This window comes from Megalops cyprinoides, chromosome 16, assembly GCF_013368585.1.
Source record: "Megalops cyprinoides isolate fMegCyp1 chromosome 16, fMegCyp1.pri, whole genome shotgun sequence".
Lineage (NCBI taxonomy): Eukaryota > Metazoa > Chordata > Actinopteri > Elopiformes > Megalopidae > Megalops > Megalops cyprinoides.
The window spans coordinates 24009640-24078389 of NC_050598.1; the positions used below are offsets into that span (position 1 = coordinate 24009640).

General features: G+C 43.4%; 1 protein-coding gene across 2 annotated transcripts; it reads left to right on the forward strand.

The window, feature by feature from the left end:
• Positions 1 to 17602: 17602 nt before the first annotated feature.
• Positions 17603 to 60308, forward strand: glra4a (glycine receptor, alpha 4a). Of its 2 annotated transcripts, XM_036547909.1 has the most exons (11): positions 17603 to 17953; positions 43519 to 43652; positions 45154 to 45221; positions 46883 to 47106; positions 48895 to 48977; positions 51643 to 51780; positions 52117 to 52331; positions 53021 to 53170; positions 55029 to 55139; positions 56058 to 56168; positions 59421 to 60308. In XM_036547909.1, exons 1-11 carry the CDS (start codon positions 17886 to 17888, stop codon positions 59712 to 59714), a joined length of 1596 nt encoding a protein of 531 aa, XP_036403802.1. In that variant the 5' UTR covers positions 17603 to 17885; the 3' UTR covers positions 59715 to 60308. The 2 variants fall into 2 exon arrangements, with proteins under 2 accessions (XP_036403802.1, XP_036403803.1); XM_036547910.1 differs by lacking the exons at positions 55029 to 55139; positions 56058 to 56168.
• The last annotated feature ends 8442 nt before the right edge of the window (positions 60309 to 68750 follow it).

Below are 68750 nucleotides of genomic sequence, written 5' to 3' on the forward strand. Positions count from 1 at the left end.
CCAGCTCTCTGACTTAGCAGTTTGAGGCTAGATGCCAACAGGCCAACCAAGATTCTAACTGTAGAACTGTGCTAGACTCCAGACTACCGTACGCCCATCCAGGACCAAACAGCAGGGTAGACGGGGCAGATTCTCCGAGCCATCTGTCTGGTGACAAACATTCTTCTCAGTCTGTAGAGGCATTTACTGCAAGTACTGCAAAGCTTGCTATTTTCCTGATAGCTTGCTCAGAGGTTTTTCCTGTAAGTACAGGACATACCTCAGGGACATTTAAAGTTACAGACCATTTCAATTTTTATCTCTTTCCTGCTATTTCTTTCCAGTTATTATGTCTCTGAAGTATGTCAACGTCTCCGAGGATGGATCAAACAAATATTCACTCAATCAGCTCAATCCACTCAGGATGTTGACTATACCAGTCAGAGCATTGTGCCTGAGAAGAATAAATAAACTGTAAAAACTTTTTTCTACACAAATATATTGAAATGTAGCAATGATGAAATGAACAACATTTAAACTGAGCTGATACAAGGAAACATTTGATTTGTCCAAGAAAGCTAGATTAAACTCCTCACACAATACATAACCTCGTTTATTGCAATATGCGATTCAATATCAGCTTGAATGAAATTCAGCCCAGCTCACTTCTGTACTGATTTAAACATAACTGTTGGGAGTTTGCAGAGAAGCTGAAAGTGGAAAAAAAAAAATCGAAAAAAAAAATCGGTGGAACTTGATAACGTTATTTGTGGTGAACTGAGACTCTCGACACGCACATCCGCCGTAACCCAGAGTGCAAGACAGCCGTGTAAGTGTCAGATAAAAATTCAGCGGAGGGATTGGGGACCTTTAAAGGCCCTTGGTTGCCATAGAAACGAGTAGGCAGAGAACCTCTGAAAGGCTCGATGAAGGAGATGTCTCCAGCTTTGTTTAGATATTGTTGCCTCACATTTGTTCCCTCCTTCCATCACTCGATGACACGGGAGCTGACAGGTTATGGATGACATTCATCAATACATTTATTCATTTTTTCTGCCCCCCTTTCCCACAGACGTTGCTGTTTTGTTTTCCCATCATCATATATTGCCTGCTTACTGAAGCGCTGTATGCCAGCCTGTCCCCCCCCCCCTCTCCTATTAACAGTATGTATTGGTGCTATTCCTCACTCATGGGTTTGCAGAAGCCATTATTGTACTGGACTGCATGCAATCAGGTCATTAGTTTAAATGTATTGAGGAGTAATGCACACATTCTACAGAAAAGCCATTACTTGTACCCCCTACTACACTATGCTATTGCATTTTACATCATTTGTGTTTCCCTGGTGGAATTTGACATCTTCAACAGTGAATATGTATTTATTCAGTTGCTGTGCAGAGATCTCTTTTGGATTCACAATACTCCTATGATAAGCTTAACTGTGCGACTAGGAAATGTAAAAGTAAAAAAAGCAAAAAAGATAATTACAATAATATAATAATAACCGAAAAAAACAGCTATAACAGTTGTACTACTACTATTGAAAAATGAATACTGTTTAAAAGCCAGTGCTGGGATATTTTTGGTGGTTTTGCCAAAGTCAAAGTGCAGAAAAAGACAGCTATCTACAGGCAATAGTGCCATGTTTGTGTTTTGAGATTGTTGATTGTTTGGCAATAGATAAAGCTGTCTGTGTCAAAGCCACCAGCCTGTCAGGACTGCCTGCAGCCTTTCAACGTTGAACGGATATTTATATTCTTGTTTTGTGTTCAATCTGATTAGAGACAGTCATTTGGGTGTCCTAGATTTCTCCGGCCAGCACAGACAGAAAAGTGAGCGGTTGCTTCTCTCTAATTAAGGGGATTAGATTCACTTGCTTGGCCTTGTAGAAAACCCCGATTTATTTCCGCTTATTGAATTTTAGCCTGCGTTGTTATTGTTTTTATTCAATTTTTGCACTGCAGTTTGTATCCATCCGGGAGAAACGGAAAGTGCATTGCCACCAAGAAAGTAGTGGCACAGAGAAAGTGAGTCACTGGGCAGGCCTGAGTCCGGGAAAATCCTCCAACACCACTGCACAAACAATCCCAATGCCCCCGTTCCTCAAACAGCTAGGACGCATGACACAGACTGTAGGCAGGGGTTTGCTCAGGCGTTTGCCCAGTTGCACAACAGGTGCAACTGAAACGTGTGTGATAATATATGTGGGAGGAATGACAGAGTAGGAGGTTGCCTGAGGTGGTAACTCTTACACTGAGATGCTGGGAGTTCAGCTGCACTGCCATGCTGAGGGGGGGCCTTCGAAAGTTTCTCAACATTTGGTCTGTTTTCGTTTGTTTGGTTTTTTTTTTTCTTGCATCACGTCGAAACAGCAGGCCTCTCTTTCACAGGGAAGTGTGTTTCTCTCTCTCTCTCTCTCTCTCTCTGAGTCTCACAGAGGATGCGGACTCCGTGTTCCGTGGGACAGCAAGACAAAGTCTGGCAGGAGGTTGATTCGGCAGTGCCCACACTGTGCCTTCAAGCCTACTCTCCCGCCATGGATCCAGAGAGACTGCTCTGAATGTCAGCTATCCAGCAGGGGAGGTGCCCAGGGATGGCTCTGTACGGTACAGAGTGGGGCTAGGAGTTTCCCAGAGTTTCTGGCAGCCCTCGGAACCCCCACTGTGTCAGTCAGACATCGCTCGAACACCCCAGGAGTCTGAGAGGGTGAGCGAGGAGAGGAGAAATTCTGTACACGATCGATCTTTATCTCTGAAATGTTCCAGAGGCGAGAGACAACGCAAAAAGAAAAAAAAAGGCATAAAAAACTAACAAAAATATAGCAAGACAATTACTGAAACAAACTATACTGTGCAAGATTTTGCCAGCTATAGCATTATGTAGGAATAATTTATGTCGTGTAAAAGAGAAAGCCCAGCATGAAAGTTTGTGTATCCGGGATAAGTGTGAGACACTGTTGTTATAAACAGAGACGTCCCACAGGGGGTTTGTATCAGACATGCAACCTCTTGCTGGGGCTTTTACAGGCTGCTTTAGAAAGGGGAAAGACAGGTCTCCATCACAGGTGGCAGGGACATCTGGACGTGGGCATAAAACTCAGCAGGATCTAGCTGCCAAACTCGTTACTGTCCCTCACCTTAAAAATTGAGAGATGTATAAAAATAATTCCATCTTGTTGTGATTGGTAGACAGAATGCCAGGCCAGAATAAGGATCAGTTTGATCTCCCTCTCTCAGTCTTTTGTAACAAGGTAATAAGTATGCACATTTCAAAGATCACTATGATTGACTTTACACAGGTAACAATGCCCAGCTCACAATGCCACAGTGCACTGTACTCTATAGAGAGGTTAGGGAAAATGAAACTGTTTAATTTACCGATCGGATTCAAGTAGTGTTAATTATGGCCCACAGAGTGAAGTGTATCATACTATAAACACTAACCTTAAAATTTAACATTAATTCAAAGAAGCCTCTGAACATACAAGAGGTACATTGTTTAAACAACAATTTCTAGACAGCGTTTTGACATTAGTTTGGCAGCTCACGATTTATTTACTTTTTGCTCACTGTTTACTGCTTAAAAAATATGTGCACTCATTTTTCCAAGAAAATAAAACAGTCCATTCAGAAATTACCTGATTTCGTACAGCAATGCCATTCATGTCCCGCTCTTGGGGTCATAATCTTGTGAAGGATAATTTTTTCCACATAGATCAGAGTCTTTTCCCTGAAGATGCCTTATAAGATTGTTGCGTGCCATACAGTTCTAAACTTTGCCCAATTATGCCCCTCTGAGCAGAGGGTTTTGCAGCATACTGGCTGTACTTGCTGTAGGGCTTCAGGGGAGGTGGAGCCAGCTGGGTAACTGTGGCCTGCATACCAGAGCACAGGTGTTACACCTATTTACCCATAAATCAAGGGCTAGGCCAAAGAGAAAATGAAATAATTCACTCTTACATTAGACCTCAGCATCCCTTTTGCATGCTGGCTTAAGGAACGAAATAAGCAGTTTGTACACAGTGATAAATGAGATAGGCAGTTTGAAATATGTTTAGTTCTTCACATAACCTTCATGCTAAGATCCTCATGGCAATATTTCACTGTACGCCTGAAAATGAAATAAACATACAACATACGCTGACAAGAATTAAATTATTTGTGCACCATATTCAAATTCAGCAGTTTTATGTTTTGTTGACAATTGAAAAAGATTGAGTCAAAATAGCAAAATAAGCTAGTGATCAAAAACTGCCAAAAATGTTGAAGAAAAATAGCTTGATGGTCATCAACAGCTAGACATGTATATGAGAGCATTCACCAAGAGAATACATAATATACGCTGGAGATTGTGGAAACACAATTTTCAGAGTTCTGTGACACCCAGCCAGAGGTGTAAGCCTGCATTGCAGGTGGTACATGCCTGTGTGGCATTCGCTAACCAGTTACAATTAAGAACTGCTTCACAGGGAGAGCTCACTGCTGCTTTGCCCTTGATACAAATGCAATTCATCATAGGTACAACTGGGATAAATGTGCTGAAACTGAAGCAATTTTGCTACTGGAGACTTGTTAAGTACTTCATCAAGTTTACAAAGGACAATATTAAGATCAGACCTTGTTGGGAGAGTCTTCCAGATTGAGTTGTTTAGCTTCATTATGGTGCTCACTTTAGACAACCATATATTGTTCCCAAATGTAACCATTAGGGCTTGCTTTTCAAAGACGATAAAATTCACGCACAAATAAGTGGTACTCTCCTCATGGGTTCTTAATTGCAACTGGTTTGTAAATCCCATGAAAGCCTTTATTTGTGGGTCTTTATCACTCCTAATGCCCATACAATCCTCTAGTCAATGTGGCCATAAGACTAATAAGAAACACATCAACACACATACACACCTTTTAATTTTTCGATTCATCGCACATAAATATCAGAGGTTTGACTCCGGCAAGAGTCAAGGGCTTGTCATTTCCACACAGCACTTAGCCATTAATGAGTCTGGTGTGTTTACTTTTTTCCCAGTTTGATTTCCACTCTGTCTCTGTGTCTGGGGATATTTTAACAAAACAAATCTGAAAGGTAGTCTGGAATTATTTAAATTTGACTCAGTGATGTATGAAGGAAGCTCTGCAATTAGCAGTGCCGTTTGAGTCTCCTCCCTCCGCTGAACCTGCAGACAAACAAATTACCATCCCTGCCCTTTTGGCGCTCGGGCCTCCACATTAGGGGAGAACGGGGTGGCTATGACTGTGAAGAGAGCCGGCTTGTCTAAACAGGAGGCAAAAAAGTTAGACGCCCATGGGAACCCTGGAGTTATTCAGTTGAAACACAATGTGCAATGGGAATTTGTCAAAGGCCGTGTGATTGACTCCTGTCTGCTCTTCAGCTGAACGCCAACAGCTATTATCCCGGGGTGCATTGGGTGGTTTACTGTCTTATCAGGAAAGGTCAGATTTTTCAAACATTAAAGGAGCATGTGTATTCATTGCAGCTCTTGGTGTGGTTGTAGATATGCTCTTAAAACAACAGGGCTGTGAAAACAACAGGGGTTCAAGAAAAAGACAGCCCAAAATCTGTCAAAACTCACTCTGTTCAAAGCAGGATCACAGAAACTGTTGATAATTGGGACAAAGCCCGATTTTAAAGCATTTGTATCGTACTGAAATCATTTTGTAATGTCTGTCTAATGAACAGCGTCAGCAGGTACCGCATAATGATGGAGACATGAGAGAATGTGTGGAAAGGTTTCAGCAGCAAAGGTTTGAAATCCCCTGACAGTTGTGTCCAGGAGAAAATAAAATCCTGCACAGAACCATAAAACGTGTTAGAAACCTCTGGAGACAAACACAGAAACAATTTTATCTGTGGTGGTACAAGAACAGTACTACCCTGCTCTAACCTTCAGAAACCTGAGCAAACTTAAGTTGTGACCTTCGTTTCATGCTCCTTTTGTGTTTGTCTTTTTTTTTTCCCCTTGCACCACAGAGTGGGGTCTGGGTAAATGTGTGTTCTCGCTGTCTGTGTCTGGCCTCTAAGCCAGGTGTGTAGGATAGCAAAGCCCGCTCGTGACTGAGAGAGAGGTGGCTGCCTCGCCGCGGCTTTGTTCTCACATGAAACATTAATGCACTGGGGAGTCTGGGTAGCTGCCGCTCAGGAGGGATTACCGAAGTCCTGGTAAAAGTTGAGCTTTCCCTCGGCAGTTCTCTTCTCCTGCTTGTTGTAATGCCAGAGGTCAGTAAATAACGGCTCCGGTGTTTGGTTGCTACCATGTTGCCATTCTGCCCGTTATCGGGCGATGGGCTTATTCTGATGCTAGACAGGAATCGGTTCAGTTCGCTGTCTAGACAGAGGAAGGTTGTTTCAATGGAAGAACAGTTAATGCTTGCCTGGTGGATTTAGGAATAACCTGCGAAGATGATAAAGTGAGGACTCTGAAACACCTGAGGTAGAGGTCATATATGAACACTTTTTTTGCTCTTGCCCTTTTCTCTTGTATCTTGTACACATTAAAGTGTCACTACAAGGGATGAAGGTGAGCTTCCTACACGTCAGCAACAAAGGTCCCCAGGTCTGCTCACAATGACCTCCTCTGAGGTGCAAAATCCAATTACATTACATTTTCGACCAAGGTTGTTACCTCACCATTACCTCACAACCACAGCATTAACAGTTTGCAAAGGCAGCCCTCATTTGTTGACGGTGCACCAATCTATTATTTGACTTCTCCTCGCTCACTTCACTCAACACTATCGGATCTGCAGGACTATCCCAAACCATAAGGCAGACAGTGAATGGAGCATCACTAGCCCTCTAGCTCTCACTGTTGCTCTCACTGTTCCTCCCACTGACTCTGCAGAGCAGGGCACTTCCCTGCTGATATGCCTAAAGCTCTTGCAGAATAGAATCTTTTTAGAACTCAGGTATGGTCACCTTGGTGACATCAGTAAAGCAGTAAAACATGTATGCACTCAAATCAGCGGTGTTGGTGAAATTTTCAAAACCACTGTATTGCTTGCAGAAATGTTGGGGTTGAAAGACTTTAAAAGACATGTTCCTTGTGCCTTTGACAAAATACTTAATTCTGATGAAATACATTACATATGCATAGATTTTGTTGAAATTTGTTCTTTTCAAATTACCTTACTGTGCACGATGGTGTGTATAGAACTGACCTTGACTTTCTATCAAAATCTAGTCACAAAGTAATTTTCATTAAAGTAACCACAGAGAGAGATCATAACACAGTGCATATATTAGATTTTTTTCTGGTGTTTTTAAAGACTTTCCTGACAAAATGGTTCTGAAAATATTTGCACATCCATCAATAGCCTTGTAATAATATGTCCCTCTTTTCTAGTAATGTCTTATAGTGCCAGCCAGCCTAAAGTGTTCATTTCCACTCATTTCCATAAAGTTCGGCCTGCAGTCAGATGGCTGGGCCGAACTTTATCCACTACGGTTAGCAGTGCAGCTCCTCCGTGTGCAGAACTGTCACATAGGAGAAAAAAAACATTAAACAAATGCAATTTACCATTGTCAAAGCACGTCATGTTTGAAGTAATTCCATGCAAAAATCATGCACTCTTAAAAAAGACAAAACCGGCATAATTGCTTGTTTGAGTTTGTTGTTTCAGTTTTCCTCACTTTTGCAGGCATCTTGCTGGTTAGGTTGCATGCCAGTATCTTGGGTGTTGCTTAGCCAAGCCAATGGGTAGAAGCTTTGTTGTGGAACTCAGGCAGCAATATTTGTTACCTCATTAATGCCAGTCATTCAGAGTGGAAACGCTGCTTTTCTTTGAGTCAGAATCTTGGCGTGCAAGCGTGATGAAAAAAGACTACCAGTGACTACAGACTACAAAGACTACATCATCCAAAGCCGACGCTTTCATCAGGAGACCAAATATATATAATGCCTAAAAATGCCAGGGCTCTTGATTGGCTCAGCTGGTTAAAGTGTTTATTCCATGCAGACCAAACCATTAGCTAAATCTCCAAACAACAAACCTGGCAGTTTTAAAACATTTTAAACACATTGATTGTGTTCACATCAATTAGCAACAGCCAGATCCTCATGACAGATCACCTCCTTATTGTGAAACTTGGTAATCTATTCCTGTTCACATTGACTTTGTAACAATATTGCTGCTAATTGCCACTATGACACCTTGTCTCTACATATAATGGTAGTGTAGTTGCAGTACAGACTGTCTGGGTTGATGAAGCAAATGTAAGTTGTCCACTTAGAAGGTAGAATCAGAAGACAATACCCCCAAATATTTCATGACTGACTGGGGAAAATAAACGTCTTTACATCCCTCCAGCTGTTATGAAGGTTACCACAAAGGCTCCACACTCTCCTCGTTCCTGTTCCTTGCCCTTTCTAAAACTGTCATTCATGTAACATTGCTGTCAATAAAATGACTCTCTACATGTAGATAAGTGAGAAATCCTTTTCAAATGCAATCTGAGGATATTGCAGTGTGAAGACAGTGGACGATGTTTACTTCACAGTTGCAACCTGTGCTCATTTGTACTGTCTTGGTTGAACTGCATCCTTTTTAATATGAGGAGTCCTGCTTCCTTTTCTCACATGGTTTCGTAATAATCGCTCAACTTTATACTAATGCCATTGCAGTGTTATTTTTTCCGCGTGTGTTGGATCCAGCAAAGTGGTAACTCATAACAGTTATTTGCTTCCTCAGTTGTTAGTGATTCCTGGTGTCCAGTCCATCGCGCATAACAATGTCCGATTCCCTCTTAGACCTATTAACTCCATCTCAAGAAAACATCTCATCTCCACAGTCACCACGGCGCTCACCATCTATAACAATCTGTGAAAAACAAATTAACTCCTAACTCTAGCCGTGTGATTCGCGCAAAAAATAGGTCAATAAACACAGTGTTCGCTAGGGAAGATTCCATCCAAATTAATTCTGCAGCTCATTCGCGTGGTAGTCGAATTACCCCTTTTTTCCCTTTATGAATTAATTCTCCTATCTAAACGTGCTTTTGTTTTGTGCAGATCTGAGAAGGCAGGCTGGATCTAATCTTCCTGTAGTCCAGATGAATAATTAATGAAGAGCAAATGCATACACTTCAAATGCCCAGAGGACCTGCAGCTTTACACTGATATGGAAGTAAAAATATTGTCCTCAGGATCACTGCTATCATTGCTTTTTTATTTTTTAGGCTCTTTCCTTTTACCAGGCCAGGGCTAAATCAATTTCAGTTAGCCATCTCCATACATCACAGGTAAGCAGACCCTTATCTCGGTTGCTTTACATGGTGAAGTGAAGCAATCCTTCATGGGCAAACATGACAGTCTCAGTCCTTTGTCAGGGCAGCTCCTTAATCAGACAATCCTGGATTAGATTATTGACATATAATGACGTCAGAATGAAAAAAAAAGGAAAAATCGAATACTGTTGTGTGGCAAGATCCCTCCTCATTCCACTCTCCGTGACCTTGAAAATATGCACTTTTGTGGGCGTAGAAAGAAAAGACATAAGAGGCACAATAAACCTTAAACTGTTAATCCTACCCTAAACACCACTGAGAAATTAAAAAGTGCCGAAGGCTATTATGTGGGAAAAGGCTCATTAGCTTACCTTAAGATTTCCATTGAAAATGCATGTCTAATTAATTTGTAAAATTAAATGCAAGGTTTCATCATTGACAAAAAAGTCAATGAGCATTTTAGTATGACCCACCCCCCACTACCACCTCCCCAACAGTCAAAAGCCATTTCAGTGTCTGATGGAGCCAACCAAACTCTCCCTAGATTCATTTTCATCTTAGAACCACATTTTATGCCTTTTAAATGAAGAATGTAACAGAAAAAGGAGCAGAATTTAGGTGAAGGTAACCAACAGGTAATATAATCATTGTTTAATTCCCAAAAGCAGGGAACATTACTAATTTTTGTTTGTTTTTGAACTGCTTTCGGGAGTACCAGTCCTAATGCTTCTAAAAATACTATGAGGACAAGAGATTACTACCGTAATGTTGGCATTGCAATCACTACATATTCCGTGCCTGGTACGGCTCCAAAGCAGACACAGCCTTACATCAATGCTGCATTTCCCCAGTTTCAATCACCTGAATATTGTGGGTGACTTTGGGAACCAAAAAAAAAAAAAACAGGACAAGCATTACAGTCCCATTCACATTCCTTTGTGACAAACACGATTCATGCTGATGCCATGCAGAACCGCCAGCCGCACAATTTATAGCAGGCAAGTCATTTGTAAGCCAGTTTGGAGGAGGGGGGGGGGGGGGGGGGGGGGTTTGCCATAGCAAGCACCTAGAAGTGCTCACAGAATCTGGAGGAAAGACGACGATTCTGTCCGTCCCTGCCAGGTGAAGGAGATCACAACACGGGGAATAAAACAGAGAGAGGCGACAGATGGATGAACAGGGAGAGGGCAGAGCTCCAGTTGATTTATACTAATGTTTTGGCATCATAAAACTGCGCACACATTCAGCCTGAAGCAATTAAAGCTGTACCTCATTGGAGCAACAGTCGCATACAGAGATTCCTGTGTCATAAACATACAGGCCAATTAAATTCACCGTGTTACCCTTCAGAAGTACCTCCGGCATTTCCTACGGCATAATGACTTCAAATTAATAGGCCGACATGTTCAACGGACAAAGCAGGACTTCAGAATGGGATGGGTGGGTAGACAAACGGCGCCAGAGAATGGTGAGCACATGCTTCTCGGATCGCCACACCTCCTTTGACAGCGCTCGGTCACCTGAAACGCAGGGATTCGCGGAAGGAGACTTTGAATGTGTGATCAATCAGGTAAACAAGAGCCCGGGGTTATCTCACCTAGCCACACAATCGGCCCTCAAATCACTTTTACCAGGATGAAAGGACATCGCTGAGCCAGGAAATAAGGAGAGGAGAATGCAAATGGAGGCGGGAGGGGCGGACAGGGCTCAGAAGTGCCGTCTTGGCCTGCCCCAGATGCCGCTGAAAGGGAGTGTTATCAGAAACAGAGCTGCACTCCGGCCTTAGGAAATAAGCCTGAGTTGGTCTGAAAGGTAGAGAACGGATTGCTCCAAATTAAAAGACATTCTTCAGGTCTGAAGTTCTGAGGCTGTTATCTAAAGCCAAGTGAGGGAGGCTTTCAGTTTTCAGCAGACCTTCCAGCAGGGTGCAAGTGTCAGTGTATTCCTACCTGGAGGAATTACAATGTGAGGCCTATGTTTTTTTTTATTACTCAGCAGTGGGGAGAGTGAGCTGTACAGTGCTCGCGGAACCAGAACTTTGTTCCCCCCTAAAAAAAGTTACAAAAATCCCCTGTGAGATGTTGAGGATTTATTTTATTCGTGGAAAGACAAGGGCATCTGTGAAGGTGAGGCCCGGCTCAGATGTTGCAAAATGTAGGTTTAAACGCTTCGTAGGATATGGCACAACCCAGCTACAGAGTGACCTTTCCTGTGCTTAACAACCCGTGCTCATAACAAGAACTGTCATTAAGATGTGACCTTTTCTTCTCGTTTAGCCTAGCTGGCTATTTATGTTAAGCACTCGCCCGCCTCTACATTTAAAGCTCGCGAGCGAGCTACAGCTGCAGGAGCCGATCCGAGCCCGCGGGATATGAGAGACAGAGGTCAGTGTGCTGGGTAAGGAAAATAAACACATACTGGCAAAGGCCGGGTTATGAAATCCTCATGATTCTTCATTAATATCTCCTCCAGGCACATCTCATCGAATCTGAGAGGTGTCGATGTGGCCCAGAAGGAGGCACGGAGCTCTGCTCGACCGCCTTGCTCCGCAGAACCTCCTGTAATTATGTGCCAATCAAGGCAGGAGGCAGTCAATCTCGTTGCATTAATGGCCTGCAATCACCGGGCTTTATTTTCAAGCCAGAGGGGCGATTACAGACGTGACCGGAGATCGCCTTAAATCCTTTATAAGCCGGCTCATTTACATGCGCCTGTGCTATTACTCCGGAGTGTCTTACTCTCAAAGCACAGCGGAAGATACTGTGCAGACGGCATTGCCCAGGCTAGACACCATGCATTTTTGCCTCATGAGCAAGACTTTACATACAATACGCATTTGCATTTGTGTCATGTCCACAATGCAAAATTGATAACACTGAACATTTCTGGGTGAATACAACTTTGATGGGTGCTCTGCCCCAGACAACCAACCATGGCAGTCTAGAGAATTTTAGCACTTTTTTTAACGATACTGCTGGTTTATCACAAAATGTTACGGCCAGCTTTGTTTCCACATTTGGATTATAACAACCTCCCCAGGTTCATACATACATTTTAGGTGGAGAAAAGTCTGTCCATTGAAACCAAGCCACATGTAGAAAAATAATGATACCACCAGTAAAATGAACATCAAAAGACAAGAGACAAGAAATTTCACATAAAGAGTATGGAATATAATTCTAAGTCCATATTAAAGACGTTGATGTATTTGCCATATAATTTATTTACTTATCAAATAGTAATTTACTATGATAAGACTGTTCTACCAAGATATCCTCTTGTCTCTTTAAATACTAGTGGATAAAGAACAGCAGCTACATTCTATAATGTGTTGTTTCAGTCAATTTCAATATTCAGTCATTATTTATCAGACACTGAATACTGTAATTCATGAGTTAATGTTCCTCTCTTCTTACAAAGTCATTTGGAGTGATTACTGCCAATGTACATACAGTACATTAATTCTACCTGTGTATTCATTTTTTCAACAGTTTGGGTGAAATGACATTACAAAGTCCTCTCATATTGTGGCTACATCTGTCAGTAGCTTGATTGCTAGCTGACAAGAACACTAACAGCATAGTGCTGTACCTGGGTAAAAGAAGAACACTTGTGAGAAACTGGCTGGAACATTTCAACATGCAAATTGAAGTATATATTAAAGCATGCAAGCCCCATTTGTTAGTAACACTTTTATATTATGTGAGAGAACATATATTTGTATAAAGGAAGATCATCATTGAAGCAGGTGTCCAGAGAGTTATCCTCAGACAAAGGATATTACCTTACTAAAAGGTAAAAATATTACTGTTACTAAAAATTATATGATAGCTTTGTATGTCAACAGCCATTTCTTCATCTTTGGCTGGCTGAGCAGAAAAGTATGGAATGACTAGCTTCATTATTCAGTCAATTCTTTTTGCAGGAAACACCATGAAACAACATAAACAGCCATTGCAATGAGGCAAGGAAGCCTCTCTTGAGATCACTGGAAACAAATTATCACCTAGAGAAAGTTATTGATGGTTGTGATTAGAAATGATCTTTTGTTTTTTTTTTTTTGTTTTTTTAAATTGAGTGCAAATGAAGAAATTCAAAACTCAGTAACACATATTTCTTAGTGCAGGATGTCAACAACATAAAACACCATATAAGGCTTATTTATATCCCCATTTGCTGCACCACTTCAATAGTATATTCCTTTTTGATCATCTCTTGCTTTAAATGTAATGCAAAATAGGTTCTTTCTCTCTGAACAATGCACTCTATTCTGTGAGTGAAGTGCAGAGATGTGACAGTATGCATGCAGACAGATAACAGCCTAAACCTATATGTGATGTGAAAGGATATGTACCTCATTGTTTGCTGGGATCCAAACTATTCATACGGCACACTCCACAAAGAAAACCCAAAGTTCGTCTGTGAGTGTTAGAGCTGTTCGGTTAGACCTGCAAACTGTGCAATAATAAATTAGCCTTGTAAAGGCCATGTATTTAGGTTATGCATTTTAAAGCGCTTATTAAATTATCCCAGGGAACATAATTGCCAGCTCCAGCTGATACTGATAAATAAATGTAATAACACAATGACAGTACAGTAGCAGTAGGGTGAATTAGTGTTCAAATCTGCCGAGCAAAACCCAGGAAAACGAATTAGTTATGTTGCTCCTTACAAATAAAGTAGTCAGCACTGTTTCCCTCATAGAGACCCCACTACACGCACCCCCCCCAATAAAAAGGCACAATGATGTTCAACTAATGTTATGTCATGAAAGATTTCCAGTCGGTTGCTGAAGTGTGCTAGGTGGTGCTTTAATCCCAAAATTAGCCCTCTTGCTAAAGAGATAACCACCTCTGATCAACATCTACATGACCATGGTATTGTGTATTGCACTGCCTGGGGAACCACATAAGGCATTTATCAGTAAGAAATAATATAATAAATGAAATTATTGCTATTGTGCTCTGATAAAAGCTGACAATTTCCAATGATTTTATCAACAATATCTAGCAACTGGCCTCATTGTTACATCAAAGCATCAATTTTCCCAGTTGATACTTTTGCAGATGCTATCCATTGAATTGAACTTGAAATCCAGCATGTTTTTTTTTTAATCTAATTCATGTGCAATGAATGAAGCCTTCTTCATGTGTAAATCAGGTTTTGATTTTGTGTTCACTTCCCTCTCAATCTTTTCTGATAAAAACCCACTGGCAAGAGCAATGACATCCATCTTAACAACATTCTTTGTTGTCTAATTGTTAATATTATGATGTGTTGTGTGTATTAACACATGTGGGACACCATTTCTGAAGTTCACATTGCACAATCAAGATACCAAGGCCAAGAGGACAATAAATTCAGTATTTCCTACTAAATGGCTAGTATTCTAGCGATTGGCTAGTATCAAATCTGGGATTCCCCCCTGTCCTGTGGGCCCAAACTGTTTGTGAAAATGGTAAATAATCAAAGTATGAAACACAAGGAACTCCTCAAACTGGAGTGTTGGCTCCTTAAATGGCACAGACTACCCCTCACTCAGGCAAACAAAGCGGAAAGCTGTGCAAACCATTCAATTCCACTGGGGACTCACAAAAAACTCCATTAAGTGGACCCTTCCAGCATGGAGTCTGATTTGCCGCAACAAGAAGGAGAGGTCAATCACAAAGAGTGAGCATGACAACGGGTCAATCACTCCTCAGAGCTTTACAGCCCAATAGGCAAAGGTAGCAGCGAGTTGGACTAGAGGTCATGGCTTTGAGGCTCTACCGCCAAACAGGGCCGAAAAACACAGACGGTTGCAAATGCTCCCCTGGGACCTTTTGATAAACCTAACATCAAACAGATACGGTCACAATCCATGACGCTCATAATTTTACAATGAACAAAGATGTCTGGAATGAAAAAAAATGGTCTAACATCCAGCAAGAAAAACACAGCACACCCCATGCACTACAGTGCTACAGGGTATCAGGTTTACTGCGTGTGTGACTGTCTAAATTTGGATTTAGGATCCATTTTTGGATCGTGATTGATGCCCAAAACAACTGTGAAAGACGACTGAGAAAAACAGTTGACTCTGACCTCTCGGGCCTAGATTTAGGGGCCCTGTGGAAGACCTCTGGAGGGCATTTAAGCTGTAACCTAAATAAGACGAGTGTGATGAGCTGGAAAAAACAGGAGTGTATAGTTTCAGGAGCAAGGAGCGTGAGCAGCCCTTCTAACTCTGTCACATTGGGAATTTAATTAGCTGTCTCCTTCTCCTGGGTAAGCGACTTGTGTTTGTGTTTGTAATGAAGCCTGCTTTCATGTTTTTTTTTTAATCTACTGTATACTGAGACAACAGCTGTTAAATTGTTCCTCAAGCTCTCCTTGATGTCCGAATCTCATTTTAAGCTGTTTGACTTTTTTTTTCCTCATGTATTCTTTCATTTCAACTTTGTAGGTGTTCAATGAAAAGTTAAAAAAAAAGAAACACAAGACAAGAATCACTGTGATGTAAAAAGTCAAGGTGCTGTGATTCCCATTGCCGCCCTCTTGTGGAGATACTAGTGTATGCAGCGCACGCTCCCAGTGAGTCGCCTCTGGAGAGGAGACAAAAATAAGTAAGAAGGAACCGCACGTCAGCAGTGACAGATACCGAGTACAAAGAGAAGAATTCATGACCCGGGCTGTAGCCGAGCCATCCAGGGCCGATGGGGCATGCGTGTCACGCGCCATTAACATTAGACTATATTTGGTTTGCGCCCTCTTTTACAGCACGTTTGTCTCAGACCGCTGATAGATTTATGCTCCACCTCAGATGTCAGGACTCCGGTGGAGCTCGACCTGTGGCGAGCCCCACATAGAGGTGTGCACCGCTTGGGGACATTGTGCTGTCAACCCTGAATTTGATAACTATGCATCCCCACCCCCGCCCCAATCTTCACCTGCTCCCGATGCCTTCTCACATGTCCAAATTGTGCTGATCTCTAGGATGGAAAGGGATCTCAAATATGCATATCCACCCATATAATTAAGGGAGGGTACTGTGCTTTATAAATACATGGCCACCACTTACAGTGGATATTGCATGAAAGCAGTTAAATGGCATGCATATTAATTCATGTATTCCGATCCACATGACATTCCAAGATAAATGTTCAGTTCTTTTTATCCCCAAGATAAATGTTCAGCTCTTTTTTGCACACTCTGTAGCATGTGTGCATTAGTAGTGAGGATAAAAAAGACGGGGGGAGACATGAAGAAGATTTGGAAGAATGAATTCAGAAAGGAGAATTTAAAGAGCGACGATTCTTAGAAATATACAGGAACATTTCCTGATTGCCAGCTTTATATTTCCATGTCACTCATGTAGCAGAGTCTAATGCATCTTTAATAAGCTGGCTCCTGGGCAAAAGGAGCAGGGAGGTAATTGTAGAAAGGATAGGTGAGGGTCTAATCTTGTGTGTTTTCTCCTAGAAAGATAAAAAAAAGAGCAAAACCTTTATCTCCTCTGGAAACACTGGAGTAAGTGGAGGAGTCCATGTGCAAGATGGACGACTGGAACAGAGGTGGTTTGATGGCCAGGGCCCATGAGTTATTTGTCTTGTCATGTTCTGCTCTTTCCTGTCAATATTACAAGCCTTTAATGGCTGATTCAAGCGGCGTATCACTTTCCTTTTCTGCTTCCTCTTCAAAAAAGAACGAAATATGAATTACTGACAGAGAACACTTAAAGAGCAATAAACTACATGAAAAACAATGTACCAGGGACATACACAACCCTAAATGTCCAGGTCCAATATTCCAGAGTGTGCCTCGATATGCACTACAAGGTAGCCTCCTTGTCACTTGAGTCTGAAATGCCAGATGTTATGACACAGTGCCCTCCCTCCCCAGTAAGTTTGTGCACATATGTGCATAAGCGTGTACGTGGGAGTGGTGTGGTGAGTGTTAATAAATGTTCTAATCAGAGTGAACATAAGGGGTTGAATAAATGGTTACAGCCTCACCATAGTTTTCTCTCGGCTGCTTTCCCCCACATCTGGCCAAGTGCTGTCTGGCCGTGTCAGTTTTTTCACACCTTTGGACCACCTATTCCCTTGACTGACTTTTATTTCAATGTGTGGGGAAAGATCTTCGAGCCCTGTCAGAGTCCAGCTCCCAGAGACCCCCCCACCACCACCACCACCACTCCCAGGAGCAGACAGACATAAATATCTCTCCTCTCTCCCACACTTGAGGCTAATTGCGAGCAGTCTATCTTACAGGCATCAAATGCGCTGCTGGCCCTTTAAATCTTTTCCCGTTGTAATTCCTGGAGCAAGCAGCTGGCCATTAAAAAAAGAGAGAGAGCGGGAGAGAGAGAGAGATAGAGAGAGACAGACAGACAGAGGGAGAGAGAAAAAGAAAGAGGAACACACTCCGTCACAAAACACTCACACATGCACACATGTTCACACGCCAGCACTCGCAGCCTGAAGACCTGGGAAGAAACTACTCTGGATTTTACACCTGCCGGGAGTAAGTGGGAGGGGGAGAGGAGAACTTTGCGCACAGACTAATCTGGACCCACTCTGCAAGAGAATGCCCTCTTGCCCAGTTTCACAGGCTGAGCAGTGGATTTGGTAATTCAAATTATTCCTGCAAAATCATTCAACAAGGCTGAGAGTCTGAGCCAGAGAATGCTCTCACAACTCCCAAGGATCTTATATGTCTTGTTTTTTTGCTCTTTTCAAGGCAGCTTCATAAGGTAAGACACCATTCTGTGTGGTCTGTCTCTCTGTGGGAGAAGGGAGGGACTTCTGAAGCTCTGAAATGTGTTTTTTATTAACCAGGTCTTACTTTGAAACAGCTTATCATGTGGCCTTTTCATCTAAACATGTAAAGATTTGAAAACATGTTCTGTTGCTCCTCAGGTTGGTCTGCTGTGTGCGATTGCTGCATTATCTGTCTGGTTACTATGGCAAAACTTTGTGCTGAGAGAACGCAGGCAGAGAGAAGAGAAGTTGAGTAAAATGAATGCATTTGTCTAGTTGGGGGCTGATGTGTAGCCTAAGATCTCAAGGCAAAGACTTGTATGAATTCTCAGGGGATTGATGCCCACTGGAGCTATACAGGGTCGCTGATGTCTTGACTATTACCAAACTCGATCAATAGCGCTCTGATCAATGAGCTCTGGGCTTTGTGTGACAGGGAAACAAATATGGATAACTGCTGGGTAACTGGAGCCAGAATGCACATCAGCATTTCATATGCATGAAAAACTATAATGAACAAAGCATCCATGGACACCGAAAGGTTCGACGGACAAAGGTGATTAGATAACATTATCTGTGCAGAGAGAGGGAGACCGAGTGAAGAAGCTCTCTGATGGAAAAAATACATAAAATAAGTCTCTGATTTTCTTGGCACTTCTCATGGTTTGACATCAGTAAATATGCATTAATAATTGTTTAAGCAGAAACCATGGTGTGAATTCTTTCCACATTTACAGACTTACCCAAATAATGTACATTACGTACCAACAAAAGGACTGCCTGGGATATTTAGTCCGAGTATTAGTGAGAAGCAGCTTGTTTTGAACCAGAAACTTCTGCAAGAATATCAATTCTCACTCAGATATAACAATTTCTTAATGATTCATAATTAATATCATTCCATTCAGATTATTATTTCATTTGTTATATTTGATACTGCATTTAACAGCATGTGGTTTGACATACCCCATTGACCATTTGACTTACAAACCTTGGCAAAAAGAAATATTTCATCGGCATATAGTAATCTCAAAACAGCAATTCTTTGCGTGAATGCAGAGGTTATGTCAATCAAATGAATAAACAGTCTCATTATCTTGAGGGCAGCATGTGTAACATGTGAACTCTGTTGTGCTTACTGCTTTCAGAATGCAAAAACCTGCCAGGCATGATCCACACAACTAACAGAATATCAAATGAACACAAGCAAGTTTAAATCCAGAAATATTTTGTGTATGCACTGCTCCAGTCTCTCACGAGAAACGCTTTTGGCCAATGTTTATGACCAGTGGAGCCTCAGATACCATAGGTTGTAAGCCTCGTTTTTGGGAGCCAGATTTCACAGTGAAACGCATTAATATTTTAGCTTACAATTTCTATAGCAAACAGAATAAACAGCCATATCTCTTAATTGTTGTATATGTACATGCTTAAAAGCAGGGTTAAAATGTCTTCTTCCAAATATCATACATAGAACAAGAATTACTTAAAAATTTACAATTTTTTTAAACTGATTTCTTTCAAAAACACATGACACACTGAATAATAAAACAGCAGGTTAAAAGTGATGTCCAGGTGATAAAAATGCACTATTTGTTCATTTTCCTCTGGTTTTCAAATAAGCGCTTCAGGGCTGACCATGCTGAGCGTCTCTTATTTGTATGGTCTGTGGTACTGGAGGCGTGGGCAGGGGAAAAGCATCTCAGCCGCACAGGAATGGACTGAGGAAAAAAAAAAACGCCTCCGCTCCGCTCCCTGCTACCACGCGCAGTGAGGAAGTTTACAGGGAACCGGCACGTAGGGGGACGCGTTCCCCATTTCACGCCCTGTCAAGCCCAGGTGCGAGTCGCCAGGAGTTCACATCTGCATAATCCTGGCCTCTGGTGAACCCGGGGTGGCGGTGGCAGCCTGGGCATTGGGAACAGGGGGGGGCCGTCTCCTCAGAGGAATTGGGAGCTTTCAGGCCAACAAGGTATTAGAAAGACAAGGAGCACTGATATATCCCATACCCCCTGCAGGGCAGAGGGGGCCCGGGGGGGAGGAGGGGGGGGGGGGTGAGTTCATCAATACAGACGCACTCTGATACCCAACTACACGCTCTGTAAATGATACTGCTGATGGAAGCACACTTAGAGCAGGGGGGAATGACTACGTGTGTGTGAGGTATACATGTGCGCATGCATTTACATATGTATGTATGTATATGTATGTGCGCAGGCATGTGTGAGTATTTGTGTGGGTGTACGGATATATGTGTGCATGCATATGTACATGTGCGGAATGGGACCTGACTCCCATTTAGCAGTGCTGTCCGGGGCAACAGCACGGCAAGTGAGGCAGAGCTGAAGTAATGTGGAAAGGGGAAGTTCATAAATCAGTGGGTCTGCTGGTATCGGGAGCAGCAGTCCTGGCCCTAATCCGTTCAGACGGAATGAGTATCGGAGCTGGTATTGGCTGCTCTGACCTCTTCCATCACATCACATTCTTCCACCACAGCAAAAAATATGACTCAACTCTTAAGGCAGGCGTCTGGATTCAGGGTTTTTTTTTTTTTTGTGGAAACAGATCAAAGCTCAAATAATTCCACGGGTATGTAAGTGCATAAGCCACAGCTATGTCACTGGGTGGAAGAATGCAAAACGGCTGAGGACATAAGTTCAAATCCTCAACTATCATTAGGGTCAGAACCAAGAACATGCACGGCTGACAGCTTACAGCCAATGGTTTGAACATAGCTTGAGACGCGCATCATCTAGGCTCTGCTACAGAGAGCTCACAGTGAATCACTTTCAAAGCGATTCAAATCAATCTGCACCTAAGGCTGTAGCTCAACAGAAGCTGATTTAACAGTAACTGGTAATGGGGGGGGGGGGGGTGAAAACACCAAAATCGAACAGAATGAAGCCTTACATTATTAATGTATTCAAACTCTGATTCCTGCCCTCATTGCGGTGTGCAGTCCTTTTTCGCAGGATAGAGTTTGGAGAAAAGAAACAAGTTCACAAAAAAATCCTGCCGTTTGGCTAAATCTCAGTGCTTCAGAGAGGGAGAGGGGAAACGTATGCCAAGGTTGTTCTTACAAATCAGACTAAATGTCTTGTTGCGCATCAATAATTAAGTTGTAGGACCATTTTGAATTTAGGCTTGGATTGGACTGCCTGAGAACATCGTCAGTACCCCGTGGCCGTTCCTACCCTGTGTCTGCCAGATAAAAGAGAGGCTTTGTGCACTTTCCTGCAAGCTGGGGCCACATAGGGGGCAGGGAGGGGTAGGCATGGGCGGGGGGGCGTTTACACGGTCTAAAGGTTAGGGCAAAGTGACGTGATCCGCTTCAATATTTCATTAAGAAAGGCATGGACAAGGCTAGATCGGCAAGCCGTGTGCATGTGTGAGTGTGTCTGTGGGCTCATTACAGTAAACAGTACCCCTGGTTTCTGTGTTTGGGTATTACCACATTTGCCTGTAGCATGTTTGTTTGTGGTCTCAGCAGTGCTTTACCATGGCTCCATGGACTTGTGTGAGACAAAAATGAACAGAACCATAAACCTCTAAAAAAAAAGAAGCTTGGTTTAAATAAATCTGCCAAAGAGGCTTGAGTCTACTGTGACGTCACTGAAAGATTATTATTTTTTTTTTTAAATCAGTCTTTTCACATGTAAAACAGCCCTGCCTGTGCAACAGTTTGGACTTGAAGCACTTGTCTCCAACCAAAGAGACAAACAAATAAAAAAAAGCCTCCAATTAATTCTAATGGATAGTCACTGTTCATCAGCTGTGCACAGGTTTGCTTGAAGATATTTACTCTCCGCTTATCTGTGTTCAATACTGCTGCTGTAGTATCAGACAACAGACAAATTTCTTCAGAGCTAATTACACTTGTTCACAAAGCAAACAGTTTTTTCCACGTTCAATATTTGTCTCTTTCCTCCTGTGATCTGTGGCAGACAGGAATAACAGCATGGCAAACCATTCTTACATTCCCACTGCTAACATGACACACCCAAGGCTGCTGCAGAATAAATATGTATAGTGCTGCACTGGAAATGAGATTTGAGTGTGGAAATCCTGTTCAGAGATGAGAAATAGGGGCTCAAAAGGAGCCACATGTTAGTCCACATTTCTCTCTGATTGATTCCAGCACATTCATAGAGCTCTGATGAAGGTTAAAGAGTGCAACCACTTTCTGTCGTATTTCAGAAATGAACGTACTTACTATTCTTCATCACTCGACCTGTAAATCGAACATTCATTCCTTGAACTTTGAAACCGCCTCCTCTGATCTGTGCTAATGACTCCACTTAGGGGAGCTGTGGAGGGCACAGCTCCAAAGACCTAGGAAATCTGAGTAACTCACTATGTTCCATTCTCAGATAAACACATTAAAACATTTGGCAAACTCTGATAGCTTCCAACTTACATGTTATCTGTTTATTCACTGGAATATTTCACTGATACATACAGCAGGTTAATGAAGTTGCTCAGGAACACAACAACAGTGCCCCTAGGGCTAAAATCTACAACCCTCCAATTACAAGTGTTACTCCCTGTCCGCTATGCTATTCATGCCACTCCCTGCGGAGGCAGTCTGTAAAAATATGTACACACATTTACATTTACATTTATTCATTTGCAGACACTTTTATCCAAAGCGACTTACAAGTGAGGCAGAGTACAAACACAAGAAAAAAGCCATATAAGGAGTCAATAATATTAGAAATGCTGCATGACATGCAGCATGATTTGTATATATACATATATATGCTTGATATATTACATGTGTTTTCATGCACACATACACACACAGTTGTGTGAAGTTGTGTATCCCTGTTAAACTGAAAAAATATGGCAGACCGGACAGAACTGCTCAGCGCTTCCAGAAACTTCCTGAGGTGAAATGACATCTGTCCACTTCCAGCCCAAAAGCGGAGTCACTGAATCATGGCAGCATCATGAAGTGTAACCGATGCGGATGAGCCGAGGAGTAAACTTTTAATCCCTCCCCAGCACTCCCGAAACGCTCGGGCGTCAGCCCGCAGAAAGTCATCAGCATGCAGCTTCGCCCACCAGCCGGGCTGTGAAATGTGGGGCGCTCTGACGGCGGCCGGCAGCGCATGCATATTTCAGAGGCACCGTTCAAACAGAGCCGGGTTTGCTCAGATGTGCTTCTCCCACCCTCACGCGGCGAGACCTGCCCAGATCGGGGATCAGGGAGTGCTGGGACGTTAACATGTGTGAAGGGGGGGCCGTGTGGGAATTTGGGGAACTCAATCACCCCCTGCCTCAAAATATGCCGAGCACCTCCCGCTCTGCTGTGCTCTCACGCGTTTCCCTACCGCTACCGCCGGCCCCCGTGACAGAGGGAATCCCTGCACGCTCTGACAGATTGAAATGAGGGCGTATTGATCTGGGGGGAGCACTCCGCTCCGGGGCTCATTGCTGCAGGTCATTATGTTCGCTGCAATTAGGGGGCATGTACCGGACCGATTAAAAATCCCTCCATCATTTCCAGCCTCCAGCCTGCACAGGCACACACGTCAGGGGCTGCACCAGAGGATGTGGGATGCAGCTGTGGGGTGGAGGACCGACTACTCAATCCCACTAAACTGGGCGGGGCTATGCAAAGGGGGTGGGTGTGGTGGGTGAACATGAATCACATGCTTGCCACTGGCCTGCACTCATAGCTGGAAAAGATCTGGGGTAATCGTCAAAGCGATGTCCCACTTTAAAGAGAGTTTGAGCTCAAAAGTCAGGCAGAGTGTCCTGTCAGCTGGGCTCTACCGGCAGCAAACAGCAGCCTGAGTCTGTGGAAGATGCGAGGCACATTTACAAGCTTGGAGACATGGAGGCAGATTCTCCCACAGGTGCTAAGGGCCGGGACATCACACAGGTGAAGGAGCTCACTGTGGCTGAGGGAGTCACTCAGTATCAGGTTTAGAGAGAAACAACACATTGGAAAAACATCACATGCTTATCTGGGGTGGGGGGGGGGAGCATGGCTTTTAGGGAAGAGTAAATTTACAAGCCTCAATGATGCTCCAGTCAAAAATTCATGTGAGCATAATCCCAGAGAACAACAAACAGGTTTTTTTTTTGACCATCTTGTGTTTGAAACAGACGTCAGATTCATTCTGAGACCTTTTCGGTATGTTACAATTTCAATCTCATTACCCAGTGATGTAGTGTAAAGAAGTACACCTATGACAGGCTCATTGTGCTTACCAGCAGAAAAACCAGTTAGCGAACCAGCTGGAGCTGCACTTAATATACCCATTTACACATTTGCCAGGGGAATTCTGTTCTATTGCTGCATTAAAAAACAGCAATGAATTTCTCATCTGGATCAGACGCGATACAAACCAGCCTCCAAATGAGCAAAGCAAAGATGTAAAACATGATTGTAAAATTTTATTTCATTTTCATCATTTCATTGTGCATTGTTATCTGTCTGCACAGATGTCCTAAGGTGCTGCGGGGGGGGGGGGGGGGGGGGGGTCTCTTCTTGTTGCGTGGTTTCAAGGTCACGTGCGTTAAAGGACGGACAGGAAACACCAGTGCAGGGGTGGAGCTGGAGAATTCCTGGGAGGTCGTTCCTGCCCAGCCCGAGTCACGCATGGCCAGCGCTGAGGTCCTGGGAGAGCGTGGGGGGAGAGAGATTACGAGCGTGTTGTCAGATAACACAATGGCTGTTAGGGGGGGTGCCGCTTTCAGCGTGAAATTAGAGATCCGCGCGTAACCGTGTAATTCCACTGAAGGCAGGGCAAATTAGCGGCTGGAGCCCTAGCAGCGCTGACCCCGTCCGGCTCGTGCAGGAGCAAATAAAATCCAATACCGCGAACCGCAACCATCCCACCATTGGCAGAAAAAAAGAGGCACGCTCACGCTCTCGATCCACGTACAAGGAACGCTCTGCCCCGCACACTTACTTCATCAACGTCCTCACAAGGTTACTGTCACCTTAATACACCCCACACCACTCACTCCCGCTAATCCTTTTCTATTCTCCTTGGATTTTCATTGTGCTGAACAGCGCCCCGTTCGAGGGCTTACGTTCTTGATAACATGCATGCATCGCCCCCGAACACGGCTGCCCCCCTTTACTGTAGGAATTAAGGTTAAATGCCCCGCCCAAGGGTACGACAGCACTGTCGAAACAGGTCAAACCCTCGGGCCTCCAGTCCCATGCCAGACCTCAACCCCACATGTCTCTCTGAATTGACATGCTGCCTTTCAGTATGGCGAGTGGCCTTTCGATGCATCCTCTGACCCCTTCCATTTGACATTCATTGCAGATGAGAATTTACACAGCAGACACAATCATACAGAACCAGTAAAAAAAATCTGGACACATCTGATTAAGATAATGGGAAACACGCATTCAAAGACATTTTGATCTAAAGTCTTACGCCTAAATGCTTGGAATTTGTTTCTTAGACAATTACGAGAAGTGCTGCTGATGCTTAAGTATGAATTTCCTTCCAAAAAACAAATGATATTCTTAAAAAATATTTTTTAATCTAAAATAATTTTGATTTGTTTAAAACTTTTTTGGTTTTTGGTCACTCTATAATTTCATTTATGTTTCATAGTTTTGATGTCTTTACTATTATTCTAAAATGGAATATAAGTAAAAATGGAAATGGAAACTAGGAAAAATAAAGAAAACCCTTCTATGAGCAGGTGTACCCAACCTTTGACTGGTACTATAAGTGGTGACTGAGATGAACACACCTGACCATATGTAGGAACAGAAGCAAAGGTGGCGGTCTGACCTGTATCAACACATTTCATTCACAGAAAGCAAATCAATAAATAACAATATAATAAACTTCCATTATTATTTGAGAAATTGCTCTTATCAAGTTCTGAGTCGCAGCCAGCACTATAGGCATTCGCACTTCCTGGAACATTCTTTGAACCGGCTTTTAACCTGGCACGTCATAACATTTAACTCCGGTGCCACAAAAGAGCTTGCCGTTCAACAGGAGCGCTGTGGCTCACTGCCCTCTGTATGCGCTCTAGCCGCGGTGGTGGGCCAGCAGGGCAGTGTTTGGTGACGTGTGCAGTGGTGCGCACTGTGTTCACAACACTCACTTATTCACTCCCACAGAACCAAGGCAGACAGGCCTACCCACCGCGTTCCGCAAAAGACTGATGCATCCTCCAGGGTGCCCTTCTAATACCTTTCATTTGCCTCGTCTCCCTAATGGGACGATTAAGCATGCGTGGCAGCGCCGTCCTCCTTCCTGTGTTTATGTGGGCCTGCACCCCCAGACTACTAACCCCATACGGCATCCATTACGTCTGCTGTCCTTTTTATTGGCCACGCTGACAGCGAGCGGGGCTACACCGCTCGACCTTGTTTTCACTTTCACTTTGATGTCCGACCGCTGAGAACATCACTGTTCATCCGTCTGGCCCTGTGGGGAGACAGCATTGTCCGCGGGGCCTAGCGGCGGATAGCTAGGATTCGCATTGACCCTGTGCGTGTTTTCTCTGTTTGCGCCTACATGACTCGCATGTTCTCTAGAGCAGGGGTGAGCAGGCCTGTTACTGGAGCGTTGCGATCCTGCGAATGTCCTATGCTCCTGAAACAGGGAAACACTGGGAACCTTGACTACACAGCTATGGTTGAGTCTGAGCACTGATTTTATTATGCAAGTAGGATTTATATGTAGCAAAAACCAGAGGCGTCGCTGGACCCCTTAAGGAGAACTCTCTGCTGGCATCAGTCCACAGCATCAACCACTCCCCTGTTCCCCCGGCAACTCAGCTCTCATGCAATTGAATACAGAGGGTTCCAGCTCTGCCCAGCCCCCCCCCCACATAAAACTATTAGGAGCTAAATCTGAAGTGACTGGTCCAAGTCAGGCAGCACACGGGCAGCCAAAAGCCGCTCCGCAAACAGGCCTGGCAGGAGTTCATGTCCAAACACTCTCCCTCAAATACGATTAGTTACTGTCAGCTTTGTAGCTCACACTTCATCTTCCTTTAATGGCCTGTAGAGGGGGAAACTCACACATACAAACACATAGACACACACACAGACACATACACTCACACACTGCTACCATCGATTCCCACCACACCTGTCCCATCGTCATACTAGAATAACGTTTAGAATGGCACATTTTGTTGTTTTGTCTGGTGTACATTGAGGAATTGAGGAAACACAACAGAAGAGGAGGCCTATTTGCTTCTGGAAGACAGTGCAGGCACGAGAAAGCTCTCTCCTGGATCATGCTCAGACGGTGAGGATTATACCATTTGGAGCACCGTCAGTGATGCTTGTTTGGGGTTTTGTGGCATCTCTTCCTTCCGGAGATATCTGGGCCCTCCAGGTGTGTGGCGGACGATAAGGAAAGCCGCCCGTTGCAGATTAGTGGAAAGGATGAAAACGTGGACACGGGTGTATCTGCCCCGGCAGACTCTCTCACGCCACCAACGGCGGGAAGCATCGCTCCGCCTTTTCTCCTCCGCCTAGATGCAAGTCTGAAACCTTGCAGGTGGGAGAAAGGAAAACGTGACCGTGTTGGTTTTTTCCACTCAGCTGGCCCCCCCTGGACTAGTCTGTCACCCCTTCGGGGCAAAGAGCACGTTCGACAGGCCTGCCAATTAATCAATTCATTTCAGGAGACTGGCTCAGAGGCTGTGGGCGGGTCCGTGGGGGGTCCACGCCGTGGTCTGTGTGTCACTCCCTCTGGGGCTGACAAGAGGACCTCGTCCGATCGGAAGAGGCGTGGGCTGTCAGGCTCGAGAGGATCACCCCAGGGAGCGAGGTCCCATGGCTGATATGCACCACCTCATCTCCCACATTAAAAATGGATCTGTGCAGATGTGACATGTCATAAAGCCTGTGCTTCCTGACCGCTGCCCCGCAGTGTTACCAGGGCAATACTGGAACTGTCGGAATGTAGCGCATACTTACATGGAACATTGCAGAATGTTTGCAGAATACATTTTCATACCTTGGCCCAGCATAATGTGAGTCCTGACTCTTATGCCTGTCGCTAGAGCTGAGGACAAATATCATACAGACACAGTCTTCATTTGCCTCCATTTGTATCCATGCAGTTCCTCTCTTTGTGCAGACACTGAATGGCTGTCTGGCAACAGTCTCCTCTGATGTCCTTCTCTATTCACATCTCATTGGAGCGGGCTCATAATGTGTCTGCTTTGTAAGAATAAAAGGCTCTTGTTGATTAAGCCTACACTTTGTTTAAAATTCAGTTCATCGACTGTTACTGTGGGCAAAAACCACTTTTGAAGGACAAACGTGACATCATTATTCTAAGAGTTTCTGGGTGGTGGTGTCCCGCTTCAGGTTTCCTCAGCTGGTACCAGCCTAGCGTTAAGCACTTCAGCAGAAACGTCCATGATGATTTGAGGCATGATGAAACCACAGCAACACACTGTCAGATACAGCTTTCCTGGTGACCCAGAAATTACACAACTACTGAGTCGTACAAGATATCTGCCTCTACATGCTAATCAGTAGTGAAAAAGTAGTATTACATTGTGAATAAGAGAAAATGCACATCAGCAATTAATGTGACATACATGTATACATGTATTTTAACTAAATTTCAGAACTATTTATATTATTTACATTGGCATTACTGCACAACAGATGTGTATGACAGTAGACAGTGTATGAATGAGGGAAAAATGCGTGGGAAGGGGATTTCTCTTTTTTAAAATGAAATCAGCGATTGCTGTTTGCAAACATTTGTTTTTAGAAGTCCTGTTCCTTTGGGACCTTTTAATCATAGTTCTTTGAGGATTACATGAGACAATGCTGTCGGCTCTGTCTCTGTGCTCTGCCTATTTTCTGTTTTTAAGGATTGCGGTGTCTGCCTGAGTTTGCAATCCTTCTCCAATCAGCGGTGTTCCAAAATACACACACCTGCACGCTCGCATGCAGGCACAAAGGCACGCAGGCACACACGAACACACACACACACACGGACACACACACACATGTTCTATTGAAAGGAGAGGCAAGCTCTGTGCCCCTTTCGTTGCCATTCGTTGCTGGCTTGGTTCACACAGGCTTGATTCTCCCCCGTCCAAGTCCTGTTAATACACCAATACCTGAAAACATTCACAGACACAAAGCAGTTCGTGCCGCTGCATCTTCTTTTCCCTTGCCTGAACAATGTGTTTCCTTTTCTGTTTACCCAAGCCTGGCGTATTTGCAGCGGAGCTCTTCCAAGCTATATTAATGTAATGAGCGACGTGGGACGACAGGTCCACGATGGCCAGGGATGGTGCCAGAGGCTCCCAGTTCACACAGGTTTAGGGACAGGTGGGAGGCGCAGGGGAGGGAGCAAGCGCCAGCTATGTCAGGCGTGGGGGCCTCCCTCAATCAAGCAAAATTGCCTCGTGCCCCCAGGGCACACCGGGGGGGGGGCACATCACCTCTGCCAGGGAGCCAGCAATTAAAGGACAACAACCGTGTGACTCAGCATGGCGCGGATCGCTCGGTGTAAATTTCGGCGAGGCCGCCTTCGTATCTGCGACTGTGATTAATACAGACGCTGATCCAAGCTGACACCTCCATCCATATTCATATACCACAGGTAACAAATTGAAGGCATTAATCATCGCCTTCAAGCAGACAGGGGTGTTATAATTAGATGCGTACTGTACATACACCTACAGAGACCCTGATGGAGATTTCCCCATGGGGGGGTTGATAGTGAGGGTTCTGTCCATCAATGCTGGGTGCGAAAGGCACCCCATCCAACATCAGCACACTCCCTCTTCATAGCACTCCATCTCCTGAATGCCTCTAGGCAACACCTGCACCCCCGCCCCCCTCTCCCCATCACTGTGTTTCCTTACATTAAGGCAGAACACAGACCACCAACATTCAGGTCCGGTTAGGGTAATCACCTACAGTGTAAGCCATCTGAAACACTGGGCTTCCATTTCTCATGCCAGAAAGCCCTGGTGAATTGAGACAGGCTGTGGCCATGCTCACAGGCTGCTTCTTACTGTAGACAGCCAATCATGGGCAAAAAGAGTGAGCGTGACCGAATTTGGGTAAGCCAAATTTCGCTTGTTTAAAGAAAGCTTGTGGCCAAGGTTGCACATAGTCTGAACCAAGAAAGTATTTTTTTTCTTTGGGAAACCAAACTAAAAGGCTCCTGACATTCAGGTCAAGACCATGAAAGATTTACAGCCCCATATGACCAGACAAAAGCTTTGGAATGCCCTTATTCTTCACTGTATGCTCATATCTATAACCTACGGAAAGTGACAGGTTAACACCGCCTCTTCAGTTTGACTCATCCAGGTTACCGGTTTGAAGACAGATTTAGTGCACCATTAATAAGATAAATGCTTTGGCGTGCCGATATCACTCAATGTAACTGAACTTCTATCAAAAAGCAGCAGTGAAGTTCATGCCTGTAATACAAAAGCGCAGAATATGAACATTGGCTTTTTCTTCTCATTTTTTCCCCGAGAGATTTTTCAAGACCTTTACAAAGTAATGTGGAACTGGCTGAATGAATTGTTCATGAATACAGAACATTTTAACCAGTTCCAGAAAACTATTAATGGCTGACAGCTTAACATGTGTGTCTTTTGTGTCCCACTACAATTAAACCATGAAAATAACTGAATTGTAATAGCAGTCTTACCAAGTAAACAATTTTTTTACAATATCAGGAACCATAAAATAACAGACATTTTGGACAACCACCCTAACACCTTGTGAAACATAATACAAAAAACAAAAAAGTACAAAAGTCATGTAAGTACTTTTCATTGAGCAATATTGCAGAAAAATCCAACGAACACCTTCTTAAGCTAGCAGATTCGATTTTTCTAAGATATGGGTCAGAAACTAAAGTGGAAGTAGCACTTGCTAGCTGATTGTCATATTTTCCCTCATATGATTTTGAAGACTGTTTTTGGAGAGGCATGCTTAGAAACCTTCCTCTTTATTTACCAGCATTCCACAGTACAGAGCCCTAGGTATGTTATACAGAGGTTTGCTGAATGCATAAACTATTTGAACAGCAACAATAACTAACTGCACTGTAACATGCAGACATTGGCCAATGTTTTCGGTATCCTTAATCAGATGGTTTGGGTGAGTGCTCAGCGATAAACATCAGAAGGGCTTCAGGCCTCCATTTTAATACTGAATTAGCAGGAATCAGAAAGCCACAGTGCAGACTTGCTGACTGAGAAGAGCAGCTACACCAAAGGTTTTTGGGAAAAGAAGGGTTGTCACCACGCTAAAGCAGAAAAGCACACAGAGCACACATCAAAGCTTTCTTTCACTGCAGTACTATCACTCTCCCAACAGGGGGCCTAGGCTACAAATTCACCGAGATTGAAAGGAATCAGAAAGCATTTCAGATCTTGGACCTGGGAGGTGCGCAGAATACAGAAGACCTAAGAGGACTGAAAGTTTCAGAGAGCACCAGATTTAAAGCAGAAGCCCTTGAAATCCTCCCTGTCTCACATTTCCAAGGGCTTCTGCAGGCTTGTTGGGGTAAACTTCAAATGCTACTTTTGGGTTGTGATCAAAAAGTGCTTCATTGCTTTACTCTCAATTTTTGGGAAAAAAAATGTTGCTCATGGCGAATGTAATTTTGCAAATTCAAATTTAACAAAAGAGGAGCTGGAAGAAGTATGTGCATATCGTACAAGTAGAATGTCAGTAATAGGCAATTTAATATGTTACTCCTTACCTCACATGTTTTAGTTCAGTAATATTAGCTTATACTTTTACAGGCTATCATTTCACAGAAGGCAAATCTGTATTTATGTCCACAAGAATGTCATTCTCGGACATCAGCAGCTGGCATTTCCCCTCTCCAATGCAATGCATGTTAAAGGGGACACTTTGTTTCTAAATCATTTTTATTCAATCAACTTCCAAGCCTTCAAAGCACGTAAAGGAGGCTGTCTTGAAACATGTCCACCATTTGAAATGCCTATTTTATCCAGTTTTTATTGAAAGTGAGTCTACATTCCTTCCTGTCTGCTTCCAGTTCCTGTTCCAGTTCCAGTTCCAGTTATGTAATTAGTATTTATGCATTTATGAGGTAACAAAGAAACTGCAAATACAATTTGCACAGAGAGAATGAGAGGACTGTATACTTCGTAAGAGGGCTAGATAAATGAAGTTAGTGAGCAAACATGCTAAAGGATTTCATATTAATGATCTTCATATATGGTCTTTGTTATTAAAATAAATGAAGAAATTTTCAACAGAAGCATGTGATAATTAATCATAGCAGTAATACGTTCAGTTGGAAATTTTAGCGTAGTTACCATTTAACATATTTAACATGTAAAGATGAATACTGCTTTGATATGCAGTCCACAGATTGATAATAAGAAACTCAGGTCTCTAAAAGTCCATTTTAACATGAAAATGTATGTGGCATTCAAAAATTTGATATCTGGCTTCAGCAAGAGCTGATACACATGAAAAATGGCAGCCATCTTTCAATAGTCCACCAAAAATATGACAGAGGGGGTTAGATTCATCAAAAGAAAATCCTTGCTGTTCAAATGTATTAAGTCACAGTCATCATTCTGCAATATTTATGAGAAAACAGTTGGGTTTCACCAGGCATACAATGATGACAGGAATGGTTGGAGGTCGTGCGTTTCTGTCATCCATGACAGAAGCGTCACAATGATTACCGAGCTCTCTCCCTCAAACCCTATGGTGCCACTGCGGGCGAATTCAGTATTCATACCATCCGCCATGATGTATGTGCCTTTCAGAGGGAAACATGTGAAACCAATGCGCTGAATGCAAAAGAGATGATTTATGGAGCTACGCTTACTACTTGCTTTGTTTCTCTTTGCTCCCGTTCTGAAGATAAAGAGGAGATGTATGAATTATCTTATTCTCTTCTTCTTTTACTTCCTACTCGACTGTGACAGACTGCAGGCATTCCGCCCAAGAAGAGCTCAAAACTGGTGGCTCCCTGTGAGGGTTTTTTGGGAAAAGAAGAAGAGCTGTGTAGTGTGAGTGGAAGGGATGTGCCTCTCTCTAATGCACAGGGAGTTTTCGACTCGCGAAGCGCGAGGCGCCCCTGATGTAAATCTGCGATCAAAGACCGGGCCCTGGCCCTAATAGAGATACAGCGTGTCACAGTTGCATTATTTCTTGATGGGCCTCTGGAGATCCGGAGCCCAGCTCCCGGAAGATTAAAGATCGCATTACAAATTAAAACGCATGAGCAACAGAGCTTAGGGTGGGGTGGGGGATTTAAGGTCGGGGGGGGTTAGCTTTGCGGGGTTAGGTCGGATTAGTGTAAACCATTAAACCTCGGGCTTGCAATCAGACAGCTAAATATATTACCACTTTGCCAGCGAGCTAATTTTGCCATTAGTGTTGCCTCTTACGCAAAACTAATTATGTTACCAAAAACAAAACATTGAAAAAACTGAGTCGCAATCACAAAGGGAGGGAAAGCAGAAAGTGCAGCAGAAAGCAATGTTAGAAACGATTATCATCCGTATCCAAAGGCACGTGTTAAGATGAGATGGGAAGGAAGCCCTGCTCAGCTGCTCTGCAAGGTCACAGATCTCCCCCTCTCATTTTCACCTCTCTGCTATCTCTACCGCTGTCATTTCCTACCCGATCTGCCCGATGGCTGAGTTGCTGTTTGTACCACATAGTCTTGGTATACTGTACATGCAGCACAATAAACACTACTGTGACTTGCATGGACAAGTGACGGGATAATGACAGCATAGCAATCCGCTGCACTTCATGAGGCTTTGCATTAAACTTTAATTGTGGGAGGCGAATAAAGGCATGATGATCATAACAAGCACCAGTAAAACAGAAGGACAGCAGAATGTCTGGTTTCAGTTTTTCAGCCACATATTATCACATATGTATGCAGAGTAGAACTCACATCACAGGGTAGATACCACAGCTCCCAAATGCAACATAAACTCACAAAGACTACTTTCCCTCCCAGACAGGATCACCATTTTCTTTTCTCCCATCCTATTAATGTTAGTTATCCCTGCATGAGGTTAGCAGCGTGGTGCAGGGTTTAAAGAGCTGCTCTTGTGACTGCAGACACGTGGGTTTTATTATAGGTGGGGCACTGCTGTTGGACCCTTGAGCAAGGAGCTATTCGTTCAGTGGTTCACCTGAATTAATTTATGAATACCTAGCTGTGAATGTATATGTTTGAAAAAATTTTATAAACAAAGTTACATGGGATAAAAGCATCTGTCAAGCAAATTAAGACGTGCAAACTTCTTCAAAGACTGGGTTTTATTTCAAGGTGGACCACTGCTGTTGGACCGACGAGCAAGGCACTGGTTCACCTGAATTTCTTCGATGAGTACCTAGCAGTATGCATGCATATGTTTGAAAAATAAATAAATAAATGAAGTTACACGGGACAAAGGTGTCCGTCAAGCAAATAACAACGTGGGAAGGACTTCATTTGGAAAACAAGCTTGGGATGCACTCTGATCGAGTCTGCTGAAGTCTTCACAGGTGCTCTTCCACCTCACGTACTGCACCTGCTTTGCTTTCCATACACGGCTGCAGTGAGAGGAGCCTCTTGTCGAGGGAATCCCCGTGGCTTCCCGGGGCTGCAGTAATGAGCACTTTGGCCATGCACCTCCATAGATCGAAGCGGATTCACCCCCCTCGCCTCCCTCGCCCCCCCCCCCCCCCCCCCCCCGCGTGTGTTTTTGTAGCACTCATCTCCTTTATTTTGCACCAGGAACGTCCCCAGTCAGCTCCCTGGGGCTTCTCCCAAGCAACTTCTGCAAGGTATTCCTTATTTGGTGCTCTAGATGGAGGCTTTTCCACTGTTTTTTGAGCTTCTGGAGGCCACCTCAGATAGCTTGTCCCCTTAGGCCGGAGGCCAGATTGTTATCATGAAGCTGCACCGGTGACCACACGGGAAAAGAGAAAACTAACGGATGAAAACTGCAATTTTCTGTGAAATCACAGCACCTGCAGATACAACAGATCAAAAGAGAGAGACCTTTCTCAGCTGCAAGGCACTGATTAAAAAAGTAAGCCCTTTTGCCAAATGTTATCCTTACAAGTAAAATTGTGTCAATAATAAATTTTGCAATATTCATTCTGTAAAGATTTAATACTGGACTGATCACAGAATGCTTAGAATATTTTCATCTTTTTTCATAAAATAAATTACTTTCTTTTTCATTGTTAATTGTCTTTAAAATTACATTGAGGACTAAAGGTATCTATCTTTGGCATGCTAATCACTTGCGGAAATAACCATTTGAGTAGATCTAGAAGATAATCAGCTGTGTGGATTTCACAAGGAGTACTAAAATATCCATCTTTTACAACAATTCTGATTCTCTGGTTGAGGGATCATTATACTAAATCTTACAATATGTATGCTAATGACACAGGGGCTTATTGCCTCCTATTTAATGCATGGAAGGTATATGCATCTAATGACCCTGATTTCCCTGATGGTTGCTGAATCAAGAGAACGGTCATGCTCACAATTAGCATTCTTTCTGAGGGCTGACTTTCTAATGAAAAGCAATTAACAGCATATGTTTGCAAATCATGTGCAAAATATGTGCTCTGTCTAATTGAAACTAATCTGGTTCGGTAAATTTCATGCTGAAACATTGCTTTATGAGGCATATTCAAATAACACCTCAGTCAAAGACTTTGTGCTGTTGCTGGAAATGCTGGAAAAATTATTCAAACAATCCCAAAGGAAAATAATTAGAGATGTATTGTACCCCTCTTTATAGTACAGAATCATTAAGACACTTCCATAACGACTCATATTGGTTCCATTTTCGGAATGGACAGAGTTAGGTGCCTCTGAAATGACCTTCCACTTAACTTACTTCTCAGCCCTGCATGCTTTTGGTACCTTTCTTCTGTCTGAATAATTTGTGGTGAATCATTTCTTGTCTGCTATGTAGTCTATGTCTGTGTATTTGTGTATATGAGTGTGTGTGTGTGTGTGTGTGTGTATGTGTGAGTGTGTGTGTGTGTTTATGGTCACCCTGACCCTTTAATCATCTTTTTTTAAAAACTAAAACTTAAAAACGAACTTGTGATTGTCTTGTGTGAATACAGCTTGCAGCTGACAAAAGAAATGAAAACACAGTGGGCATAGGGGATGTTCTAATCCCCTGGCTGATGGATCTCGTGAAGCCTCACTTACGGAGACATGATCACAGCTGCCAGGTCTAGTGGCTCACAGTCTGGACTCTGGCTTGCAGAGATAAGCGATCCCTGCTCCTGCACTATCATCTGCTGGGATCTGCTCGTGTCGGTGGAGGCAGACCCCCACCAGCGAGGAGAGATGCTCCACACTGGCAGCAGTCAGACCACCACCAAGCACTGGGAAAGCAGACTAACCAAATGCATCCCCTTACCTCAGATGCGGAAGGGGGATGAGCAAAGGGTTCCTCTCTACCCTATTGTCCAACCACACAAAATGGAGGAACACCAAAATAGTACAATACAGGGGGATGTCACAAATCTGCAAAGTGGTATCACCTTTATGCAATTAAATAGGCCAGACCAACCAAGAACAAGCCTTTGTCGCATGTAGCACTAGAATCCCTGGAGTACTCAATTTCTAAGGCCATATGATTCTACTCACATGATACAGGGTCTGAGCAGTAAGAATGCTTCTCTCTCATCAAGCGCAAAAATGCAGGCAGATCAGTACAGCTCAACACAATATTGACACAGGCCAGACAGCTCCTGTCTGCAATCTCCCTGGCTGAATCGTCTTGTTGAAACAGGACATGACTGAGATTACACAAAAAGCAAATGGCTGCTTTTGGAGGTCATATTGCCTTTAGACAGCCATTACTCTGTCCTGGCTCTTCTCATGAAGAGGCCACCGGCAGTGCCGTTTCATTTACAGAGAGCACAAAGCGGTTTCCAGGAAACACTCATATCAGTTTTCCCACACGCAATCACGCTCCAGTCACAATTTGATGGTTTCACTCTCTCGCGCTTTGTGGCGATGGTAAACGGCAATACATCTCTGAACACAAGCCTGCTCAACCTGACGATGTGGACTAGAAGTGCGCAGGTGTAATTCTCAGAATATTCAATAGGATATTGAGTGAGACTAATTGCGGTTGGTGATAACCCACACTGCCAGTCGTGTCTCTGTATTTGACTTTGGGTGTAATTGCGTGGAAGCGAAGTCTTTCATGCGTACTTCACTGTGTGACCTTCATTTCTCTGGTGTTTGCCGCTATATTGGACAACGTTTGTATAGTACTGTGGAAGTTCAGCAGAATTTAACCTTGCTAACACATCCACACAGTAGACTTGCAAACTGGTGACTAAAGACAATTTCATAAAATGACTTTAATATTAATGATAATATACAAATTGTGATTGTGTTAGGCCTGATTAGGGTGCAGGTTTTACAAATTATAAGAGCGTAAGTGTGTGTTCTCTCTCTTCCTGCTCATCCTCCTTCCCACGCTTGACTTAATTGTGGGATTTAGCTCTAGCATACTGTCCCCTATTGTGGATGACTTATACGCTTGAGAGCTTTAGAAAAGCTATTGAAAGAGTTCAAAGTTCAGCAACTTTGTCAATTCTCTTGAGATGTGACAATGTATTGATTCAGTTGCTTTTAGAAAGCACTGCAAATGTCACAGATATACACACGCACACACACAAACATGGACAACCTGGGTCACGTAATATGCATGCAAAAGTGATGAAGATTTCACCACTCGATCTCCAAATGCTGTTTTCTCGAATGATCTGAAATATTGATTGTTGCAATGCTGCCAGCCCGGCACTGTCACACGCAAGCATAGAGGTAAAATCCGTTTGATGTGCTGGTTTTCAAAAACAGGAAGGAAACAAAAGAAACAGAAAACACAACTTTTTTTGCCAGCCTGTTAAAAACAGCATCCTTTTTCTGTTCACACCATCTTCAAGTTATACGATGTTCCCAGCAGCAGTTTAATTGTAGCAGATATATTGACGTATCACTCTGTTGCCATGGCACCATTGTGTCCCTCCGCACTGTTCTGCTGTGAGAATGGTTGTATAACATCTGTGGTGCCCATTTAGGGAATTTGCGTAAATTCAGTCACGATTCTCCACCATTGTGCCAGTTATGAGAAATTCTGGCTCAGCTTTTTTTCTTTTTTTTTTTTCTGAAAATCTAATAAAATCATTAAGTCTCAGGCGCAAGATAAACAAAGATCCGCACCCCTGTAAGTGCGAAAGAAGGAGGCTGCAGGTTCTCCTTGACACTCAGACACAGACACAGAAAACAGACAGTGGGAGAGGAGGCGTAAAGGTCAGTCTCATTAAATGTCCCCAACTTGCATTTCAATGATTTGGGAAATGGCTCAGTCTGCCGTTTAGCCCGCCTCACGCCGCCCCTCTCCGACGCTGCTGAGAGCCATTACCGCTGACCCCGCCTCCCCTTGCCAGTCTCGCCCGGCAGCATGTGACGGCAGCTATCGCCAGGCCACGGAGAGGGCCCACATATTCAGTTCTGGGTAATTGACTATTCGAATTCGGCACTTAGATGTTACCTTTTGCACTCCCCCCCCCCCCCCCCAACCGTATCAGTGTTTGCTGGATGCTGTCCAGAATAAGGAGGCTTTTTCATTATAAATGCATGAGAGACTGGTGGTGGGGTTGTGTAATGCCTCAAGGAATGCAGCAGGTTCTCACCTCTTGGGGTTGTGGTTATGATACAGCTGAGGTCAATGTACGTGAGAAGACTGCCAACCACAGCAACTGGGGTTCGAATACCCCCAACCCCCAACCTCCCCGACACACATTACTGCCTTTGACTCTCTGATAACTTCAGACAGAATGCTTCACGCAGCACGATTCATAATTGAGGCTTTCTGTGCATAACTGTGTCATCGTCGGGAAAAGGAGAAAAAACAGGACTGACTGCTTCACTTCCAACAGCAGCAGATGCTGCGATCAGAGAGCTTTCTGAGCACGTCACGTACACTAAGATCTCATCTAGAGCTTTCAGGAAACAAACACTGACACGACACAAATGAGAGACGGAGTGAGAGCGACGCTCGCTGCTAATGAGCACCAGTGAGCATGAACGATTCACTAACTCACATGCTTACTCTTAGATTACTTAGACTTCTTTGAGCCAAACTGATAGAAATAAAAAATAGATAAAACATGGCTATCCTTAAGTGCTTGTCTCTCGTACTCCTTAGGATGCATGACCTAGGAACATTGAAGCTCTGATTTTGGAAGGGGAGGATTCCGTGTGGAGAGAAAGTGCGTGCAGCTCTATTCCATTCCATGCATTAACAACTAAACTGACAGGGATATTATAAGATGCAGACCCTGCAGAATACTCTTGTGACATTTATTCTTTGAAATTATCAGTCATCTTCCTCCCTGTCAAAATGGCCCAGCAATCCTTGCCTTCACAGGCAACTGTATTAAATGAGACCTGTTTTTCTTGTGTCAATATTTCAAGAAGACTAAAGAGATAGCTGTCACAGCAATTTGTTTGCTAATGCTGGCAGTCAAAACAAGCCACAAATCCGACACTTTGAGAAAATCAGTTTTCCCCTAGTTGTCAAGGAAAATCAGATTGACGCTGTGGCTTTGTCCTTGAAAAGATTTTTTTGTTTGCTTCAATTTTGAGAAAAGGGAAAAAGGTTGACTGTGCCATTCAGTTAGACAATCGTATTTGAAAAGAAGGCGTTACAGGGCATTTCATAAAATGTGTACTGATAGTATTCACCACCATCCCTTGACGTCCTTGGATAAACTGTAGCTGTCTACAATGACTATATATGAAAGGGTAATGACAGCAAGACTGTGTGCAATATCTTTTACAGGAAAGATTATGTCCTGGATCAATAAAATGCAGTTGTTCATCAGTAGAGTATACGAGAGGATAAATCAGTTCAAAGTTCAGTAAGTCAGAACCAGATCCAGTGTCCATGCAATGAAATAGCATTTGGTTTTTGGTAGGCAAGGTGTGCGCTTGGACCATTTCAATTTCAAAGTAGTAGTATGGAATTTGAAAAAGGAAAGAACTTTTTATTTGATGCAGTACAAAGTGACATCCTTGGTTCTGGAGAGCAGAAGATGTCTCACTTGTACTAAGCGCACTGGCTGGCTGTGCACTGCTGTAGGGTAAAATATTTATAAAAATAAAAAGTCCTACATAGACACACTATATATGGACATGCTCACAACCACTTGCGGCCGCTGCTGTAGATTAATTGTGCCAATAGGGAGATAAAACCGCGAAATTGAGTTCAATGGCGAGTTTATGTGTGGAGACTGCATATCTGGGTAATGTTAGGAGCACATTCAGGGAGCACACCTGAGAAGTCAGCACACATCACGACCCACCTTCTTCAAAGCAGGCACAGAATTCATTCTATGATTTCTGGAGCTTCGCGTTAACCTTCTCAGAGGGTTATGGTTTCTGCGAGTCACATGCATGCTGGGACTACAAATGCACGCTCACACAAAGGGCGGCAAGTAGCAAAGTGGCTTATTTTTGTCCAGTGGAGGGAAACAGTTTGACACAAATGCCACGCTCTGTGAGAGGTGACAGCACACCTGTAGAAATGAGGCTGGAAAAATGGTGAAAAGTACTGTGGAGTGGGGGTTGTGGCAGGGGGCGGTATTTTCATGTTACATTTTTTTTCTAATTCTTATGCAACCTTTTATGTTCATTTCAGCAACTGACAAACTCTTGATGATATTCAAGCATTGGGGGAAAAAAAACAAATGTTCACTCAAGTTCATTACTTAGAGGTAGCAACAAGGCACAATGAAGTGAGATTGGCCCTGGCAGTACGCCCCATGGTTCCACTTTTCATTGCTTTCGCACAACACAATGGTTCTTTGCTATTGTTCCAATTGTTCAAATAAAGCACATCATCACAGGGGGTGAGAATGACTGATATAAATTGTGCCTGACAGCACTGGCTGATTTCTCTAGGGGGTGTGCAATTTAGGGGTGTTTAGGGAGGACTTTTAGTTCTTTTTTCTTCTTCTGCTCCTTCCTTTGCCATGAAAGGACTTCCTCGCTTGTTCCCTCCTAATCACCAGCAATTCAACATCACAAAGAGTCCTGAGGACGCCATGCGCACAGTAAGCTGGACAACTGTCTTTGCTATCCCTGCGCATAACGTATTAACAAACGCTGTTCCAAAGCAGATAGCTGAGGTCTGCGGAACATGACAGGACAAAGGAAAGCCATTAAAGCATGGCTACTTTGCCAGCGTGGAACGCATACACCCCGACAGTGATGCATTTTGTTTGTACCTACTGCGTGGCCTCGCAAACACTTCCTGTGGTTGTGTGACAGTCTGGCATTCTTGTTTCCTGGTCTTAAAATGACTTGAGCATTCAGGTGTGAACACTGGAACCTGATTTGTCTAAAAATAGATAAGTGGGTCACTCTGTGGATGGAGGAATGACTGTGTACTTCTCGCGTCTGTAAGCATGTTTGCTGTCAAAGGAGAAGTTAACCCATTATACTTGTCCCTTCACAGAAAATATTCCTTTTTTTGAATACCAATCTTGTAAGACCCATTGATCAATCCAGCCAGTTGCAAAGACCCCAACAGTACAAATAGGACTTTATCGTTCACTAAACTGTTTGAGACTATCAAGGTCCATTTCACTAAACTGCTGCCTGTCAGCTGTGACAGAAAAAGAAATGCCAAAAGGCAAAAACAGTTCTCAAATTACCAAGAATTTACTGAAGCAGTCACAATGGGTTAAACAGGCAAAAGAAAAATTTTAAGATGTCACTGTGCACTGTGGCCATTGCTGCATTTATAGTGTTTCATGTGTGTACGCATCACTGGGATGGATGTGCAAAAACTAGGAAAGGATTTATAAATGGTATCCATTAAGTCTTCCATTGAATATAAAAGCTTATGTTAAGTGCAAGCCCCGTATTTGCCGAGAAATTTTAAGACCTCTGAAAAGCCAGCATTAATGCTGAACCCTGCCTATTAAGTGAAATATATTATCACATTAACTTAGTATCACAAAGAAGCTCAATAAATCGTATTAAATTGGAAATCCAAGGTTCCTCATCTCTACTTTTGTTGCAATCAGTGCATGCATAAATCAAAAGCATTTTTTAATTCTTGTTATCTTTCTGCATGAGGGAAACGAGGGGGCTGGATTTAACGCTGTTATGTATGTCATAAATATTTACTTTCTACACTGACATAATACATTAAACAAACGCCCTCAGCTTACTGAATGATAAACAATATGATATGGACTTATGACACCAAGAACTTAACTGCGTTTTGTGCTCCTCCTTAAAATTTACAATACATGTTTGTTAATAGCACACACTGGCTTTGGATAAGTTAGGCAATAAATTATGTAAAACATTATGTAAAATATATGCTTAACCTCAGGTCTCGCTTTTACGAGGCACAAAAAACACTTTCATTTTGTGTTCCCCGGAATATCCTGCATTGCTATTAGTTATTTCTAGCAAATGTATGCATGCATAATCGCATTCAAGTTACATTACTGTTGTATTTCACATTATACAAATTGTAACAATTGTAATGGTTGTGTGGAGTTTAGTTTTAAGGTAAGGTAATATTGACCGCGTTTTTTTTGCCATACATAGCGGCAGAGTGTATGTAGTTCTCCTTTCTAACTAAATTAAAACCAAGTTACCCGCTTTGAGTAACTTAAATTAGTAAGCTGGATAACTTCATGCCGTCTACAACTGCATTGAACACATTTTTTATTCTTTTCTTTGCAGTGAACACATGCTGTGTTAATCTGGGCCTGTGTGTCATGGTTTTTAATGTTTCCTTTTAAACAGCTCAACATACAGCATAGCCGAGAAGATTAGCAAACTCCCCAAGGCTTTGAAAGCACAGAGGAGCAAAGCCAGCAGGCCTTCAGTGCAGACACTCAGACACATTCTGCGATGAGTCCAGAGACCTCGCAAGCAGGCCGCCTACAACTCCAAAGCCGTGCAAGGCGGGCAGGCAAAACCCCTTCGGGAGGGGATTGCGGCTGCCGTGCTGCCACTTCACAGGGGCCAAAGTTATGACTGATCCGCTAACAATTGCATCAAAAGCGCGGGGCGAAATTGCTGGCGTTATGGCGGAGTGGAGCGTGGGACAGCCGTCACAAAGCGGCCCCTGGGCTCCAAGGTGTCATTTTCCGGTCTGTCAGGGTCGTCAGATACGGCGTGGAGCTGCAGACGCAGCCGGAATCAGAGCCCTGCCTCCCTCAGAGCGCCCCCCAGCCACCCCCCCCCCCCCCCTCGGTGCGACATTCGCAGCCCTTCAATTGAGCCGTCAATCTGTCAGACTCCTCGCCTGCGCTTACGCCAGATTCAACGCAACGTGTGCATCTCACCTCAACATAAAAAATACTGCCATGAAATTACCACGCTGTATCGGGCCGACCGATGGCACGTGATTCTGCGTCATTAAATGGTGTGTATTGCAGTGGAGTCTGATGATATCGCTCCTTCTAACGCTCCCGCTCTTCCCTCCCTCTCTGTTTTTTTTCCCCCTCTCTGTTTCCACTCTGTTGTGACGGCAGACCGGTCTCCTGTAAAGAGGAGATAAAGTCCCCCGCCAGGGTAGCCCCAAAGCTTATGTCCCCATCTGACTTCCTGGACAAGCTCATGGGAAAAACTTCTGGGTATGACGCCCGCATCAGACCCAACTTCAAAGGTATGTCGGTGAATCTTTTGCCCACAAAAGATGCAAGAGAGGCATTACAAATTAAATACAGCATGCTCCCTGTTTCCAAAATTGGGACAGCACTTCACACCCCCCCCCCCCCCTTCCAAAAAAGGATCCATACTTAAGAGTACCTGCAGTTATTTCTCTATTCTTGCAATCTGATTTTCTAAATTACATACAGTGGAATCATTTTTGGTTTTGGATCAGGCTGAGGAAATGGTTTGGGGCTAAAACACTAACCCATAGACCTAGATAAGTCTGAATTTTCCCCATCATTTGAGTCAGCACATACTCTCCTCTTGTTTCTCTGTGACCCATCTACATTCATATATATTTAATACTCGACCCACATCCCTGACAGCCTTTACTGGTACACTGTCACTGAAAGAAATTTAACTCATACCTGCTTTACAGACAAAATGAATTTATACATTTTTCAAAAGGGCGGATTCACGGAACTACTGGGACAGTAAAAATTGGAAAAAAAAAAAAGGTGTTAAAAACAGTGCTTTCATTTGTGCTAGTGGGTGAGAATTTGCTTTGACACAAAGCAATGCACTGAAAACAAGAAACTACTTTTGAAGTAGGCCACCTGAAGGTTGAAAGCAGTCCAACTTGCAGGGCGGTGCATACTGTCAGCTCTGTTCTGCTCTACTGTGGCAGCATGGAATCACTTGCTTTGTGTCTGTGCTAGCTAAACAGAGCTAAGTTCATTACCTTTGAGGTACTCAAAACACCTGAGGGTCTGAAATGAATTTTAAGAGAAGAAGTAAAACACAAGGAGTTGAGCTGTTTTTCATAGAATGGTGTGCCTTAACAACAGCAAACCTACTATCTCAACCTACATGGCAATGCTGCTAAATTTACACTTTCTTTTCTGTACAGCAGGCAGCGGGAGACTGTAGCCAGGCAACTGCAAAAAGTTTGTGGCGGCAGGATTTATAAAGCAGGAGAAACTCACTATCCAGCGTGGCTATAGCTCTTTTTACACTTGACGCATTTTAACAAACCTTTCTGTGTTGGAATTCCAAGCAAACACTATGCTCATTTCCAACCTTATTTATCACACAGCAATGACAACATTTCAGCCCTCTCCAGAAAGCATTATGATGCAGCAAGTGATGTTTCACTGTGTTAAATCAGCAACCTTTGTGCACTTAATTAAGCCCAAGAAGCATCAGATGCAAATTAATGTGTTTTTAAAAGTGCTTCTTGAGCTGTAGCATTCTTGTATCTTAAGATATTGTGAAATCCATGTGACAAGAGCTGAAATCAGCCTACACAAGATGACAGGAAGGAAGGAAATGAGATGAAGACCCACAAATATACGAATGAATATTGGAATGAACTGGACATTTAATATTGAGACCATTCATCATATACTGCCATTTCCAGGGGACTGGAAAGATAGATTATCGCAGCAACGTAGCCCTGTATTTAATTAGGGACAGAAATATATTGTTGTCATACTAATGTGTTCTTCCTTCAGGTCCACCTGTTAATGTCACCTGCAACATTTTCATCAACAGCTTTGGCTCCATCACAGAAACAACTATGGTAAGACTTCCTTGCTGATGCGTTTATTTATTTATTGTATTTGAACCATTTTTGAATTACAAATTGTGATTTTAATGCCATTAGCCGAACTAATTAATTTGGGGAATTGCCTTATTTATCCAACAACCTCAATAAACAATATATAACATGCATATAAACTCATATTGAATGTGTTAATGCCATAGTTCTATTTACAAAGTTTCAATATCTTTTAAACTGATTACTCTTTCAATTTTCAATACGATTTAACTACTCTCAGTGAAAGAGGAAGTGAATATGCTCTGTGAATCTGTTCATGCGTTGATATGCCACAAAACAATGTGCTTCAAAATTTGTCCATACATTATTCAGTAATGTTTCAGTTATGTATCCGTACATTCAGCTGATGATTGCACAAATACATGAAAAAATGAAAAATATTTATCCTTAGCGAACAGTATTTTTGACACATCAATCTATTGGTGATATGCCATAGTATTTTGTACATGTTAATAATAGCTGATATCTTTCAAAGTTGAAATGATTATACAGCTACATCAGTTGTTATGCTTGTAAATTTCTATAGGGGACTGTAAAGTATCTATAGGGGACTCTCCAAGAGGATTGCTGGCAATGATTTTGTAATTTTTTATTAGCTGTGGTGGTCCTCAATCCAAATGTACAGTAGTAGCACCAATTAAATACTCTTGTATATATACATTGAGCAAAATCTGGCTGAAAGCTGGCATTTCAAAACAGGTAAGGTGGAGTGGTTTGACACTACTGGCTATTTGTGTATCCAATGCTACTTGGTTCACACTGTGAATCCTACTGCCAGCATGCCTTGTCTTTCTTCGTTCTAGCGTGCTCAGTGTTTGAGCTACTCCACGCTGGAACCACGTTCCAGTGTTTTACAGAATGCGTCTGAGCTAACCTGCGGTGAGGCCAGGATAATGAACTGTCCTGTTCCGCAATTAAAATGAAGAATGGGGAAAAACTGAAAGCCGAAATGAAAAATAATAACAATAAAAAAAAATGTCCCGGGCCTTTGTTTGAGGGGGGGAAAGATGCGGTCAGCAGAACGTAGCCGCGAGCTGTCTGAGATTGCCATGAGAGTCCCAGAGGGCTCACTCCAGGGTTAGGTCAGCCCGGGAGGAGGACACTAATAATGTCGCGGGATGGTGCTGCAAAGCCTGCTATTTTTTATGATTAATATGCCGTCTGATGCCTTCCAGGACTTAAGGTGGACCGCTGGAAGCGGTCGGAGGACGCATTGACTTATCGCGGCTGAACACTTGATTACATTCTGATCATACTTGATACGGTGGCCTCTGAGACAACTCGCTGGAATCAGTGCACTCTATAAAAGCTCATTAACAAGTAAATTAGGGGAAAAATTTTTGTGTGTGACAATAATCAGTTCATGCCTATTACACAGTGGCCTCCATAGCTTGCTTAGTCAAGCAGGAGTCTTGCTTGGACATTTGCTATAGTATATCTGTGCCACATAACTCATATTTTAGGCTTGACTTTTATTTCAGTAAAAGGTGCAGTAGCCTCTAAATTGTAGACATAGAGTCCTCGGTCCTCCCCCAGTAATATATATTGTTTCTCCTAATAATGATGTTAAACAACAATATGTTTAAACACTTACCTAAACAAGCATCCGTATCCCACTACAGGACTACCGGCTGAATGTGTTTCTACGGCAACAGTGGAATGACCCACGACTGGCCTACAGCGAGTACCCCGACAACTCTCTGGACCTAGACCCGTCCATGTTAGACTCCATCTGGAAGCCTGACTTGTTCTTTGCCAATGAGAAAGGTGCCAACTTTCATGAGGTTACCACAGACAACAAGCTGCTGCGCATATTTCAGAATGGAAATGTGCTGTACAGCATCAGGTAGGTACTATACCATTCTGGCCACTGGGGGCACCAATGAGTCATTCTTCAGTGAACCTGACCAAGTTGCTTGACCAGATGACTAGTAGAGCTGTAGACTTGTGCTATTGTTTTTCTTCTCATACTTGAATACCTGCTGAAAGCAATCATTCTGTAACAGGTATACCACTAAAGTAAAGAAACACCCACACCTCTGGAATCTCTCAGGAAAAACACAAACCCGAGAAGTGTATGCGGCTGCATCTAGTATTTTAGTAAGGACCATCAACCTCAGTTTGTGCTTTTTAAATACTTATTGTTTTTGGTTAAAAACTTTAAAGTCTTACATTCTATGAATTATTTTACAACCTAACATGCATGTTAAATGAGTGTAGGTAATGTGCGGACAGTAGAGTAGATACGGCCAAGCTATCAGTTGTACCCCCAGCCCACAGACATTTCCATACCCCACTTCCTGGGTGACACAGAACTGTGCAGCTAGAAAAAGTTTATGCAAGGCATAATTTGGGACTTGTTTTTGGTATAATCATAGCTGAATAGAAATAGGCTCCAGCTCACGACATTATATTTTAACAGGCTCATGCATTACAGCCGGTAATTATAGCAATTCTTCTACCCAAACTCCTTACTAGCTTCAGCTCTTCTCCACGCGCTCCTTGAAGGCTAAGTGCGTCAGCATCGCAATAAATAAGAATGTGTTTGGCAATGGAGTTTGCTCTCCCTGTGCTGTGCGGCTGTGTGACAACGCAGCCACTTTCTGCAATCTGTTCTTATTTGAAACAAACACCGGCATTATGTTGTCCACCGGCCAGGGCTGGTGTCAGATGAGACAATCTCCGAGATAAAAATTCTGCACCGCGAGTTTCCTTTTCTGCTCCATGCATCTGCTCCTCCCCTTTGCTTCTCTGCCCTTCTCTTAGGCCTCGTACACACTTGCATTTTTCACGGGACTGAAACCGGCTTTTCGCGCTCCTTTGGTCTTTAACGCGGCGATGTACATACTCATGTACAGACGGTATCCCGCCTGTATCTGAACTGGCTTAAGTTGCTCCTGCTAAGGGCAAGTATGGAGTTCAGCTGGTGATAGATCGTGGCTTTTTAAACACAGCTTAGTTGCAAATGTGTGCAGGAGTACAGGTAGAACCACACAACAGAAAATGAACGCTGATAAAGTGAGCATGAGTAGAACATGAGACCACAGAAATGTTTGGCGGCACTGTGTAGTGGTAAGGAGCAGGCCTGCTAAACCCCAAGGTGGGCCACAGATGTTATATACTTGGGCAAGGTGCTTAACCCAAACTGCCTCAGTAAATACCCAGCTTTATTAATGGATATCATGTGAAAACTCTATGCATATTGCTCTGGGTAAGCAAATGTAATGTAATGGCTATTACAAGATAACCTGTAGCAGTAAATGTCGACAATCTGTGTATACGCAAAGTGACACCAGCATTTTGCATTGAAGGGTTGCATCCGCTGTGGCATTGTGTGTTTCGTAGTCTTACAGTTCTTCTTGTGACAGTTTTCTATTGGCGAATACAGGATTATATAAGACTAGTAGTGAGTTCAACACTACTGATACATGAGCTGTAGCGAATACAGCTACTAAATATTGTATTCAACCCCAACACTATAAGTGTGTACGTAGCCTTAGTGTGTTGTAATCCTCCTTCCTCTTTCTCTTCTCCCCCATCCCCTCAAACGGCCCCGCCCGACCCCACCCCTCCTGCTGCTGTGCCTCTCTCTCTCTCTCTCCCCTGCTTCCTCTCTGCTTGCCGTCTGTCTCAGGCTGACTCTGATCCTGTCCTGCCCCATGGACTTGAAGAATTTCCCAATGGACATTCAGACCTGTTCCATGCAGCTTGAGAGCTGTGAGTCATTTATTTTCTCTTCTTTTCCTTTCTCTCTCTCTCTCTCTCTCTGCTCATTCCACCCTCCGGCTTAAGTCCCTTCTCCCACAATGCATCCTTGGTTGTGACAGATGAGAACAAACAGTAAAACCCCTTGTGTCACATGGCTATTGAAAAAAGGTTCCTGAGCAGGGACATGCAACGGGCGTATCTTATCCCATAGATAAGCCCATTATTATGGCTCTGATTTCAACACCGAGATGTTGATGAGGGTCACAAAAAAATTCATAAATACCATGTAAAACAGCATTATTACTTGCAAATTAACAAACCACACAAGTGCAACGTAGATCGGAAATTGCGCATAATGTCTACATCCTTATTAAGTGGACGAGAGGCGAGAGACAGAAATGGAGGATTCCGGCCCCTGTGGCCATCTCCCCAGTGCCTCCAGCACTGATAGCATCTCCACTCTCAAAACCAATTTCCAGGATATCAATAATGAAACTTTCATTTTGTGCCCCCTTTATTATCTGCCCCACCTCTGCGGCCCAGCTGTGGGTTTTATTCACCCTCAGAGACAAAAAAGAAGTTTGTCTATTTTTTTTGTTGTTGCTAAACCAAAGAAAAAAAAAGACAAAAAGACACGCGGAGAACAAACCTCGCCTGTTTAACCAAATGCCTCGCAGACCCTCCTCTCAGTCTTGGAATTATAGTTATGTCTGAAACGAATGAGTAAGTGAAGTCATGTCTGGGTGTATTGATGTGCCAATCCCCAAAGCAACAATTTCTCTCTGTTTAAAATGTAGATGTTTATTCATGTAAGACATGGCTTGCAGCCTGTTCGCATATTTCAGTTATGCCCATTGTGGTGTGCTGGGTTGGGAAAAGAGTGATACATATGCGTACTACTTAGTAGCCGCTAATATATTTATCACCCCGTTGCCCTATTCTCTGAATACCCTCCCGTGTAACCATTTTGTCAAGGAGTGTGTCACTCTGGCAAAAATGAAACATTCCTCTTACCAATCTGGTCCTCCAGAGAAATAATGGCAAACAGCCAGAACGAAACAGGTCTATTCCCTGACAAGGCTGTTAAAGGAGCAAAATCACCTCTGATTAAGGCAGGCCTTTTTCTGCAGGTCTATTTTGACAAGCGCTACCTCTCTGCCCAAGGGTATGATCACCTTGTCCGCCACAACTATGGCAAGGACAGCGGCTTTTCTGCCACAAGTTTCCATCGGCTTTGCAGTAACTTTGAGAGAGACAAATCTCTCAAACGTAATCGCCAGTAACACACACATTGACAGGCTTGAAAGGTCCGTTTTATAGAGTTAAGACTCAATATCACAGCTCTACAACTACTTTCTATCATGGACTGACATTACCTTAAGTGGAAAAGCAGTGTCACATGGCTGAAAATAGCCCAATACTAGTATAATAAAAGCACTTGCTCCACATATTGGAATTGCATGTCTTCATTATCCCTCACATGCCACAGTCGTTCCATCATGTGGTATCATGACCCTATTCAGATTATAAAACATTAAGTAGATGCATTAATTGTGGATCAAATTTTGCTATATGTAATGGTCAGTGTTGGAGGGTAAGTGTGGGTCTGAGAGTCACCGATTTCAAACCATAATCTACTCATAATCAGGGAGAGCACTGCAACACTTAATCTGCAGGCCTACCCTTTTTGTACATTATTTATCACATCAATGTAGGGAAAGCTGACCCAGAAAAGTGACCCGAGCCCAGAAGAACCACATAAAAAAAGACCCAGCTCTCTGATGACCCAGATTCTCACATTCATTGTCTCACATTCATTGTTGCGCAGTTTGAGCTCCCTGATGAAAATGCAGACTGCAAACAAACACTTTTATTAAATCCTATAAGCTCCTGACTACAACCAAATATGTTTTTATTGCTCTTTCGCCATCTTATGAAAACACACCGAGGTTCTCATTTCCGAGCAGAGAGGGATATATTGAATGACATCATTGCTCTTCACAAACAAGATGTGTTATATTCAATGGTTTTGTTGTTCGCTGGCCGCTGGTTAGAGTGGGTGGGGAGGGGGGGGGGGGTAATATGTTGAATAATTGATAACGTTGCAACTCAGACCCTCAAGGGGCTCAGATAGGCATCAGTATTATTCAGATGTGTCAAGCATTCGGCAGCGTTATTGCATGCTTCATGCATGTTTAATGGGCTCGTAATCTCAACCCTGTGAAGAAGAATTGAGCGATCAGAGATGCGGGAGACCGAAGGGAAGGGGCAGAGGAGGAGGTTTTCGTGGAAATGATTCTGATCTTTGAGTTGCCACGTGTTGGCTTCTTGAGCAAGCAAGAGGTTTGTTTGAGGAACTCTGAGCTGAGCTGACAGATCAGCAGACGCCCACTTCCACCACGCAAACTGCTGTGCACACCGAGGGCCTGTAGCGCATTCATTATGCAGCTAGCTCCATCCGTGTGCAAACACCTCCCCATAGTCCAGGCAAGGCATGCTCGTCACGTGCGTCCTTGCGGTCTGAACTGCAGGCCACCAGCTGGCCCCTTTGAAGCTGTAGACGAGTGACCTTTACCATGACAAGCAGGCTGGAGAGGAGATGAGCATGGCAGCTGCATGGAGGGATGGCTCTCTGTCTTGCACTCTCTCTCTCTCTCTCCCGCTCTCTCTACAGTTGGATACACCATGAACGACCTGATTTTCGAGTGGTTGGACAAGGCCCCTGTGCAGGTGGCTGATGATCTGATGCTCCCGCAGTTTGTGCTGAAGGAGGAGAAGGACCTGGGATACTGCACCAAGCATTACAACACAGGTGCAGGAGAGCTAGAGTGTTTTCTGTATATGGTGGATATGAATGGCAGTCCAGACTTAGCACTGGCTACGTTTCCATGAGAGGCACTGGAGTTAACTCTTGAGTATCGATGTGGAAAAATGGTTCAACAAGGTCAGCATGCAAGTGTGACTCCCTAAATTCTACTTGCTGAGAGAAGCAGATGTGAAAAAACTGATGAAATGAATGCAACTTGTGCATAGTTAGAGAAATTAAAGCACAGACCATGTGTTACCCAGTGTAAGCATGAAATAGTAGACGAATACAGGTCTACTGAAGTTGAAGTGAAGTGAAGCAATATGACTCCTCTGGTTGCAGGCAAATTCACCTGCATCGAGGTCAAGTTCCACCTGGAGCGGCAGATGGGCTATTACCTGATCCAGATGTACATCCCCAGCCTGCTCATTGTCATCCTGTCCTGGGTGTCCTTCTGGATCAACATGGACGCTGCACCTGCGCGAGTGGGTCTAGGCATCACCACGGTGCTGACCATGACCACTCAGAGCTCCGGCTCCAGAGCCTCTCTGCCCAAGGTGAGAGGGGGACACCATGAAGGACACTGGCACAAACACCCACCTCAATTGGGTTAGAGGGTGGGTTTAAAGGCCTGATCCAATTCTAGCAGAACATTCCCAGTTTATTACATCTGTGCTGCTAGTAGAAACAGTAAATGGAACCTTGGCTTTTCATCATGAGAGTTCTTAGATTGCAATTATATAGGACACATACTGTAAGCATCTCCTGAGGAAACTATGGAGACAGTGGAACTTCTCTGTCAGATAATTCCATAAATAACATTCATAGAGTTGCCAGGACAGAGTGCAACTCTGGCTTCCATGGAAACATACCACTTACCTTACTATGTAAAACAGCACTTTTTTAGAAATACCTCACGTGAACATTAGTTTGTCAGGGATTGGTTGTGAGAGTCATTTTCCAGTTTCAATTTCAAGGCTTTTAAACACCTGAAAATGAGTCTGCAGACTACTGAAAGTGCCTACAGCCTATTCAGACAATATTCATTATTTTTCTAAAGATGAATTTCAGGGATTGTAAGGATATAAAAACCATGTAATGGGCTCATCTGAGGATTCCACGAGATTGCATGGGAACGACAGTAATGTATCGGACCGACAGACGAATGTCGGGCCACTTTTGTCAGGTCAAAAAATGAACGCTGATTACTGATTATCGATTAACGCGGTGACCCGCTATGTCGCAGGTGTCCTACGTGAAAGCTATCGACATCTGGATGGCGGTGTGCCTGCTGTTCGTGTTTGCGGCCCTGCTGGAGTACGCGGCAGTCAACTTCGTCTCACGGCAGCACAAAGAGTTCATCAGACTGAGGAAGAAGCAGAGACGACAGAGAATAGTGAGTCCGACCCCCCCCCCCTCCTCTGTAAGCTCCTGTCACCTCTCATCATACTTGGGGTTTGGCTCCCATTATCTCACAAGCAGGGACACTTACATCCCCAGCACCGTGCCACTGGCTGTCATAATATATCTCGGGGGGGGACTTGTGTCACCTTGTTTCCCGTGGTGAGCGCTGACCCCTACAAAATTTACGCCATTCCATCTCTTCAAATTGTTCCGCTAAAGGTCGGCAGAGGTCAACAGCCCATCGACCCACCTAAGATCACTGTAATGCTGGGGTTATAATACAAGTGAAGGTGTCAACAACAAAGGTAGGATGCAGAAGTAAAGGAAGACCAGTCTCACAGCATTTTGTTCAAAGTGTATATCAAATCTATTTAGTGGTAGACGGCAGGTAGGAGCTCCAGCACCGCTAGCAAATTACCAGACGTTATTGAAAAACAGCATTTGTTCCCGGGAACAGAAAGCAAAATCCTTCAATCACATTAGACGGTGCTAAAATGGCTGGATTCCTGCCCAGACTTCTAGTAAAGCCTAGGCATGAAGGCCACAGATTCCTCTGAGACACAGAGTATGTCTCTCAGATCCAAATCAATAAGGGCAGGAATAAACTAACGGCGATACTTCATGAGAAAAACAAAACGCCCTTCTTCCCCAACTCCAAAGCTCAAGCCAGCAATTTCTCTGCGCTAAGCCTTTGGAGTCCTGGATTATCAATAGGGGTGGTATGGATGTCTGGTCTCTGGCAGAGAGCTGTTGTTTGGCTGATGGAGTGCACCAGTCACTATCCAGGATTAATCAATACCACCACCACCCCCCCTCCCCCCCACCACCATGATCTCTCAACGGCACTAGAAAGCAATACACAGGTGTCCTTCTCCCTGATTTCCACATGAAACTGAATTATTCACTCCTCGCATGTACAGATGAACAGACATTCATAACATACTAATATGAAAGTCTTCAGGTCACGAGAATGAGCGGCCACATGAGACGTTACTGATTAAAAATACAGGTCCAGGCTAACGGCTGAAATATGGGCGTACATTGCGAGCACATTTGTGTCACGTTGACACACGACACAGCTTATTAATCACTTTCAAAATGTTGGAACCACTGGGTGCCATTTGTCACATTTATGGCCATATTTTCCTCAGCTTCAAAATCCTAAAAATGTAAAAAAAAAAAAATAAAAAAAAATTATATATATATTAGTCTTATTAAATCACCCAATTCTCACAGTCCCAACTGCTCTACCTTCCCCTTCATTTACCACACGACTACTGAGAGAATATTCTGTTATTTCTTCCGTATAGTTCTTTGATTTAGGAAGCCGGTGTTTCACAGTCCGTACTCCTTCCAGTTCTTTGTTCCACTGTTTCAGCTAAATAACAACTCCCACTTTGTTCACAACTGTCAAACACCTTCACTTTTACCTCCCCATTGCTCATACAATTTGCATTACAACCGTTCTTGTGGAAAGCAGGCTCTTGAATGAATTTCAATGCAACAGAGGGCACTTATAAATTCATATATTGTATGTGGGATGTGATGTCATTCAGCAGAATGCATATTCTGTGGTCTGCAGAGCCCTCCCTGGGATTCCTGTTTCATATGCAAAACAAAACTGAGCACCAGGAAAAAAAAAAAAAAGTGTTCCAATGCTTCCTGACTCATTCTCAAGTGCTACTCATGACTATGGGGAAATCAAGAGTAAAGCAAGAGTAAATCATAAAGTGCCTACACGGTAACATACTGACAGAGCACACCCGGAGCAGTGAGGCCCAGAGGTGAAATCACATGTTCTGCAACCCCATTATCCCAATCTGTCTGTGCCTGCACCGTTCCCTGTGGAGGTCACGGCCAGCCAGCCGGGGAGCTTCGACTCGCTGCGGAAAGTGAACGACCTGCCCGGTAACATCTCCATCTACGGCAACCTACACCAGCACTGCAGCAACTGCACCAGGGTAAACTGACCCCCCTGTCCCCAAACTTTACCCTGGTCACGCCCTCCCTCTGTTGATCTGACCTGTACCAAATGGATGTTTTCCTGAACCAAGCTGAACTGACCCCTCTGTCCCCAGACTTTGCCATCGTCACGCCCTCTGCCCTGTAAACACATGTGCCTGCCTCATATTCCCCCAATACTAACTAGTGAATGCTTTCCAACCCCCTCTGCATATGCCTTTGATTGCGACAGACCAGACTGCACCCTCTGGCTCTTTGTCTGTATCTCTCCATTGCTTTAGCTCAAAAATGGCACCTGCTTTTGTTTGCAACTGTTAAATTCATTCACTTTTACTCCTTGATCTCTCGTCTACAACTTTATTTATAAAAAGGTATTTTAATATCACTGAATATAACAGAGGGTGTTCATGAGTTCATATTTCTAGAATGTGGATCATTTAGCAAAATGCCAGATGGATAGGTCACATCTCTGAGTGAGACTCACATTTATTACGTAAGGAAAAATCGAACATAAGGAAACACTTAAATGGCAGTCAATGGACTGCACAACTTCAAGCATTAGTCTATCCATCCTAAAATCATTTTCAATCAAACTTCCTTCTTGTTCCGTGGGAAATTATTTCATTCAAGTCCCCCCTAAATCTGTCAACAACTGTTTTATGTTTGGTTCACTGCCAGACAGACAGATGGGAGCAATGACATAACTTTAGCCTCATGTATGTTAGCAGAGGCAGAGTTAAAAATACACACAGATACTTTCCAATTAATTACATGCACTGCTCTTGACTATGAAGGGATCCATAACAGTCAATCACAAAGTACCGGTAGAGTCCACCTGAGCAGTGAGGTCCAGAGGTAAGATCACATGTTCTGCAATCACAATATCCCTGTCTGTGCCTGCACCGTTCCCTGTGGAGGTCACGGCCAGCCAGCCGGGGAGCTTCGACTCACTGCGGAAAGTGAACGACCTGCCCGGTAACATCTCCATCTACAGCAACCTACACCAGCACTGCAGCAATTGCACCAGGGTAAATTGACCCCCCTGTCCCCTAAATTTACCCCAGTCACACCCTCCCCCCCTTTGATCCACCCCCTACCAAGTGTATGCTTTCCTGCTCCAACATAAACTGACCCCTCTGCCCTGAAACATTGTGTGTCTGGCATATGCTGGTATTGCCTTGAAACTTTCTTCCCAAACCCCTCTACACCGCATGCATCGGTCAGACTCTTCTCCCACGCCCCCTTGCACCTGTTTCCTGACCCATATAAAAGTGATGACCATGTCAGGACACACACTATGTCTTCCTGTTCTTTTTAAAAAGGTTCAACTGGATTAGCCCTCGGTACCTTCTTGGAACATTTCTGTCTATGTCGACACTTTTTTAAATGTTTGCCCACTCACATAACTAAGGCCTTGAAGTTTCTGTTGCCTCTGCTCGTTTCTAACCACAAAAATGAAGCAACTGCACATAACTGCACACCGGTTCAAACAAAGCTACCTCATTTCAATTGTAAAGAGTACTAATGAGCACCTGGTTAACAGCAGACAGACATTTAAATGCAATCCCTTGCAATATCAGTATGCCAAAGGTGCATTTTCTGTTATGTACCACAAAATGTTTATCTGTATTTTGCATTATAGCTTATTTCCACAGTGACTTCATTTCCATCTCAGAGAACGTTGTCTTTTGTCATCACTGGCCTATTACATTAACTTGTGGATTAAAACCCAAAAATAATTGCGCCCCAGAAGTACTGGTCATTGGGCTCTGGAATGGAACATTGTTCCAGTGTTTCCACCGCACATATTTATTCCTCCTCCTTGTTTGCGTTTTTTAAAGTGGATTCTATGCCCACCCAATTTCTGTTGAGTACAGAATACTTCTGCGTATACATTGTGCCATTGCCTGATGAGATACCTCTTAATTGGCTTTAGAAATGGATTACAAAGCAAGTTACATTTTCAATCAAAACCTCTCTCTCTCTCACTGTTCACCAGAGTTGTATATTCCTTCCAGACTCAATTACATGTGCAGTTGAACGTCGTGCAGAATATTTGCTTTAAAATGTGATAATGTTCTGAGCAGTATCTGTGGAAATGCAAGATGTATGCGGTACAGTGGCGCTACAAAGCGATATTCAGCAAGGTAAGGACTGCCCTCACAAATCAAACAGGGGCACAAACTGCGATTACCTTGCAAAGACCGATGAGCACTGCCCAGAGAGGATGAGCAGCTATTATCTTTACTGAAACGCATCATTAAAGCTCAGCACATGATGTACTGGATCGTTTAGATAGAAATAGAAGGGCTAATTAGCCACTGTGCCAGAACTTTTCACACCTCAGCCTCTGCAGCGAGACATCTGTAATTTTACATCATATAAAAAGGTTACCTTTTTTTTTTTTAATTTTTTTTTTTACAAACAATCAATACTCACCAACAGGGAATGACAGAAGCAACACAAAGAGCTGATACTGCTGGCATTGGTGGAAGGGGACTCCCAGGTCACCAATGTCTGGCTGTGGACAAGAGGCACAGCTGCCACCAATGGTTCCTCTTCAGCCTGGGGGAACATGCTTTTTTTGAGAGGGGTGGTGAAGTGGCCCATGGGTAAATTTCCCCTTTGACACCCATGATGACTTTGGGTTTGTGTTCTATGTCAGTCCTGCCCACTCAGGAGGAGCTAATCACCAGGAGCTAATCACCCTCCAGAGTCAGTGCATTCAAGGCACAGGGGGTCAGTTCACCAAAAGGCTAGCAATTACCCAATTTAGACAGTGTCTCCCCACTTGTCCTGCCAAGCCGCATCTCTCAAGGTGTCAGAGAAGTGTCAAAGTGGAGTCATATGTCTACAAATATGCCACACGGTGTCTGAAAAAGGCCTGTCATTCATGGGGGAAAAACACCATGATACCCATCAAATGTACTGCCTACTCGGAGTGTTTTCAAACCCTGGTTCTTCACAGAAGTATTCTGACAAGTCTTATTTTCACTTAAATGGAAATATTCTTAGCCCATATAGGAATAAATACTCCTCTTCTACATGTCACTAATTGGAAGCTGAAATGCATTTTAGGGTCATTGTTATTCTAGTGCCTCTGGGCCTCATTTATCAAAATGTTTGTAGAAATGAGCATATTTTGTCCCTGAGAAAAGTATGTACAGAAACGTCATGACAGATTCATGAAACTTGTGGAAACACCCAATTTTGTTCATAGTATGATGTTGAAACCCTATGGCTGCTGAATTATGCTTGTGCATGTTATGTTTAATTAGCATACGTGAATGCTCCCAACAATCTCATTTAAGGACATTCTGACTGCTGAGTCACAGATATAGCCAAAATGCTGCTGAAAGAGGAAAAAATTTAAAAATAATGCCTTTGATTCAGAAATGCAAACAATTCTGACAGTGCAAAAAAGGAGTTTTATTCAATGGTGTTAACAATGGAGTGTCTGGGACATCAGAAACTTACTGCTCACAATAAGCATTACATTGAAAGGACTCAAATGTCTGCATAAACAAATTTTGGAACAAAACAGTTGACTTTATCCTGTCTCCTCTAAATTGCATCCAAAACATTGAAGTATGTGGAGTAGACATTACAAACCTAAGCCAGAGGTGAAAAGGTGCACAGTTTCATCTGAGTCCTTGACTCAAAGATGCTTAATTAATTGTACGTGAGTTCTCTGAAGCAACAATCCACTGCTTCAGCTCAGGCTGTTAAAGTCTAAATAATTATTCCTGAATCCTGCTGCTACAGAGCAAAGTCACTGCACAACATCAGGGGTAGAAGCAAAAATACTGCTGTTCAGGAGTTCAGTTCCAGATAAATTTGATGCTCTCTTGGGCAGAGAAGAAAGTTTTAAAATCCTGATAATCAGGTTTGCACATTTCTTGTTGGCAGTACCTTCATTACTGTTTAAAGTTTTATATAGAACAATATGGATGAAGGGAAAGGTCAAGAATGCCAGTTATATTACATTACATTATTGTCATTTAGCAGACGGTTTTATCCAGAGCAACTTACATAGGTTAGAATTTGTGTTCTAACACAAATTCTATGTTCTGTTATCCATTTATACAGCTGGATATTTACTGAGGCAAATCTGGGTTAAATGTGTTACCCAAGGGTACAGCAGCAGTGTTCCAGCAGGGAATTAAACCAGCAACCTCTTGGTTACGAGCCCTGCTCCTTACCACTATGCTACACTATGCCACACGTCCACTGCAGTTGGAAGCAAAAACCTCACTCTCTTCTTTGTCACCCGTCTCCAGGAGGAGGACCTGGTGCGAGAGAGCCGCGGGTTTTACTTCCGGGGATACGGACTGGGCCACTGCCTGCAGATGAAGGACACGGCGGCGGTGGAAGGCGCCACGGTGTTCACCCAGCCGCCCCCCGTGGACGTGCTGTACGACAGCGACGCCGTGCGCAAGCGGTTCGTGGACCGCGCCAAGAGGATTGACACCATATCCAGGGCCGTCTTCCCCATGAGCTTCCTCATCTTCAACATCTTCTACTGGATCACCTACAAGGTGCTGCGGCACGAAGACATCCACGCAGCCCTGTAGAGACGCCTCCGCTTTCGAACGCCCTCCCCAGTGGTAATCTCCTCGTTACTTTCCGTATTTCTTTGAACCAAAAAACTGCCTGCCAAAATCTGCAACAGACAAAAAGGGGAGGACAAAGTATTCTAGGCGCATATTTACCGCTACTGGACAAACAGTGACTGTGTACGCTAGACAAACCACGAGCTCAGGTGTGACTTCAAGGTCTCGAGGTGGGAGAACAGAACTCAGAACACAAACAGAAACAATGGGGTCTGACATGTTTAACTGCTGTTTGTGATCGTGTTTCCCTCATTTTTTTCTTGTTTTATTTTGAGCCGAGTACAAAAAAAAAATATTCAAAAAAAAAAAAAAAAGAGTAATGCTGGACTCTGCGCATCTTGGTGAACAGTGCTGTTCGAGACACCAGCTGAGAGCAGGATCTCAAGTTGATGGAGATAACCGACTTGAATTTTATCGCACACCACATCTCAGAATGAATGTTTTTTAAAAAAGAGAAAAATGAAAAATAATGTTTTTTACTCCTTTGGATTGCTAAACAAATGGGGTGTGGGGGGAAAATGGCATCTTGAACATTTCTGAAAATCCAACGGGTGATGATATGTTGTTTTAATTACACATAGTAAGAGATTATATATAATGTATACACTGTATATAAAGAGTTGTCCTTTAATTGCAGACAGCACAATTGTGTTTTTCCTTTTTGTCTAAATTTGAATAAACGGATATTCTACCAGGAAACTGTTTCTATTTCAATTCTTTGATATTAATTTGGGTGCAAATCCAGTATGCAAATCCAACGCACACTGCAGGTCAGAGGTCCAGATTTCATTCCCTTCCCTCCTTATGTGTGTATGTTTTGTGCTGATCTGTAAGAACAGAAATAATCTGCATGGTTCAGTGTATTTTAGCATTATATATATTCAGTCACCTCGGTTAGCCCATGTGGATCAGGAGAAATAGAGATATTAGTTGTTGTCGGGTAATTGTACCGGAAAAATTGCACGTTATTTCATCTCAAAGGATGCGCATATAACAGCAGACAAGGCCCAAGGGAGGCAAAATTAGGCTTGCACATTTCTATCAAAGAAAACCCATAATGAGTTCCCAGACTTAACCATCAGAGCGTCTAACACACTTGTTTTCAGAAGGCAATTAACAAAGATATTCACAGATTAAAAAGAATATATGTATCTGAAACTTTTTTTTTCGTGCATGTCTCTATTAGAAAATGTTGAGCAGAATCCTGCCCTGATTCTAGAATGCAGTGTACTAGTTTTGTTCCAGATGGATTTGCACTACCATATGAAGTCTTTCTCCAGCCCTGGATTTCTTCTGAATACCTCAACTTGCATTGAAGTTCTACATTTGCCTTTTTCATTTTTATTGGTTTGTTTTGTTTGGTTTATTTTTTTTGTTCAAACACAACTTGAGCCAGTGAGATGATCATCATTTGATGAGCAACATTCTTCATCTGGTACCACAAGTAATCTGCTAGCAGCCACAGCACCTCTGGGCTTTCTCCCACCGCACCTCCACCCCCTGCCCCCTGCCATCCGCACCACCTGAAGCTCTAATTGTCACTCACAAAAACTATGGTTTCTTTATTAGCGCAGAAAAACCCCCGCAAGAAATCCTTTGGCAAAAGCCATGAAGCCCATCATTTATTTTCCTGTCCCTAATGGTGCTGAGGTGTTTGTGGGCGAGGGGAGGGGGGGGGGGGGGTAGAGACTTCAGGGACAGACTGAGAAAGGAGCACTGCTGAGGGAGGACAAATAGTCTTTTTATGGGAAATCGGAAGGTGTTTTATCAGCTAATGAGTTTGAAAAAGACTCAGTGTTCCACGCTAATGACAATGAATCCAGACCATCAGCCTCAGCTTATTGTCCTTTATTTGAGGTTAGGGCATCACTAATCAAGTCCGCCATATGCCACTGTCCCATGAGGGGGAGATGGGGGTGGGGGTACCTTGCAGAAGGAGGGAGGGGCAAGAGATAAGTCCTAAGATTTCCACCAACCCCAGGTCTTGAGTTGCCTAAGCTGTAATAATAAATAGGCAGACATGGGAAACCTCTGGCTGCTAACTTTGAGATGCATCAAGTCTTATGTTGCTCTCTACGAACTGTCATATGGATGGAAATGGTCACATTGCCAGAGTCTGCATAAAATTGCATTTTCTTAATTTATGGACTTATCTTCAGCTGGTTTGTTTTCCTTTCTGATAACGTAAAAAAAAAAAAAGGCCACAGGCACTATGGATGATTATTGTGCAAAGCCAGTTAACAAATGCAGCATGAGCCTCCTACAGCACAACATTATGTTCACAAAAGCCAGCAGTAATGGGGTGAGACCAGAATCCTCCTTATAATATTCCCAACAGTGCAACAGAGATATCAAGTCTGACAGCCTGAGATATTCAAGAATGCTCATACTTTTTAAAAAGCCCTAGATTTGACAATTTTAATGCTCTACTAACACAGCCTTAACATATTAACAAATATAATCTGGCTATCCCCCAAACTGATGTTACCAGCTTGGAGCCTTCCCTTGACCTGACACAGTCATCACATTATATTTAATCCATTTGCTGAACACACACCCTTATCCAGGGAGACTTAACACAGCTCAAGCCAACTTTTTACATATTATCCATTTGCACAGCTGAGTATTTATGAAAGCAAATCAGGTTAAGCACCTTGCTCAAGGGTACAGCTGAGCTCCAACTCTGGATTTGAACCTCCAACCTCCTGCTCTGGACCTTGTCCCTAAGCACAGCAGCATGGTGCTGCCCAAAAGGTTACCAATTTTATCACCATACACCACAGCCCACACTAAAGAGCTCCACAAACAAGTCTACTAGTCTCGACAAACAAGTATGGAGACTGTGGTTCTTCAGAGCTTCGGCGCATTGTGAAGGACCTTCCTTCTCCCTGCTAACAGTTTTGTGAAGGCAGCCTTAATTTTGCATAGCAATGGAATGCTCGGGGACTTGAAATGTAATGTGTGGAGGCATCTATAGAAGGCACAGTCTTAAACCTACATCAACAAATGTAGTTCAAGGGATTTACTAAGTATGTACTCAAATTCATCATAAAGGAATGGAAGATTTTAATGTTTGTACAAGATAGTATCAAGTTAAAGGCTATGGGCTGGGGAAAAAAAATACTGAAATTGTTGTTTTTAGGTGCATTGCTAATTTAAGGTATGTATACACAGATCAGTGGTGTGAGTTAGCGGTAAGGATCTACAACCTAAGAGGCAGATGCACCATTCCTATTCACCGAGACCTAAAATGGGATGCAGCAGTTTCTCCAGCTACTGAATTTTGACAACGGAGCTTTTCAGACAGACACACAGCTATCCAAACACATCTCAAACGAGGCCAGGCAGTACCTCACACCATTTCGCTTTTTTTCACGGAACTGAATATGGAGGGCCTGGCATCTGTTCAAGCCCTGAGTTCACACTTCTGACAGTTTAAGGAGATTTTTCTAAAGGACTCTGAGAGCAATAAGAAAATGTCAAAAAGATTGGCTCTTGCGTATCACAATAGATTTTTTCCCGGGAAGCAATGAGAGTTAACACTGAAGTGCGTCCTGTCTGCCATTTCTGGGTTTTATCACTGTGATTCTTTCCAAGGGAAGAAAAGATAGCTTTATGAAAGGTTTCAACAGCAAGATGAAGTACTGGATAAATCTCCATAAGGACTCTGTGGCGTTCCAGTGTTTTTTTTTTTTTTAATTACAGCTTTCCAAAATGCAACAAAAAAAAAATGAAGAGGTATTCTTTTTATTTTGAAGAAAACTGCTTTTATGAGTTTAAGAGGCTTTTCTAAATCTGTAATCCATGACTGACATGCAAAAAGAAGCCCATGCTTTTGGCTGCACTACTCCCACTGTGCTCCCATTTGAGCCGCTGAAAGGACCAGCTCTCCTCTGTATTTGTTTACTGGAAGACAAGGAGCGTAACAGAATCCAATAAAGGACATTCTGAGGCCTGCCCCATAAGACAGCCGCACAGACCTTCCACTTAACAACTGCTCAAGATTCATAAACTAACTGTCATTACGCACTAAATCCGAGGAACGTGAGGACTTTTACAAAGCGATGTGCTCTCCAGGACACCCATTCGATCCGGTGGGGGGTGCAGGAGTGTCCCAGAGCGAACACCCGGACCTCGAGGGAGAACAGTGGAGACGTTTAAGCATCTTGATAATCAATAAACTAATCTGCCATTAAATCAGTGCATCCACATAGAGCGGATCAAATATTCATTCTTTAAACAACCATGCAGAGGCCGCTCAAGGATGAACCATTTGTCACAAGGAGCCACCTCTTCTTTTCGGTTTGCATCGCCGTGCTTAAATATGCATCCTTTCCGATTGCAGTGTTTTTTTTCCCCTACCATCTACTAAGGAGAAAGCCCAGTCTAGACAATGACCTCTGAGAGTCGAAGAAAAAAAAACAATCACACATTACATGAATCACATCTTCTTAAGTGCAGGCATCGTTCTGAGGCTTTCTACATGTGAGTATACAGATAACAAAAGGAGGGGCAGGCGGGACAGTCGACTTGATGAATGTGTTGGTCAGCTGTCCAGGGCCTGTCCTTGCGGTTTGCCCCTGGCAGTAATCAAGGCGCTTTCACCACGACGTCCATGGAGAATTTCAATTGACCCGCTAGTAAAACTGATGGGGAGGCTGACAGACTGGGCCCTGAAACTCACAGCCGAGGGGGCGGGGGGGGGGTCAATAGTGTTGTCCCTTATAGCAGAATCTTTTACTGTCAAATACGTGAACCCAGGTCAGATTCACATTTACTGCCAATATACACAAGTAAAGAAACAGGTTCAGATTAATATTTTAAGGCATCCAATGAAATATAATGAATCTGTTTGAGGGTCAGTCATAAAGATGTTAAAAGAACACATTAAAAATGCAACCAGGCACCTCAATATAGATATATTCCTACATTATGAATATACCTATCCACCACATGTGAGTTTTAAGCCTACTTCAATAGCTTTCTTTTTCCATGGAGACTGTGAAAACTGATCCAATTTCAGCATTACCTCTCCTTCCCCAACACCCTCTGACAACATTATAAAGATTCATGTCAAGGCCTATTTCTCTCACCGGGACACATTTACATTTCTTCAACAGAGACCGCAGAGCCTCTAGTCTACAAGAGATGATGCTGAAAGTGCAGTGAAGGTGTCCGAGATGCAACTTTCCTTTTCTACCTCCAATTTACACCACATGCACAAAGCCTCGGTTTGAATTTCACATGTTCTGGTTGAAATATAAAACCTTGGGCACAAAAACACTATGACCAAAATTGCATTTGTCTTTGTCTATCTCTATCTATCTCTATCTCCATCTCTCTCTCTCCCTCCCCATCGCTCTCTCTCTCTCTCTGTCTCTCATATTACAATCTAAAACAGTTAAACATCATACAGCCATCATAAAAAAGGAATATGAATGCTGGGGAGCCAGCAGTCATTCCCCACTTTGGGTGAGAGAGAAAAGTCTAAAACTTCCTTTCCTTCACTCTCGCTGTGCCCTGCAGCCCGTCTGCCAGTCAGGCGCCCAAGGTTACAGGCTTCAAAGGGCCAGTAATTGATGGAGCCTTGAGGCTGCTGGAAGACAAAATTTGGAGCCAGATTTCTAAAACTCAGTGGACCCTGTTAAAAATGAGAGTAGGAGGAAACGTTCTGACCAGAGTGAGGAATTGTAGGAAGACGGGCCTGAGCGATCATTTCACCTCACCTCTCCCGCTCCCCTGCAACAGAGGTTTCAATCTTTCCACTAGATTTACTCTCTCTTAATGCAACCCCCCCCCCCCCCCCCCCCCCCCCACACACACACACACACACACACACACACACACACACCCTGCATCACAACACTTTCTGTGTTGCCCTGGTATGCAGGACACATTGAGGACAGTAGCAGGACCAAGTATCCCAAGAGTACTATCAATGTGCTACACTGACTGTTGCTGACTCCTGGTCTCACCCACAGCACTACATTACATGGCTGACATACCCAAAAGCAATACCCTGTGAAATAACCCTGCAGCAAACACACATTCTGGTTGAGTTACTGTGAAAGAGAATGTCTGGATCAGTGGCTTGACCCCTGGTGTTTTGTTTTTTTTTAACCACAAATATGAACTAGATTGGCACTCTGTACAGTCCAGCTCCACCATCTCACCGTCTTAAAATCTAATAATTCGTTTCTTTTCCCACAGGCAATCCACATTTCATGCAGATCTGCCCAGAAATTTTCTCGCTCACGGACAGATTAAAAGGAAATACAGGCATGATCAAATATCCACTTTAATTACCTGGTGGATGTAATTTACATTCATACATAGATAAAAATTGCATCCACCAAGTAATTTCATGACCTGTTCTGTGGTTACATTCCCATGGGGAAAGAGCACTTAGCTGGGTACTGGACATTTTTCTTTGATTCAGTTTTGGCGCCTAGTTTCTGAAATCCAAAATTAACTCACTTTAAATTTGATCATGTGTCAACCTGATGAGCTAAACAGAACAAACGCTAATGTGTTGGTCTGCAGCTTTTAATGTATCATGCACTTTTCTCGGAGGACCTTAAACTTTATAGCAGTGAAATCACGGTCACGTTGATCACATGAGGTTAAAGTCAGCTGGTTGATAACATTGCCTGATTTATATACATCTGTGCACTAGTAGGGCTATGTAATGCATTCCTGCACTTTTTAAAAAGTTATTTAATCATGCCCTTCCAGGCCGCTTGGGAGTGGCCCAGTGCTGGGTATTGACAAGCTCAACAATAGGAGTTATAAAAATCATTTTACTGACTCATTGTCTTCTACTCCATTGTCCTGAAGTGCCAACGCACATTATCACAAAGCTTTCAGCACTTCAACTGACAACTAGAAAGCCAGATTGATTACAGACTGCTTTGTGGTAAAATAATGATGCAGAAAACTTTATAATTGAAAAATATAAAACAGTACCTTTTTATTGCAAGCGTAAACATTTACCAGAGATTCGCTAGGCTGAAACCCCATGCCATATCCTCAGGCATAGCAGTAAAAAAAAATCGCTATACCTGCCACATCAGTGCACAGATTGAAAAATAAATCTTACTCTTTCAAACAGTGTGAGTTTCTCTTCACCTGGCAACAGTGGAAGCACTGCAGAAACGAGGGGTATACAAGGTGAGGGCTTTCATTTCTGCACCCAACCCCTGGGCCAATTAAATTCAGATCACCTCCCTTCTCTCCTCCCCCATAAAAACTTCCCTCTTCTAGAAGTGAGCACCACCGCAGCTGAAAGAACTGATATAATATTGAAAGCACGTGAAACCTTTTCTGAAGTGTTCTGAAACTCTGTGCCGTCTAACCTGACCCCAGCCGACACAGGTCCTTCCCGCTTGGACCACCGCCGCGCCGTGCCCCGCCCTTCGTTCCCCCCCGTGTTCGGCCGCTTTCATTGGGGCGCCGTTTTATTTATTCTGATGATTTAAACATGCTGCTGGTTAGCAGGACCCTGGGAACCTGTGAGCGTCCGGCAGAGGAGAAAGGCCGGGGTGATCTGTGGCCCTGCCTCTGTCCACAATCCACATCCATCTTTTCTTGCCAGGGAACCCCTGCTACTGCCACTCCCTTGGGCGTCTGAGTAACCCTACGGTCACACGGACGACACAGGAGCCCTTGTTGCTTTTCGCTTATGGGTGTTCCTGGCTTGTGATTACTAGGTTACAGAACGAATCAAAATGTTGCATCATTTGTTCCAGCAACGTGTGTCACGCTGCCTTCACTCCCATTGGTAGTCGGCGTGTCACATCGCTCAGCATTTGCAAAAAATAGACCTCTATTTTAGCCCCGCCTAGTTGGCTTTGCAACAGCCGTTTGTCTCTTGTCGCTGTAAACTGCCAACTCTCATTGAAAATGAATGGCAGCCGGTCGCTTTGTCTCCCTCCTGTGTTGTCCATGTGACTGTAGGGTATAGAGAGAATTCTTATCCCCCCCCCCCCAGTCACTGTCTTCGACAACCGTTCACGCCACAGTAGAAGGGGGTCAGCGGAAAGAGCAAGTCGCAAGGTTTTTACACGCCTTGACACTTGCCCAGTAAGGTGGATGGGCTGACAAAGACGGCCACACCAAGGGTAGAAAATAATTACCTTCCTGCAAAGATGTCGGGGGGATAACCTAACGGAGAGCCACCCTACATGAGTCCTGTCACATCAATACACTGACTAAAAAATGGTGGGAGGGCATGAGAAGGGCTTCCTTACTGCTTACTCCTTACCTTGCTTTTTCACAGAGGAAAATTAATGTGCGTCCGTCTCCTTGACAAATGTCACTCTGATGCTCCCCCTCCCATCCCCAACCTCTAACACCCACCCCCTTATATAAAAGCTCCTCCTTCAGGCCATCATTTTGTGTGTTGATGGCCCTGCGGGTAGGTTTACCCCAAGGATATTAAATACACACTGGCTCTTCTCAGGGTCCAGGCTGACAGAGTGCTTATCACTTTCCTTAAGATCACCTGACATTCCAGTTGTCAGACTGGTCAGGTCCACAGCCATTATTTATATTTGAAAAGTGAGAGGGATTCATCAGACCGGGGCTATTGAACCTACAGGTTAGAAGTGGGAATGAGGCATCCGACTCATCAATCTTTCCAGAGACTTTATAAAGAAATTGGGGGAAAATGTCTGTCAGAAGAGAGAGAAGAAAAATATAAAACATAATAAATAAATTTCCTTAAAACTGAACAGAAACATTTACACAGGCAGTACATTTGCATGTCAAAAAAAAATCTGATGAAAATGACAGGTAAAAGGTGAAACTTTATAAACAAAACACCTCTCTCTCCCAGGATAGCTGCCCTCCAATATTCATTTATAGACACTCATAATCAAATGGTTGTATAAATAAAAAATAATACACAGCAGCAATGTTTCAGGCTGGGGGGGGCGCAACTGACGCAGTCAGCAGTTGTGTATAATCTTTGAACCCTTCATGTTTTCCTAAGTCTGC

Excerpts from the sequence above, each read along its gene's own strand:
- glra4a (XM_036547909.1), top strand. The coding sequence starts at position 17,886 with ATGCTCTCACAACTCCCAAGGATCTTATATGTCTTGTTTTTTTGCTCT. Across the intron at positions 17,954-43,518 it reads TTTCAAGGCAGCTTCATAAG|ACCGGTCTCCTGTAAAGAGG; the intron begins GTAAGACACCAT and ends TTGTGACGGCAG. Across the intron at positions 43,653-45,153 it reads CATCAGACCCAACTTCAAAG|GTCCACCTGTTAATGTCACC; the intron begins GTATGTCGGTGA and ends TTCTTCCTTCAG.